The sequence below is a fragment of the Eurosta solidaginis genome, chromosome 2 (assembly GCF_040869045.1).
Source record: "Eurosta solidaginis isolate ZX-2024a chromosome 2, ASM4086904v1, whole genome shotgun sequence".
Lineage (NCBI taxonomy): Eukaryota > Metazoa > Arthropoda > Insecta > Diptera > Tephritidae > Eurosta > Eurosta solidaginis.
In genome coordinates this window covers 282,663,809-282,724,767 of record NC_090320.1, presented here as the reverse complement: position 1 = coordinate 282,724,767, position 60,959 = coordinate 282,663,809, and the positions used below count along the sequence as shown (strand labels likewise).

Genomic DNA, 60,959 nt, shown 5'->3' with positions numbered 1-60,959 from the left:
AACTTCACCTTATTGCTCAACGTTGCTTTCTCATGATATTCTCACACGATAGCCCAATCATCCTTTGCATACCTACAGCTGCGTATCCGAAACATTTCCGTATCTTCAACCGCCAATCCAATAATAATTGAAGCATCCGTGTCTCTCTGCTTCCTTGAGGCATCTGGAGTTTCAGGAACAGGACCTTCAGTGTCATCTCAAACCTTTTTCATAATAAGCTACAGTCTATATTTCCACAACTCGTAGTTATTGCGATACAATTTCTTAATCGCCAAACTTAGATCAGCCATATCGTAAAATATCAATAGAATTACCGAACACACAAATTACAAATTTAAAAAATTTCACAATGCAGGCCCGTAACCTATTGCAAAAATATTAACTTGTCTATATTTGGTATTCAGATTCAATTACAAACGAGACAAATTTTCAGTGTTATAATAAAATGTTTGACAATTTATTATGATAATTAGATGTTTACAATATTCAAAAAGTATATGCAAATGAAAATTAAATATTAATCAAAAAAACATAAAACGTTTCTCCTTCCTTTTACTCTGCTGCTGTGCGACTGACTTTTCCTATGTTCAATAAAATGGGCAATCGTCATGACGGACCGATTCAAGCTCCAATGTGGAAATCTGTTTGTCACTTATAGCAAGCTTGTAAGCGGCTTCAATACTCTGGTCTGGGTTAGCGACTCTTGTATGAACAAAAAGGAATTCTAAATTTGGGAAGAGAAAATAATGTTATAAATATGTTTATATGTGATTTTTGAATGACATGTAAAATTGTGATGGACGAACCATTTGTCCTGCATTTTTCGAAGTTTATTAAAGGTACAAATGGATTGTTGAACTCTAATCCATTACGTATACTTTTGGTTCAGGGACTATGTTGAAGATATGTGTGGGCATGATTTACTCACATCCCTTTTGGAATTTGGTTTGTTAAGGAAATAATTACGATGTTGAGCCATCTTCAGTGCCACTGTTTTCTTTCTCTAAAAACCAAAAACTTCCAGTGACATCAGCAAATGCACATGTTTTTTAGAAAAAATAGCTAAAACCTATTGCAAATACAAATACATGAAGCCCAACAAAACAGCTGTCGTTTGATTAATGTTTGACGGATCTTAATTTGTGAGTTCATGAAAATCCCATATTAAACCTTGCGTACCAATTGTTTGAGATTATTTCTAGAGCTAACGTTGCAGGTTTGAAAACAAGGCTAACGTTAATTTGGGATTTTCAGTTAGAATTCTCAAACCCATCAAAAACATGGCCGGAATAGTGTGGAGCAAGACGATTTTCTAACATGTTTCTTAAGTTGTAGTGAAGTTTATACATTTTTCAAAAGGTCTTTGGTCTCATAAGATGAACAATGCAGAAAACCAAATTGGGAACTAAATTTTTCTACAACTTTTGAGAATTTTCTGTTCTATTGCTTCCTCGGAAAAATTGCCAATTGAAACTTACTGTAATAGTATTGACACTACTCGACTTTTCTTTTCTCTGCTATTCAACCGAAGGCTTCCACAAAATAAATTTAATCTTTATTGCCTATCAATTTGATCGTTGATTGCAATGAAGAATGGTTAACAGTGTGAAAAATTATTAAAAAATATATTTAATAAAAATAAGTAGACATATTTTTTGAAAAAAATGTATAATATTTTAAAAAAGAAATTGTCAAACAAATGAATTTAATTAAATTATTAAAAGAAAGAATTTGTATACAAAATTAGTAATTAAAAAATTAAACTAAAAAAATAATACAAAAAAAAAAAATATATATATATTTAAGTCACATTAAAAACTTTGTAGGGAAATAATCAAATAAATTAATAAATTATTATTGTAAAAGTTTTTAATGACTGTTAAAAAGAATTTATGAGTCAACTGGTAAAGAAGTAAAAAAATTTAAATACTCATAAAACTTGTTAATAAATAGAAAAAGATTTTGATAAAATCTAGTACAGAAGCTTGAAAAAAAGTAATTCGAAAAACAACGTTTTTACTTAGAACTAGTAAAATAAATTAGCAAAGAAAATGTTTAAAAATAACTAGTAAAGAAAACTAATAGCGTTTTCTTTTCTGAAATAAATTGTTGCCTAAGTAAATGCTAAAGCCTAATAGAGTTACTCCTACCCCAGAAAATTTTCAACATTTATAGTGCATACGAAGAACATTTCAACTGACCATATTCACTCATATTAACAGAGTATATGTGGAACTTAAGAGCGAATTGAGAGTTGCACTGCTACACCGCCATTTTATACAGGGTAAAAGTGTAACGCTTTTGCGTTGCGAGCAGGCAACAATTTTCACAAAAGAACGAAATACCCCGTAAAGGCGTTGCCTGTTTTTTAGAATAGAATAACAACCCTTGCGCGGCGTACAAAAAGCGTAACACTTTATCCAGAAAAGAAAACGCTATAAGTATTTTTTTGAAATGAGTATAAACAAGTAAAGGTGTCTAAGTTCGGGTGTAACCGAACATTATATACTCAGTGTGAGCTTCAATTGTACATTTCATTTCAGATAAATTACTTTTCTACATAATACGTGGCACCGCCCGTTTAAAAAAAATGTCTCCCAATTTCCTCTTACAATAAAACTTGATAAGTGCAATATCATTGATTCAAAACTATTTTTTGCTAAGTTATAGCTTATTATTCTAGTCTACGACCCTTTTAAATTTGTTTTATATCTAAGTTGCCGTGGTCTTAAACCGATACCGTCCATTTTTCCTAGAAATGTTACCTGCTATAGGGAAAATTTGTGTACCAAATTTTATTACAATCCGTTAATTTTTCTTCGAGTTATGGCTCCCGAAACATAGAAAATTGGTTAGTCATAAAAGGGGCGGTACCACGCGCATTTTTAAAATTTGAAGTTTTTCTTATTTATTGTTAAAAAAAAAAAAACACTTGAAAAATAAAATACCATTAATGTAAAGCTCATTTTTGCAATGGTATAGCTTATTTTATTCGTCCACGACCCTTTTAAAAATCTTTCATATAAAAGTGGGCGTGGTCCTTAACCGGTGAAGGTAACCTCTCTGCCAAATTTTGTTACGATAGGTTTAACAATATTTGATTTATGATTAATAATATTTGTAAAATTGACTTTATGACAAGTGGGCGGTGCCACGCCTATTTAAAATTTTTTTTTCTAACTTTTATCAAGAGTCTCAATATCAGTCCACACGTCAAATTTCAGTATTCTAGGTGTAATATTTACTCAATAATCTGGTTTTTTGTGTTTTCCAAAATGTTATATATATAAAAAGTGGGCGTGGTTATCATCCGATTTCGCTCATTTTCAATACCTATCTATTCTGGGTCCAGATAAGTGCGTATACCAAATTTGGTGAAGATATCTCACTATTTACTCAAGTTATGGTGTTAACGGACAGACGGGCGGACGGACGGACGGACGGACATGGCTCAATCAAATTTTATTCGATACTGATGATTTTTTTATATGGAAGTCTATATCTATCTCGATTCCTTTATACCTGTACAATTGAACAACCACAGAAATAAAGTGCTAATTTTCTTCGCTCCCCACGCATTTTCTGGATGAATGGGAATAAAAAATAAGATCTGTAAAAAAATCTGGCCATCTGTAGTGAAAAAATTCCATGGATATTTGACCAAAAGGCTAAAAATGCACTAAAAAATTGTATATGTCTTTATTTGCTAATATCTTGTAAACCAGTAATTTTGGGAGAACTAATAAGTACTATTATTTAGATTCGAATCAAGAGTAAATTGCGAGTGTCCTTTCAAGGAATTTTAATAAGTCGAAATTAATATTTTATTTTTTATTTTTTTGTAATGGTCAAATAAAATACATGCAAAATAATGGATTAGATAAGCTATACACCGTTTGGTAGGATATTAACCGCAGTTTCATTTTAACATTGCATTTTAATTTTATTAACATTTTTGCATAAAACTAAGTAAAAATGGTTTTTAATTTCTAAAAACATACAGAATGAGATAATTCAGGGGCAAAGTTCTAATTTTATATGCTAGGTTAAAGTAAAATGGTAAATATTAAGTAAAGAATCAAATTATATAATAATATGAAACGTTTTGAAGTCTATAAAACAATATTAAACATTTTCTTTTGGACAGTTTTTGTTTAAATAATATATAAATTTTTTCTTTGATGTGTTTCGTGACTGCAAGTTTTTGTAATGTTGCGCCACTGCATGCAATAGAAATTGCTTTTGTTCTTCCTGATGAGCTGTATTAAAACGGGTTATTAGTGCTATACCACGTTCTGCTAGTTTTTGCTAATATGTAGTTTTCATTTTCATGCCCAGTGCTTGGATCTATTCTTAAATAATCCGTGTTGATATTAGTCATGCTTTTGTCGAGTAAAGTATTAAAAAACGAATAAATTGATTGGTCTTTCTGCAAAAAATAAAGCACTGTCTTTTGCACTTTTTCTTTTGTTTTGGAATAAAATAACAAAATACACTCAACACCTCTCTTCTGCTGGGAAGCGCATCTGCATTCAAGAATTTCTTTTTCTTTCCTATGTAGAACAATTTGTTTATTTAAGTATTTTCTTATATTTACTAAGTTTCAAAGATTTACTAATTAAGAACACGCTTCTAGATTTGTTTTCCATTGTGCTGCCTTATTCCTTTGTGCCCTTTGTGATAAATTAGTACCGGTTTACTGGCAAAAATAGCTTATCTAATAAATTATTTTTTAAGAATTCGTAAAAAAAAAATCTTTGACTTATGAAAAGTCCTTAAAAGGACACTCGCTGGTAACAAATTTATATGGGCAATTTACTCCTGATACCATTCTAAATAAAAGTCTTTATGTTATTATTTCTCCATAAAATACTTGTTTACGAGATCTTACCCAATAAAGAAATATATGCAAAATTTTTAGTGCATTTTTAGCTGTATCTCGGCCTACCGAGGATGGTCAGTTCTACATCTTCCAAATAAACAAGCAGGCGGAGGATATTTTGTACACCCAGCTTGGCAAAATGTCCGTTGGCACTGGCAAAATTTACATGCGACTCAGGAAAAGAAGTCCCGAGGATAGAAACCCTAACAAGCTAGAGGTGGGGGAAGTCGAAAAGGACCTCAAAAGCCTAAGGGAAAAAGGCAGGTGGAGGTCCCCGACGTCACCACGAAGGTGTTAGAAGAGGACCAACCGCCAAATGGTGCTGTGTCACGAGAGGCTGAAGGGGGCCTCGAATACTCTAAACCAAAAGGACAAGGGGAGGATGACGATGTCACGACGAAGGTGCTGGAGGGGGACAAACAGCCCAATGGTGCTGCGAGACCTACAGATAAACCTCCAACCCAGTAAAGTGGCATCGAGCGAACTCCTACTAACCCTTGAGGAGGGTTCGTTTGACGTGGCGCTGACGTGGCGTTCGTTTGGCGTTTACTACGCGCAAACAGAAGGACGGGTGAGAGCTGTAGTAATGGTAAGGAAACAGCTGCATTCATATATGCTGTCTAATTACACCACTAAGGACCTCGTAGCGGTGGCCGTTGAGCAAAAGAATAAGCAGGCATTTATCCTGGCGTCCTGCTACATGACCCATGCTGCGGAGGTTCCACCGATGTAGTGCAAAAGGCTAGTACAGGAGGAAGGGCTCAAAGGGCGGTTGGTCATAGGCGCAAATGCAAATGCTCACCACAATGCGTGGGGAGGAGCAGATACGAACGAGAGAGGGGAATCTCTATTTTGTTACATCCTGCAAACCAATTTGCAGATAGTCAACAGGGGAAATGTCCCTACATACATTGGTTCAACATCCGGCAATGTTATGGATATTACATTGAGCTCCGAGCGTGATATATCTTCTCCGACCATACGTATATCAGCTTCAGCATCCCCCTAAAGAGGGTAGAGGAGGGAGGAATCTTTAGAAACCCTAGGTCAACGAACTGCACTAAATTCCACAAACATGCAGAAATAAAACTGGGACAACCCAAAGAGGTCGCCAATGTGGAGGAACTGGAGAAGTCGAATGAATTCCTAACAAGGACGCTTATTACTGCGTATAACAAAGTTTGCCCTCTAAGAAGATTCAGAGGAAAATCAACGCCGCCATGGTGGAGCAATGATCTGAGTCTTCTAAGAAGACAGGTAAAATAAATGTTTAAGCTCCCAAAGACTGCGGAAAGCGAAGCGTGTCGAGACGAGTACAGGGATCTCTACAAGCGTGATATTACCAGGGCGAAGAGAAACTCATGGAAAGTTTCTTTACGGACATAGAGTGCTCCAGCGAAACAGCACGGTTGAAAAAAGTCCTAGCAAGGGGAAACATAGTCCAGGGACCAATAAAGAAAGAGAACGGGGAATGGTCACAGAATAGTGAGGAATCCTTGAGGTGCTTCTCGACACACATTTCCCATCGGGAGACGGTTTAGAAGAGATAGCAGACATTACTCACACTTCGATCACGAAGCTAGTAGTGCCGGGCTTGGTGACCGATACCAAGATAGAATGGGAAGTGAAAGCGTTTTATAAGTTCAAATCGCCGAGCCCAGACGGTATATTCCCGGTCATTCTACAAGTTTCAAGTATGGCGGTTATGGAATGGCTTAAAATATTATTCGTTGGGTGCATAAGGCTGAATCATGTACCGCACTCTTGGTGTAGCTTTCCTACCAAAGGAGGGGAGGATCGGTCACGTGTATCAAAGACTATAGACTCATTTCTGCTAAAAACATTTGAGAGGGTGGTAGATGTGTACATAAAGTCCAACGTGGATAAAAAGCTCTCCACAACACAGCATGCGTTGTCGGTATACACCGCATTGCATAGGGTGGTAATAAGCATGGAGAAATCCCTGGAATATAAGGAGTATGCTCTAGGAGTCTTCTTGGACATTGCCGGGGCTTTCAATAATGTTTCTAAATGGGCGATTATGGATGGTCTTAATTACATTAAAGTACATCCTGCCTTAATCAGATGGATCGGCTGCATGTTAAATGCAGAAAGATTACATCACAATGGGAATTATACGAGGCCACGAAATCAGTGGACAGGAGCACGCCGCAGAGAGGGGTGCTATCACCTCTGCTGTGGACGCTGGTCATCAACCAACTGCTCAGGCGATTCGATGAGCGGCCCGTACAACTTACGGCTTACGCAGATGATGTTACAATTGTCATAAGTGGAAAGTGCATTTCAACGATTAGTTCTTTGATGGATCGGGCGCTTCAGAATATTCATACCTGGGCATCTACTGTCGGGTTGAAAGTCAATGCGGAGAAGACGGATATGGTCTTGTTTACAAAGAGGTACAAGGTCCCAAATTGGACCAGGCCTAAGTTAGGAGGGGTGACCTTACAGGAGAAACCTTGCACAAAATATCTAGGAATCATCCTAGACAGTAAGCTGTCATGGAAGCTCAACGTGGAGAAGAGGGTCAAGAAGGAATCAACGGCACTCTATGCATGTAAAAGAATGCTGGGGTGTACGTGGGGCTTATCGCCCTCTCTTTCTCATTGGGTTTTTACAGCGATTGTAAGCCCTATTCTATACTATGGAGTTCTTGTTTGGTGGAAAGCCACACTAAAACCACATACTTCAAAAATTAGAGAGGGTATGCAGACTATCAATGCTTAGCATTACGGGAGCCCTGAAAAAACCCCGACTGCTGCACTGTATGCCATTCTGCACATTCTACCTGTAGACATGGTAGCAAAGAACATAGCATTAACAACCGCAACCAGGCTCGGTGCCTCGGGGCAGCTTGAGCGCCGACTATATGGCCATAGTAGTATAGCGTCATCAATCACAAGACGAACAGACTACCTGATTCCCTATATGCGCTTCGAGGGAGATCTTAAGGCCACAATAGAGGTGGACGGTTGGCGCAAGCGTGCGCAAATGGCGGACGAGGCGATTCATGTGTACACAGATGGTTCCAAAGTAGTGGAAGGAGTAGGGTCTGCGGTATAATGTGCTGATCCGGAAATAAGCAGATCCTACAGGCCGCCGGATTACTGTAGCGTACTACAAGCGGAAGTATTAGCCGTAACCAAAGCAGTAGAAACCCTGGAACAGAATAGCTTAAGCTGTAACCGTGTTAACTTTTATATTGACAGTCAAGCAGAAATTAAGGCAATAATTTCGCATAGCACAGCATCTAAATGCGTGTTAGAGTGTAAGCAATCCCTGGAGAGAATCTGGACAGGGAGAAGCATACATCTATATTGGGTCCCAGGGCATATGGGAATAGATGGGAATGAAAAAGCGGATGAATTAGCTAAAAAGGGCGCATCCCTTGAAGCTTGCTCCGTAGACGTCCCAATTAGACTGGGCAAAATTAAGTGAAGGCGAGAGGTGCACATGATCGACCAAGCAGGAAAGGCGTGGGTTCAAGCGCAGGGCTGTAAAGTGGCGAATATTATGTGCAGGTCTTACAACCTTAGACTAACAAAGTTGCTTCTATCATTAAAAAGAGATGACTGTAGACTCATGACGGGTATTCTGACTGGACACTGCCTTCTGGCATAACATGCCCTTGAATTAGGCTTGGTTAGTGATAGCAGATGTAGGAAGTGCGGGTTGGAGGAGGAAACGATCGAGCACGTTCTGTGCTCGTGCCCTGCACTTGCCAGGCTAAGACTCCAGCTATTAGGAGTGATACAGCTGTCAGATCTAGAAGCAGCAAGTGGCTCAAGTCCTAGGAAGCTTCTAGTATTTGCCAAGAGGACGGAGTTATTCTATAACATAGGTCCTGGTTTTTGATAGGGCTTTTCAGTTTGGTCGTTAAAACAAACTTCTGGTAACACTACGGACTCATTTAGTCTATGTGAGGTCCTCATGGACCGGCCAGTTCAAACTAACCTAACCTAGGTCAAAAGCGCATGGAATATTTTCACTACAGATTTTTTGATAGATCTTGCCTTTTATATGGAGCGAAGAGGATTAGAACTTTACCCCTGAATTACCGTATTCTGTATATTTTTAGAAATTTAATAAAATAATTAAAAAAAAAAATTTTAAGTTAAACGGTTTTATTGAAAACAATACTTACATGAAATAATAATAATACGAAAAACTAGAAAATAATTAGGTAGGTCCTAGGTACTTGTCATCACACTCCTTATCAATCTAGGGCGTTGATCAGACAATTAAATAAAAGCGTTGGGCGCGTGAAATTTCTAAAAATGTAAGGCGTAGCATAAACTGATTAAGGTTCAGTTTGTTTTACTTATGACTATCAATAAAAATATGACGCGTCCAACGCTTTTATTTAATTGTCTGATCAACGCCATAGATTGATAAGGAGTGTGATGACTAGTACCTAGGACCTACCTAATTATTTTCTAGCTTTTCGTATTATTATTATTTCATGTAAGTATTGCTTTCGATAAAACCGTTTAACTTAAAAAATTTTTTTTAAATTATTTTATTTTCAAGTTTTTAGTCATTATTTAATTGCCTATTATTTCTCATTCTATTTAGTTCATTTAGTGACTCATTATTACAAGGACTCTTTCCTGACAATTTGTTACAACCTAAGTCCTCAATACATAATCCTTCCAAAGACTTTACTCGACTCTGCGCCACGTATGCTTGTCCCTCCTCCAACTCCAGAATATTTTGATGTCACTTCTACTGGACTGTATGCAATATTTGTTCCAAATATGAGCCAAATCGGGCATCATAGGTCGCTTTCTATTCATGTATGCATTATGTGTTCCAAATATGGACCAAATCAAATCGGACCACAAATGCGAATTTTGCGCATATCTCGATCCTTGCGCCACCTAGCGGCGATTTTTTTTCACAGGTCGATTTCTGATCTTGCATGTATTATGTGTTCCCAATATGAGCCAAATCGGACCACAAATGCGAATTTCGCGAATATCTCGATCCTTGCGCCACCTAGCGGCGATTTTGTTCTTATTATTGCATTGTCATCGGGTTCTGAACTATATTCCAAGTTTCAAGCTTGTAGCTTATCGGGAAGTTGCTTAAATTTCAATTACAAGATTCGTTCACAACGGCCGTGCGGCCTGCCTGTCAAGTCAAGCTAAATAAAACCGTTTAAAAACCGTTTAAAAACCGTTTTTACTTAATTTTACGCCATGCCACCCTTGCAAAAATGTTAATAAAATTAAAATACAATGTTAAAATGAAACTGCGGTTAATATCCTACCAAACGGTGTATAGCTTATCTAATCCATTATTTTGCATGTATTTTATTTGACCATTACAAAAAAATAAAAAATTAACTTCGACTTATTAAAAGTCCTTGAAGGGACACTCGCAGGCACAATATTTAAATGGGCCTGTTACTCCTGACTCGAATATAAATAAAAGTCCTTATATCATTATTCCTCCTAAAATTACTGGTTTACGAGATATTAGCAAATAAAGACATATACAATTTTTTAGTGCATTTTTAGCCTTTAGGTCAATTTTCCATGGACTTTTTTCACTACAGATGGCCAGATTTTTTTGAAGATCTTATTTTTTATACCCATTCTTTCCGAAAATGCGTGGGGAGTGAAATTATTTGATACTTTTGCAAATCCCATATATTCTGTGGGTGTTCTACTGTACAACCAACCGTTACCCAATCAAAGTTAATACACTCTGTGTGCAAAGCACTCTAAAAAAAAAAAAATAAGTAATTAGTAGGTTAGGTTAGGTTGAACTGGCCGGTCCATGACCTCCAGGACCTCACATAGACTGAATAAGTCCGTAGTTTACCAAACTGAAAAACCCTATCAAAAGTCAGGACCTATGTTATAAAATAACTTCGTCCTCTTGGCAAATACTAGAAGCTTCCTAGGATTTGAGCCACTTGCTGCTTCTAGATCTGACAGCTGTATCACTCCTAATAGCTGGATTCTTAGCCTGGCAAGCGCAGGGCACGAGCACAGAACGTGCTCGATCGTTTCCTCCTCCAGCCCGCACTTCAAACATCTGCTATCACTGACCAAGCCTAATTTAAAGGCATGTGACGCCAGAAAGCAGTGTCCAGCCGGAATACCCGTCATGAGTCTACAGTCCCCCCTTTTTAATTATAGAAGCTACTTTGTTAGTCTAAGGATGTAAGACCTGCACATAATCTTGGACACTTTACAGCCCCGCGCTTGAACCCACGCCTTTCCTGCTTGGTCGATCATGTGCACCTCTCGCCTTCACTTAATTTTGCCCAGTTTAATTTGGACGTCTACGGAGCAAGCTTCAAGAGATGCGCCCTTTTTAGCTAATTCATCCGCTTTTTCATTCCCATCTATTCCCATATGCCCTGGGACCCAATATAGATGTATGCTTTTCCCTGTCCCGATTCTCTCCAGGGACTGCTTATACCCTAACATGCATTTAGATGATGTGGTATGCGAACTTATTGCATTAATTGCTGCTTGACTGTCAATATAAAAGTTAACACGATTGCAGCTTGAGCTATTTTCTTCCAGGTTTTCTATTGCTTTGGTTACGGCTACTATTTCCGCTTGGAAAACGCTACAGTAATCTGGCAGCTTGTAGGATCTGTTTATTTCCGGATCGGCACAGTATACCGCAGACCCTACTCCTTCCACTACTTTGGAACCACCTGTGTACACATGAATCGCCTCGTCCGCCATTTGAGCACCCTTGCGCCAACCGTCCACCTCTATTGTGGCCTTAAGATCGCCCTTGAAGCGCAAATAGGAAATCAGGTAGTCTGCTCGTCTTGTTATGGATGACGCTATACTACTATGGCCGTATGGTCGGCGCTCAAGCTGCCCCGAGGCACAGAGCCTGGTTGCAGTTGTTACCGTTATGTTCTTTGCTACCAGGTCTACAGGTGGAATGTGCAGAATTGCATACAGTGCAGCTGTCGGGGTTGCTTTCAGGGCTCCCGTAATGCTAAGCATTGATAGTCGGCATACCCCCTCTAATTTTTTGAGGTAGGTTGCTTTTTATGTGGCTTTCCACCAAACAAGAACTCTATAGTATAGGATAGGGCTTACAATCGCTGTAAAAACCCAATGAGAAAGAGAGGGTGATAAGTAACAAGGACAAACAAAATTTTACGTAAGAAAATAGAAAACTTGATTTTAATTAGTAAAAGAAGTCAGTGAAAAAACTTTGCAAAATTAATAATAAAAAAATTATGAAAATGTTTCTTAAATAAAATTAAAACAAAAATTGGTAAAAAAAGATTTTTTACTCCATACATTGCACGGCGCTATGGACTCATTCATCCTATTTGACGCCCTCACGGACCGGGCAGGTCAACTATAAATTGCGACACATTTTAAAATACGTGTCCTGTATGTGAGAGAGTTGTGTTAGCGAGTGCTCCTATATCTTTTTTGCTGCCTTTACATTGTCAAAAAACTTAGGATTCGAAAAGGTTTTCACTGGTACTGATTTTCCTCAAATAAAAAAACCGCCTCTCTTTATACTTATATCGCTAAAATGATTTTGCAGACCATTCGCTTTCGGTGACAAACATGCATAATAGGGACCTGGTCTGGCGGCGTTCGGACACAGACACAAATCGAAATGCTTACTCAAAATAAAAATTACTCACCGACGTGTTGTTTCGATGGTAAATTATTGCAGGAATAGGTGATAAAATAGTCTTTGCAATACGTTAGAATTTTGTGGTATACAAAAGGAGCTGCAAAATATAAATAAAAGTTATAGTTTAAATTTCTTAGAAAGATATGATTATAATAACTTACCACCTGGTGCATCTCCTTGAACTTGAAATTGTCCATCCGGAAGGGATGTAAATGTTGCGGTCTGAATCTTTACGCAATCGCTAATAAATGTGAAAAAAAAATGTGTTAAACTGCTATATGTATATATTTTCAAAGTAAACAACAAGAAGAGTATGTGAACGCTACTGTGAGTTGAGAGAGGAAGCGAGACGCCTTTGCAGGAGGAAAATAGCATAGACAGAAAGGCATGAGTACGAGGAGCATGAGTTGTTAGTCACCAGGAATGACGCCTGCAAATTTTAGCAAAAAAATTCGACGATAGACGAAATGTTCTTAGTCCGGGGTGAAATATTGTCAGAATAAAGACGGTGACCTTTTAATCGATGTTCAGAGTGTACTTAGATTATGTACGGAACACTTCTCTGACCTTCCAAATGGAGACAGCGATGTACCTATCGCCCAAGGAAGATGATGACTTTGAGCCCGCAATCGATGAATTTATGGTTCCTCCACCCGACTATGACGAAATCAGAATATCAACAACCAGACTAAAAACAACAAAACCACGGCCGCTGATGGTTTTCCTGCAGAGCTTTTAAAATTCCGCGCCGAGGAGTTGATCAAAGCCGCATGTATCAGCCTTTGTGCAAAATATGATCGAATATGCGAAATATGATCGGACGAGTGCATGCCTGACTCTTGGAATCCAAGTGTTCTTTGCCCAGTCTACACAAAGTGGGATATTGCAAACTTCTGCTTCACACCTGGTGAATCCCCAATCGACCAGATTTTGACTATATGCCAAATCTTGGAAAAAGTCGCGAAAAAAGCATTGACACACATTACCTCTTCGTCAATTTTAAAACCGCCTTCGGCAGCTTGAAAACGAGCAGCCCATATACGTCATTTCTGTATTTGGTTTCCCCGCAAAATTTATATGGCTGTGCAAAATGATGTTGAGCAACACATTCAGCTTAGCTAGAATCCGGAAGGACAGCGGCTCAAAACTAAACAAAATTTCAGACAGCGCGGCTCTCTCCGATGGAAGGATCAGATGGAAAACGGGTTAAATTTCTTTTGGTGTTAAAATTTGCACACGTCAGTCAAATAAGGAATCGACTGGAGTAACTTTTTGGACAGCCAAAGCCGTTAAATCGGTTAAGCACGAATTAAGTTAGTAAAACCTCGAGTTAGTGAATTCAACTTGTAGATTTCATTTGTAGCGACAACGTGTTTTCAAATACCACTAAATTAGTCCATGGATATGTATATCCTCCGGAGATGTGACTAAACTGAGTCAAAACTACAATCTAGCGCCGAAAAAAGTTGTTAACCCTTAAAGCATGTAGGGACAACATGATTTAGTTTTATCGTCCTTAATGCAGCTTCAACACGAAGAGGTTTTGAGTATTCGTTAGATCCCTAACAAATATTTTCGGAACCCTAATCACCAGGGCTGCATGAGCGTTTTTGAGATCAATCATTTCGGCAGACCAGCTCTCCAGTGCAGTGTTTAATTGGCTGATTTGTGGCTTAATTTTTAACTTTACAAGAAATTTACCCCTAACCAGCATATCTAGGTTATCTATGCAGGCAAACACTTGGCAGCAATTGTTTTCGAGGTCCCTGTGTAGAGCATTCTGTACACTGCTTTGGCGTGATTCTGCTCTCACCACTCTCCGCTGCGACAATTCACTTGCATTGAAAATTATAGGTTCGAATTCGGGCCATATATATATAAAGAAAAGTGTAGTCATTTGGGTTGAAAGAAATTTTTTTCAAAACCAAATTTTATAGTTAACTTGTTTTTCTTGTTTCGTTCCCCATGAATTGCACTATAGAAGGCACAAGGCCAAAACCGGTTTGTCTTTAAACCAAACTTTACAAGAAATGGCGGAAAATGGTCCCAATTCAAGTAATTGATGTATATTGGAAAAAATGTCCATCATTCCTTATCAAATTTGATTTGAATACGAACCGGGTTCTGTGCTGTGCCATCTTCAGTGTTATTTTTTGAGAACGAAAAGGGAAACAAATATTTTACCTACGCACTTGGAATTTGAAAAAAGTTTCTTTGACACAAAAGCCTTCCCTTGCACACCCTGTCGAAAAATCAACAACACAAAAAACAACATAAGTTTTACCTAAAACCAAAAACTTTGCCTGCAATTAAAAATACTTACTCTGTATTACTTATTTTGAAGTTTTTTACTTTATGAACCGTTTTAGATTTACGAGTGTATTCAGATTTATAGCAGCGATAATCCCCATCTCTTTTGAAGGGATATCTACTATGCATGTACCATTTACCTTTGAACTGAAAATAATTAAAACATAAGCTTTTAAAATGGCGTTAAAGTCTATGCATAGTACTATAAAATTGCCTAGCTTTATAGAGCTGACACTTAAATAAATTAACTATATAAAACTTAACTGTTAAGCCCTCGCTTGACAAATATTGTATATCTGGACACGAACCATCTCTTAAAACTTCTCCGGTCACCAAACATGATGATGTAAAAAAAATTAAAATTGACAGAGGGGCACTGAAAAAAAGTGAAATTAATTAAAAAATATTAACAATATTTTGTTTTTATATCGGCCTACTGATTTGTAAGATCGCGGGTTTGAATCGAGCTCAAGGCCTAACAATAATTATTTCATCATTATTATTGTTATGATAAATTTTTTCTTAATTGAAAAAATTTTAAATTAGAATAGAAGAAAGAAAAAATTTAGACAACTGCCAAAGCTCGTTGTATAGATCCATTTCGGGAGCTGCTAAATTCCTTCATCGGCAACGTTTAGGCGCCGCTGCTATAACCATTCAGCTATACAGCGGTTGTTTGTTTGTCTTCATTATTTCTACTTCTATTCGGTTCTTGCCAATTGATATGTGGCAACATGCTCACTTTTCTGCATGACGGCAACCCGTTTTGGGCTAATGACAGATTCTTGAATGAACGACGCGCAACACGTTTCAGCAAAAATATCTAAATTTTTTATTTATTAATATTTCATTTATTAGTTGTAAGAGTATTATTTATGTAATAAACTTACGTTGGATCAATAAACGTATAATCTAACGTAACTACAGCAGTATCAATACAATCAAGTACACTAAATTGGTGACCCCAAACTCAAAATGAGCACGCAAACACAAAACTCGAGCACAGAAAACACGGGAACCACATCATAAAGTCTTTCAGAATTTGGTTCAGCATTCAGCGAAAGCCCCGGTGCTATTATCTCATCCACTTGTGCAGATAAATTACCCCCATTCTGGAAAGACAATTGTGCAATATGGTTTATATACAAGTCGAGGCGGCACTCGAAATTGCACAAATTAGCAGCGACATATCACAGTGCCGGTATGTTTTGGTGTACTTGGACAATCCTCCCCCACCATTTGTGGCCGACATTATTAAAGATCCACCAGCTGATAGTAAATTCCAGGCTTTGAAGACTCGACAGCTTGACATATTCGAAGAAAATAGCGAAAGCAAATTAAGACGTTTGTAGTGTAAACAGCCAACAATTGCAATGCCAAAATGTGTAAACCACTTAATGTGCCACCCTGTGACAAAATGCGTCTAAACTTTAGTCAACACAAAGCAGCTCATTTTTTAATTGTTGCTGGTGTGTGTGTCCCGTGCGACTAATCCAAACTTGCATTTAAGCAAATTTGCTGATACTGCATTTCCCACAGACGTCACAAATCAACACAAATATGAAGGTACATATTTGTGTCAATTTGTATGTAGATATGTAGGTATGTAAAGTTTAAAGTAAATATATATGTAAGAATATGTTTAGAACAATTTAGTATAAACTTCAAACACTGGTTTAAGTTATTTACAACCCTTTTATAAGGTGATCCTGCCTATGATTCTGCTGGCTGATTATTCAGTATAAGTTTATTACTGACAAGGATGGCTGATTATTCAGCCTAAGCCCTATAGGGAAACATCACTATAAAATAAAATAGCAAAAAAAAGGATATTCCCGAATCGACAAATCATCGCCAAAGAACCACCTCACATATAATTGCAAATCAACAGCGCGCATAAGAAGTGGAATAATCTGAAATAGCAAAAAAAAAAGGATTTTCCCGGATCGACAAATCATCGCCAACGAACCACATCCCATGCAACTGCAAATCAACAGCGCGTACAAGAAGCACTCTGCAATAAGTTTATAGGGGTTTTGGATAGCCTTTTTTTGCTGTAAAATACATATATTTTTTCCCTCTAAATTATGTTCCCAGATGAGGATATAAAATACCAAGACCAATTTGACCAAATGTTTGATAGTTTAACTGCATTGACTTTGGAATTGACAAAGAAAAATAAAGTAGCCGATGAGATCAGTCAAGGGCCTAAGCCGCTGACAATCGAAGAATATAAAAAAGAAATAGGGTCCAAATAATAGAAGAACCAAAAATTCCAAAGCCAATAAAGTTAAAAAGGAACAGAGGAGGAAAACAATTTAACGTAAGGAAATCCATAGCTAAGCTTGGAAAGAATAAATTTAAGTACAAAAAAGGAAGAAAAAATTAAACTAAAACGAGAAATTAAGGAATTAAGAAATAAAAATAATAAAAAATATAAGCATTAGGGTGTCAATAAGAAAAAAATTTTTTTTTAGAAAGATCAATAGTTAACGTTGTAAACTCAGTCCAAGTAGTAGACCATACTGAGGCACTGGATACCATTAAGGTCATGCTTCTAATAATCTGTGTAGTTAGTTGCATTAAATTGTTTCGGAAGCTCTATTGAACCCATAAAAATTCCTAAAAAAGCGATATGCCAGTCGCGCCCCAATGGGCAAATGGGGAGATATCGTTAAACTATTCATAGAAGAAAAAACGATAGGAGAGAAATCTTACAAATGTATTAATAAAAATACAAAAGTAAAGGCAGAAACGGTAGTAAAGCATCTCAAAATAATAGTTGAAGCATTTAATAAAATAGGAAAAACGATATAACAGTTAAATGGTAAACTAGACGGCAATCGCAAAGCCCAAGCATATCAAATTTTTACTAGCGTTAGAGACAAATTCGGGTCCTCACTGGCAAGATATGATATAGAATTCATAATACCAACGAGATTTGAAAAAGATACAGAAATAGACTTTAGCACATTCCTGCAGGAAACAGCCTCCCGATTTAGAGGAGGAACCAGAAGAAGAACGAAAAGAAGAACAAAAAGAGAAGCAAATAGAAGAACAAAAAGAGGAGCAAATAGAAGACCAAAAAGAGGAACAAAAAGAAATTTTAATTCAGACACCAAACTGCACACACCACTGTAGAATTTACTAGTTCTGCCAGAATTTGACGGTAAGGCAGAAAACTTACAAAACTTCTTGGATGCACTGGATATCCTAAGATAATAAGGGTACCCATGAGGCAATAGCGGTTACGATGATAAAAACAAAGCTGAAAGGAACAGTTAGAAACCTGTTAGGAACAGAAAGCTCAATCGAAGCGATAAAACAAAAACTGAAAATAGAAATTCAAGGTGAATCAGTCGAAGTTTTGACAGCAAATCTCCTGAAAATCCAACAACGCAGTAAAACTGCAAATCAGTACACTGCCGAAATTGAAAAACACACGAAATCGTTGGAAGGAGCATACATATCAGACGGATTAACACCAGGGTTAGCAACCAAGTAATCTACACAATCGGCTGTAAACGCTATGTGTAAAAACTGCTGCAATGACAATGTGAAAACTATTATGAAAGCTGGAACGTTCACTTCAATGAACGAAGCTATATCAAAATTTACCAACAGTTGCACAGAAATAGCTGGAAATCCAAGTACGCTTTTGCATATTCGCCACCAAAATCAATTCCGAGGGAACTTCCGTAGGGGTTACCAAAATAATTACTATAGAAACAATCAGAGGCGCACATTCAACAATTATAACAACAACTATAATAATAATCACAGAGCAAATAAACAAAGATCTGGTCGAAATTTCGGATCGCGAGGATCTAAGCGTAATAATACAAGAGGTGTCAGAAATGTCACTCAACAGGAAAATCAGCAAACTCCACCTCAATAAATAAAAATCTATATATTTTCAATTTACACCTCAATAGCTACATATCTTCCAGAACAACTCTGAATAATTCTATTTCAGCCCTTCTGATCGATACAGGGGCGGATATTTCAATTATAACAACTAAGGAAGGCTAAGTTCGGGTGTAAAGGTGGGCCAGGGGTGACTCTAGAATGTGTTCGTACGATATGGGAATCAAATGAAAGGTGTTAATGAGTATTTTAAAAGGTCGTGGCCCTTAGTTCTATAGGTGGACGCCTTTTCGAGATATCGCCATAAAGGTGGACCAGGGGTGACTATAGAATGTGTTCGTACGATATGGGTATTAAACTAAAGGAACTAATGAGGGTTTTAAAAAGAAGTGGCCCGTAGTTGTATATGTGATCCCGTTTTCGAGATATCAACCAAAATGTGGACCAGGGTGACCCAGAACATCATCTGTCGGGTACCGCTAATTTATTTATATATGTAATACCACGAACAGTATTCCTGCCAAGATTTCAAGTGCTTTTGATTTCGCCCTGCAGAACTTTTTTATTTTCTTCTACTTAATATGGTAGGTGTCACATCCATTTTACAAAGTGTTTTCTAAAGTTATATTTAACGTCAATAAACCAATCAAATTTCCATGTTTCATCCCTTTTTTCGTATTTGGTATAGAGTTATGGCATTTTTTGTAATTTTCGATATCGAGAAAGTGGGCGTGGTTATAGTCGGATTCCGATTTTTATACCAAGATGAAGTGAGTTCAGAAAAGTACGTGGACTAAGTTTAGTAAAGATATATCGATTTTTGCTCAAGTTATCGTCTCAATGGCCGAGCGGCAGGACAGACGGCCGACTGTGTATAAAAACTGGGCGTGGTTACAACCGATTTCGCCCATTTTCACAGAAAACAATTACCATCATAGAATCTATGCCCCTACCAAATTTCATTGGTAAATTTTTGTTCGGCCTATGGTATTAAAAGTATTATATTTGACTTTAAAAAAATGCTTTTTAAAAGTGGGCGTGTTCTTCATCCGATTTTGCTAATTAATTATTTAGTATATATACAGTAATAGTAGTAACGTTCCTGCCAAATTTCATCATGATATCTTCAACGACTGCCAAATTACAGCTTGCAAAACTTTTAAATTACCTTCTTTTAAAAGTGGACGGTGCCACGCCCGTTGTAAAAAATTTTACTAATTTTCTATTCTGCGTCATAAGGTCAACCCATCTGCCAGGTAGGTAGGTTGAACTGGCCGGTCCATGAGGACCTCACATATACTGATTGAGTCCGTAGTGTTACCAGAAGTTTGTTTTAACGACCAAACTGAAAAACCCTATCAAAAACCAGGACCTATGTTATAAAATAACTCCGTCCTCTTGGCAAATACTAGAAGCTTCCTAGGACTTAAGCCACTTGCTGCTTCTAGATCTGACAGCTGTATCACTCCTAATAGCTGGAGTCTTAGCCTGGCAAGTGCAGGGCACGAGCACAGAACGTGCTCGATCGTTTCCTCCTCCAACCCGCACTTCCTACACCTGCTATCACTGACCAAGCCTAATTTAAAGGCATGTGACGCCAGAAGGCAGTGTCCAGTCAGAATACCCGTCATGAGTCTACAGTCCTCTCTTTTTAATGATAGAAGCAACTGTGTTAGTCTAAGGCTGTAAGACCTACACATAATCTTCGACACTTTACAGCCCCGCGCTTGAACCCACGCCTTTTCTGCTTGGTCGATCATGTGCACCTCTCGCCTTCGCTTAATCTCGCCCAATCTAATTGGGACGTCTACGGAGCAAGCTTCAAGGGATGCGCCCTTTTTAGCTAATTCGTCCGCTTTTCATTCCCATCTATTCCCATATGCCCTGGGACCCAATATAGATGTATGCTTCTCCCTGTCCCGATTCTCTCCAGAGACTGCTTACACTCTAACACGCATTTAGATGCTGTGCTATACGAGATTATTGCCTTAATTGCTGCTTGACTGTCAATATAAAAGTTAACACGGTTGCAGCTTAAGCTATTCTCTTCCAGGGTTTCTACTGCTTTGGTTACGGCTAATATTTCCGCTTGGAAAACGCTACAGTAATCCGGCAGCCTGTAGGATCTGCTTAATTCCGGATCAGCGCAGTATACGCAGACCCTACTCCTTCCACTATTTTGGAACCATCGGTGTACACATGTATCGCCTCGTCCGCCATTTGCGCACCCTTGCGCCAACCGTCCACCTCTATTGTGGCCTTAAGATCTCCCTCAAAGTGCAGGTAGGGAATCATGTAGTCTGTTCGTCTTGTGACTGAGGACGCTATACTACTATGGCCATATGGTCGGCGCTCAAGCTGCCCCGAAGCATCGAGCCTGGTTGCGGTCGTTAACGCTTTGTTCTTTGCTACCAGGTCTACAGGTGGAATGTGCAGAATGGCATACAGTGCAGCCGTCGGGGTTGTTTTCAGGGCTCCCGTAATGCAAAGCATCGATAGTCTGCATACCCCCTCTAATTTTTTGAGGTATGTTGTTTTTTGTGTGGCTTTCCACCAAACAAGAACTCCATAGTATAGAATAGGGCTTACAATCGCTGTAAAAACCCAATGAGAAAGAGAGGGCGATAGGCCCCACGTACACCCCAGCATTCTTTTACATGCATAGAGTGCCGTTGAGGCCTTCTTGACCCTCTCCTCCACGTTGAGCTTCCATGACAGCTTACTGTCTAGGATGATTCCTAGATATTTTGTGCAAGGTTTCTCCTGTAAGGTCACCGCTCCTAACTTAGGCCTGGTCCAATTTGGGACCTTGTACCTCTTTGTAAACAAGACCATATCCGTCTTCTCCGCATTGACTTTCAGCCCGACATTAGATGCCCAGGTATGAATATCCCGAAGCGCCCGATCCATCAAAGAACTAATCGTTGGAAGGCATTTTCCACGTATGACAATTGCAACGTCATCTGCGTAAGCCGTAAGTTTTACGGGTCCCTCATCGAATTGCCTGAGCAGTTGGTTGATGACCAGTGTCCACAGCAGAGGTGATAGCACCCCTCCCTGCGGCGTGCCCCTGTCCACTGATTTCGTGGCCTCGTACAATCCCCATTGTGATGTAATCTTTCTGCAATTTAACATGCAGCCGATCCATCTGATTAAGGCAGGATGTACTTTAATGTAATTAAGACCATCCATAATCGCCCATTTTTCAACATTATTGAAAGCCCCGGCAATGTCCAAGAAGACTCCTAGAGCATACCCCTTATATTCCAGAGATTTCTCTATGCTTATTACCACCCTATGCAATGCGGTGTCTACCGACTTGCCTTTGGTGTACGCATGCTGTGTTGTGGAGAGCAGCTTTTCATCCACGTTGGACTTTATGTGCACATCTATCAGCCTCTCAAAGGTTTTGAGCAGAAATGATGTTAAGCTAATGGGTCTATAGTCTTTGGGATACACGTGACCGATCTTCCACGCCTTTGTTAGAAAAGCTACACGAGCAGTTCTCCAAGAGTGCGGTACATGATTCAGTCTTATGCACCCATCGAAAATTATTTTAAGCTATTCCACGACCGCCCTACTTGAGACTTGTAGCATGGCCGGGGATATACCATCTGGGCCCGGCGATTTAAACTTAGAAAACGTCTTCACTGCCCACTCGATCTTGGTATCGGTCACCAAGCCCGGCACCACTAGCTCCGTGATCGAAGTGTGAGTGATGTCTGCTGGTTCTTCTAAACCGTCTCCCGATGGGAAATGTGTATCTAGAAGCACCTCAAGGGATTCCTCACTATCACGTGACCATTCCCCGTTCTCTTTCTTTATTAGTCCCTGGACTATGTTTCCCTTTGCTAGGACTTTTTTCAACCGTGCTGTTTCACTGGAGCACTCTATGTCCGTACAGAAACTTTTCCATGAGTTTCTCTTCGCCCTGGTAATTTCACGCTTGTAGATCCTCAGTAGATCCCTGTACTCGTCCCGACACGCTTCGCTTTCCGCGGTCTTTGCGAGTTTAAACATTTCTTTTACCTGTCTTCTTAGAAGACTCAGCTCATTGCTCCACCATGGCGGCTTTGCTTTTCCTCTGAATCTTCTTAGAGGGCAAGCTTTGTTATACGCAGTTATAAGCGTCCTTGTTAGGAATTCATTCGACTCCTCCAGTTCCTCTACATTAGCAACCTCTTTGGGTTGTCCCAGTTTCGTTTCTACATGTTTCTGGAATTTAGTCCAATTCGTTGCCCTAGGGTTTCTAAAGGTTCCTCCCTTCTCTACCCTCTTTAGTGGTATGCTGAAGCTTATATACGCATGGTCGGAGAAGGATGGTCTATCGAGAACCATCCAATCATACCTTGATATATCACGCTCGGAGCTCAATGTAATATCCAGAACATTGCTGGATGTTGGACCAATGTATGTAGGAACATTTCCCCTGTTGGCTATCTGCAAATTGGTTTGCAGGATGTAACAAAATAGAGATTCGCCTCTCTCGTTCGTATCTGCTCCTCCCCACGCATTGTGGTGCGCATTTGCATCTGCGCCTATGACCAACCGCCCTTTGCGCCCTTCCTCCTGTACTAGCCTTTTGCACTCCATCGGTGGAACCTCCGCAGCATGGGCCATTTAGCAGGACGCCAGGATAAATGCCTGCTTATTCTTTTGCTCAACGGCCACCGCTACGAGATCCTCGATGGTGTAATTAGGCAGCATATATGAATGCAGCTGTTTCCTTACCATTACTACAGCTCGCACCCGTCCTTCCGTTTGTGCGTAGTAAACGCCAAACCCGCGCGTGCTAAGTCCAGAAACCTTTCCTCCCGATGAGAGCCACGGCTCCTGGGTCAGCGCCACGTCAAACGAACCCTCCTCAAGGGTTAGGAGGAGTTCGCTCGACGCCACTTTACTGTGTTGGAGGTTTATCTGTAGGACTCGCAGCACCATTGGGCTGTTTGTCCCCCTCCAGCACCTTCGTCTTGACGTCGTCGTCCTCCTCTTGCCCTTTTGGTTTAGAGTATTCGAGGCCCCCTTCAGCCCCTCGTGAATGTTGTGCCGTGTGTTCCTCTGTTCGAGTCACAGCACCATTTAGCGGTTGGTCCTCTTCTAGCACGTTCGTGGTGACGTCGGGGACCTCCACCTGTCTTTTTTCCCTTAGGCTTCTGAGGTCCTTTTCGACTTCGCCCATTTCCAGCGTGTTAGGATTTTTATCCTCGGGACTTCTTTTCCTGAGTCGCATGTAAATTTTGCCAGTGCCAAAGGACATTTTGCCAAGCTGCGTGTACAAAATATCCTCCAACTGCTTGTTTATTTGGAAGATGTAGAACTGACCATCCTCGGTAGGCCGAGATACAGTAAGTACCTTCCAATCCTGTGTCGGTATGTTCGGATTCTGATTCTGCAGAAGTCGCAGTGTATCCTCCGACTTCATCACGCATGGTATCCATACCTTAACTTTTGGTACCGTGGGGATTTGCGCTTTATCCACCACCTCAAACCGCGCGTTCGTGCCTTGCCTTTGGAGGTTTCGAACGACTTCCTCCAGCCACCGCAAGCTCGCGATGTTGTCGCACGCTATCATCTTCACACCATTATACCATCCCCCCGAATCAATGGTTGGAAGGGGCTTACTTGGTTGTTCCCGCATCATCTTAAGCATTAAGCTAAGAAGCTCCCTTTCCACAGATCTCCACCTTTCAGTAGTCATTTGTCCGAACGGACTGCTACGATCAACCAGCGCCACAGTCAGTGACTGCTTTGCCACATCACTCATCTTCTCGGGAAAAGCAGGAGTCTTAGTGTTATCTCCCTTTGGAACCTCCGAGAACACCGGAGTCTTCGCGTTAACACCCTTTAGCGCCTCCGAGAAAGCCGGAGTCTTAGCGTTATCTCCCTTTGGCTTATCTCCTACTTCCGTAGTTGGAACTTCCCTCTGACTGGCAGCTTTCGAGGTAGTTGCTACCTCGCTATTGGAACCCATCTGTCTTACAGCTTGTCGCCTTCTGCCGAACGTTGCCTCTTCATTCTGCCATTCGACGCTTCTTCCTCCTCGTACCGGTTACAGAACCGAGGGTTTCTCGCAGCAAACCTTTTGAACTGCCTTCGACCTACTTCTACCGCTTCATGGACCCATTCCAAGCGCTCGATCTCCACTTCTGTTGGGTCGACCACTGCTCCCAAGCGTTGTACAATTCTTAGTGCTGCACGGTACTGCGAGAGAGCTCTTTTACTTCCTCTGCTCCGTACCCTTCTCCACTCTTCTACTCCGTTTTCATTTGTGTGCTTCTCCAACACGGAGTTCATTGAATCAGCACTACTCTCGCTCCCCGAGTCCGACGCATCGCTTAATTCGTATTTGTCGTCCTTGGATTGCGACTCAGTCCTCCTCTTTACATCCTCCTTATTACATTCAGGTAATGAGTTGTTCATCTTGGTCGTACGACCACCTGCCCGACAAGGCGGGCTCAGCGGTCCAATATTATATACGGGGAAAGAACCGTCCGCCACAGCAGCGCCCCTTACTGCGGTAAGGCCATAAATACTTCCCGAGATGGCCCGGTATCGGGAAGGCTCCGTTCGAATACAGCCGAATTTATCCACTGGCTGCAAATCGTGCAATATGCACGGTCCGCATAACATCCTGGATTAGGGGGTTGGCAGTTCTTGGTCACCGACATCCCGCCGCCCTCCTATGAGGCGAAACGGCGTAGATGTCAGTCCTAAACAGCTCCGCCTCATAGTCGGGCGCTATGGAGTTCGGCTAAGCCCTCACACCAACGACAAGGTGCCTACCCTAGTGAGGGGACCCATCTGCCAAGTTTCATCGCTTTACCCGTCTTTGGTAATGAATTATCGCATTTTTTCGGTTTTTCGAAATTTTCGATATCGAAAAAGTGGGAGTGGTTATAGAGCGATATGGTTCATTTTAAATAGCGATCTGAGATGAATACCCAGGAGCCTACGTACCAAATTTCATCAAGATACCTCAAAATTTACTCAAGTTATCGTGTTAACGGGCAGACGAACGGACGGACGGACATGGCAAAATCAAATTTTTTTTCGATACTGATTATTTTGATATATGGAAGTCTATGTCTATCTCGATTCCTTTATACCTGTACAACCAACCGTTATCCAATCAAAGTTAATATACTCTGTATGCAAAGCACGCCGAGTATAAAAAGCGTCAATTTGATAGTGACTTTACTACAATTAATTATTCACAAAAAACAGATTTAAGAGGAATTGGTCAAGGTATAACAAGCACTATTGGTACGGTTAAAGCAGATTTAAAAGATGACTACCTATCAATTAGACACAAATTGCACGTAGTAGAAGACAATTTCCCAATCCCATGCGATGGAATATTGGGATTGGATTTCATAAAAAAATATAATTGCATTTTAGATTATCAAAAAGAAGGGGATATCCTAACACTAAGACCATATGATTACCCAGAAAACATAATAATTCTGATGACTAATAAACCAACAACCAATAGCATTTCAGTTCCCCCAAGATCAGAGGTAGTTCGACAAATTCACATTAAAAATAATAATTCCGATTTAATAATTCCACAACAAGAATTATCTGAAGGAATCTTTATTGCAAACACCTTAGCAAATTCACACCAAACATTTGTTAGAATTATAAATACAACAGATAAAAATACAACACTCCAAGATTTAAATATACGCACAGAAAACAACAACAACAAAGAAAAATTAGAAAGACTGAATAAAAACGTTCCACACTTTGCAAATAAATCACTTAACACATTATGCGCAGAGTTCATTGACATTTTTTCATTAGAAACAGAACCAATTACTACTAATAATTTTTACAAACAAAAACTTCATATGAAAGACAATAACCCAGTTTACGTAAAAAACTATAGAATACCAGAAGCCCATAAGATTGAAATTAATAAACAAGTAAAAAAATTAATTAAAGACGACATAATAAAACCTTCAACTTCAGAATTTAATTTTCCAATTCTATTGGTACCCAAAAAATCACATCCAAATAAACAAAGAAAAGATGGAGAATGATTGTTGATTACAGACAAGTAAACAAAAAGCTAACTGCAGAATTGATGATATACTATATCAATTAGGAAGAGCTAAATATTTGTCATGCTTAGATTTAATGTCCGGTTTTCACCAAATAGAACTCAGCCCAGAGTCAAGAGACATTACATCATTTACAGCCGAGGATGGTACATACCGCTTTAAAAGACTACCTTATGGCCTCAAAGTAGCTCCAAACTCATTCCAGAGGATGATGACATTAGCATTCGCAGGCTTAAAACCATCACAAGCATTTTTACACATGGACGATCTAGTCGTATTAGGATGCTCCGAAAATCATATGTTAAAAAATTTACGGGATGTTTTCGCAACTTGTAGGAAACATATACCCCTAATACGGTATACAACTCAACTTAGTTGGGTTGTAATTAAAACAACTCAACTTTCAGACAACTCAACTCCTGTTTGGTATTACGAATTACAACTTATTTCAGTTGAAGTTCAATTGGTTCTGCCAAGCTAAGAAAGTGATGATTTGACAGATAAATGAACAGCTGAGCAATTTGTGGCTAAAATTTAAACATTTGCAAGTGATTCTTTTTTAATAACAAAATGGATATTAGCATAGGATATTTTTATAACGACGAAAATGTTAGTGACAAATGCGTCAAATGCGTAATGTTGCGAATAAGAAAACATTTACGCGATCACTCCAATCCCTTGGAATTACCAAGCACCAAGTAGGAACACGTTTAAAAAGTGACAATTGATAAGATTCTAATGTAGTTATTTTGCAGATTTGTAAGCTATTTTCGGTAAAGTAAGGAAGCATTTTGCCCTTACTAAACGAAATGAAGGGCCATTTCCGCAAACGCGTTCGAGGGACGGCTGTACCTCATATTTTAAAATTATGCGCTACACTCCGGTTCCTTGCTGACGGCTGCTATCAAAAATGCTGTGGAAATGATTTTAGTGTTGGACTGGCACAACCTACAACATCTATAGTTGTCAAGTGGATTAAAACCCAAACAGAAAAAATTGTATTTTACTCTAAAACAGGATTACCAGGAGTAGTGATTAGTATCAACGGGACTCACGTTTGCATAATTTCACCTTTTTTGGTTGAATCCGAACTGCGGCCAGCCTCGTCCAACTTCGGAATGTCGCTCCATAAAGTCAAAAAGTTATTCCTTCATTTTAACGTTGTTTTTTCTATAAATGTGTACAAAATTGTAGGTTTTTGTTTGATTAAAAAAGGTTCAACTACCGGCTTTAAATTTTTTGTTTTTTTCGGTAACGTTTTATGAGACCGTGCACCATCTAACACTTATCAAAGGTGGTATCAAAAGACGCGTTTCGATCTCGGTTTTTAGGATTAGAAAGCGAAAATTAAAAATTTTATTTCTGTCGAAAAATATTCACAAAAACCTACAAAATGGCCCCGAGAGGGCCTAAAATATGAGGCCCGATCCATAGTTTTTTTTGCACAGAACATTTTTCTGCGTTGGCGGCCTTCGGTCCCGAATTGTAAAAATAACCCTGGGTGGGTCCAACGCCTTTCTGCATTAGTATGTACAATGTACAACAAATCTGGCAAAATACAACAACCACATGAAAATTTGAACCGAAATGATATGATAGAAATTAATGCCCCTATTACCGTTTACAACTCAACTCTGGTTGGGTTGAAATTTCGCAATTTGGTATTACAGATTACAACTCAACCTGTCAAAAAAAATTTCAGTTGAGTTGTCTCGTCTAACAACTTTTTGTGGCATTACCGTTTACAACGTTGTGTTAGTGTAGTTGTCAAACGCGTCAAAATCTTACAACTGATTACTAGCAGTTGTCTCACACAATTTTGCAGTTGTTTTAAAAAAATGCAACGTTTTAGAAGACGGTTCACCACCTAATTTTTAACAAAAATTTTCAAAGATGGTATCAAAAGACGCGTTTCGACCTCCGATTTAAATTCCGAAAACAAAAATTAAAATTTTAATTTCTATCATATCATTTCGGTTCAAATTTTCATGTGGATGTATTGTGCCAGATTTTTTGTACACACTGATGCAGAAAGGCGTTGGACCTACCCAGGGTTATTTTTACAAATCGCGGCCAAAGGCCGTCAGCACAGGAAGATCTTCTGTGCAAAAAAACCGTGGATCTGGCCTCATATTTCGGACGCTCTCGGGCCATTTTGTGGGTTTTTGTAAATATTTTGCGACAGAAATAAAATTTTTAATTTCCGCTTTCGAATCCTAAAACCGGAGGTAAAAGTCTAGTTGAGGGGTCGACTGCTAATACGCTATCAAAAATTACGAGAGAGGTGTCCAAAGACGCGTATTGACCTCGAGAAGAATAATCCGTAGGCGGAAAAGAAACATATTAGCAGTATTAGCAGTCAACCCCTCAACTAGACTTTTACCAAAACGGAGATCGAAACGCGTCTTTTGATCCACCTTTGATGAGAGTTAGATGGTGCACCGGCTCATAACACGTTACAAAAAAAAAAAAACAAAAAATTTAAAGCCGGTAGTTAAACATTTTTTAATCAAACAATAATCAACAATTTTGTGCACATTTATAGAAAAAACAACGTTTAAACGAAGGATTACATTGAATAACTTTTTGACTTTATGGAGCGATATTCCGAAGTTGGGCGAGGCTGGCCGCAGTTCGGATGCAGCCAAAATAGGTGAAATTATGCGAACGTGAGTTCCATAATTAGTAATCACTACTCCCGGGCATCCTGTTTTAGAGTAAAATACAATTTGTTTTAGTCCACTTCGCTGAAATATGCTTCTCAATAATATCTAAAACCATTCCAATACCAAAATCATTTCCACAGCATTTTTGATAGCTGCCATCAGCAATGAATCTGAATGTGGCGCATAATTTTAAAATAGGGGTTCAGCCTTCCCTCGAAAGCCTTTGTGGAATTGGTCCTTAATTTTGTTTAGTAATGAGTAAAATGCTTCCTTTCAAATCTGCAAAATAACTTCATTTGAAGCTCATCATTTGTCACTTAAACATTTTCTTACTTGGTGCCTGGTAGTTCCAAGGGATTGGAATGATCACGCGAATGTTTTCCGCATTCGCGACATGTTAATCACCAACATTTTCGCCATTATAAAATAGTTTTCATATCATATAATATCTCGTAATAACAAAATTACTTTTGCAAATGCTTAAATTTTCGCCACAAATTGATCAGCTGTTCATTTATCTGTCAAATCATCACTTTCTTAGGTTGGCAGCACCAATTCAAGTTCAACTGAAATAAGTTGTAATTCGTAATACCAAACAGGAGTTGAGTTGTCTGTAGGTTGAGTTGTTTTAATTACAACCCAACTAAGTTGAGTTGTATACCGTAATAGGGGCATAAATTTAAAATTTTTGTTTTCGGATTCTAAAATTGGAGGTCGAAAGGTGTCTTTTGATACCAACTTTGAAAATTTTTGTTAAAAATTAGGTGGTGAACGGTCTTGTAAAACGTTACCTTTTTTCAAAACAACTGCAAAATTGTATGAGACAACTGCTAATAATCAGTTGTAAGATTTTGACGTATTTGACAACTACACCAACACAAGGTTGTAAACGGTAATGCCACAAAAAGTTGTTAGACTAGACAACTCAACCGACATTTTTTTTTTGACAGGTTGAGTTGTAATCTGTAATACCAAATTGGGAAATTTCAACTCAACCAGAGTTGAGTTGTAAACGGTAATAGGGGCAATAATCTAAAATTACATCCGGATAAATGCCTATTTTTCAGCCAAGAAGTAACTTACTTTGGTCATAAATGCACAAGCAATGGAATTTTACCAGACCCCAATAAGTTTGAAACTTTTAAAAACTATCCGACACCTAAATATGCGGATAAAGCAAAAAGATTCGTTGCATTTTGCAATTATTACAGAAGATTTATTCCAAATTTTGCAGAATACTCTAGAATAATAACAAGACTTTGCAAGAAAAATGTAGTTTCGAACGGACGGAAGATTGTAAAAAATCCTTTGAGTATTTGAAAGATGTGTTAATAAGCCCTAATATTGTACAATATCCAGATTTCAGTAAACAATTTTGTATAACAACAGATGCTAGTGGCTATGCTTGTGATGTAGTTTTGAGTCAAGAGTACGAAGGAAGGCAACTATCAATTCCCTACGCATCAAGATCATTTACAAAAGGAGAAATAAATAAAGCAACGATTGAAGCGGCCATTCATTGGGCTATAACATATTTTAGACCATACGTTTATTGTAGAAAATTCTTAACCAAAACACCCCATAGACCCTTATCATTTCTATTTTCGATGAAAAACCCTTCATCAAAATTAACTCGAATCAGGTTGGATTTGGAATTGTATGATTTCGAGGTGGAGTATATAGCAGGAAAAGAAAATTATGTTGCAGACGCACTATCACGCATAGATATCAAAAACCTAAAAGAGATTCTCTTGTTTTGCCAGAAGACGTTTACCATCCTTCTCTTGAGATAACTTACGAAATCATAAGCAACGAAGTCGGCTGCACTAACAAAACACGTGTATCTACCAGATGCTTTGATTTTTCCAAAACTAATTACAACAATTTAAATAAAGAGCTTTCTGAGATAACGTGGCCTCGATATAAAGAGGATGTAGAGGAAAACGTTTTACATTTTAATAAAACCATTTATACTTTATTTGAAAAACATGTGCCCAAACGCACACGCTCGTACATTGAACCAGTGCAAGCCTAGTTTACTAAAGATTTAAAAGTTTTAAAAAATAAGAAATCACGTTTATTCAAATTATATAAGAGCACCGGTTTACATTCTTATTATGCACATTACGCTATTTTCCGTCATAAGTATTTTGAACTTAATAAAAAGTGTTATAAAGCTTACATATGTAAAATTAAAAGAAACATTATTTGCCACCCGAAGTCTTTTTATGATTTCGTAAATTCTAAACGCAGAATTAACGGGTTTCCTTCTGCCATGAAATTTAGAAATAGCATTTCCAGCGACGATCAAGAGATTGCAAACTTCTTCGCTCAATTCTTTCACTCTAATTACTCTGCTGTGGTTGATTCATCACCTACAAATAATCCGTATGAGCTCCATTCTAGTAACTCAATATATGCCCCACATTTGCTGCCTGAAGATGTTCTACTACATCTAAAGACCCTAAAAGAATCCTTCAAATATGGTCCCGATTTGATCCCAACATGTTTTCTTAAAAAATGTGCGGAATACATTTACCAGTCCCTTACTGATCTGTTTAACCTCTCTTTAAAAAATGGCATTTTCCCGACGGTTTGGAAGGAATCTTTTCTTATCCCACTCCATAAAAGAGGAAGCAAGTCGTCTATTGAAAACTATCGTGGAATAGCAAAGCTCTCCGCTATCCCTAAGCTTTTCGAAGTAATCGTTACTAATCACCTTACATTTTCGATTTCTACATTGATAGATAGTTCTCAACTCACGTCTTTAATGGGTTTAGAAACAATCATCATACCGACGTTATATACACTGATGCTTTGCTGAAAGTCAAAGTACGCCACTCATTACTTGTTTATAAACTCGAATTGCTTGGTTTTCAAACTGGCCTAACTCGCTGGATCTCCTCCTATCTTTGCGGTAGAACTCAAAGAGTAATTTTGAAAAACATTTGTTCGAATGTCATCGATGTTCCCTCCAGTGTGCCTCAGGGCAGCCATCTCGGTCCTATTCTGTTTTTGATCTTTATAAACGATGTTTCCACAATTATAAAATATTGTAAAATTTTAATGTATGCCGACGACGTAAAACTTTTTAAGTCATACGCGTCGGTTGAAGAACTTTCTGTACTCCAGGCGGATTTAAATCGTTTATTTACTTGGTGTAATGCAAATTTTATGCCTCTCAACATAGAAAAATATAAATCCGTGTGTTTTTCACGTGGGAACATACAGCCAGCTTCCTACACAATTAATGGCCAAACTCTGGAAAGCGTTGATGTTTTTTGTCCACTTGGGAGTTACAATGAATTGCAAACTTAGCTTCAACCCTCATATTAATGCCACAGTCAATAAAGCGAGAGGAGTTTTAGCATTTGTGAAAAGATGGGCAAAAGAGTTTAGTGATTCTTACGTTACAAGAACCCTTTTTACATCATTTGCGAGGCTGATATTAGAATATAGATCGATAATTTAGAATCCGCGTTATCAAGTTCATGTGGATAGACTGAATCAATTCAAAAACAGTTTTTACTTTTCGCCTTGAGAAATCTTCATTGGGACTCTCCGTATTATCTTCCTCCTTACACTAATCGATTAAAAATAATAAATCTTCCTACCCTTGCAAGTCGCAGAGAAATGCTAGGTGTACTATTTATGGCTAGACTTTTAAATGGATCGATTTCAAGCCCATTTCTATTGAACGAAGTAAACTTGAATGTTCCATGCAGAGTTTCAAGGCATTATAAACCTATAATTCTTAAACAATGCAGAAGCAATTTCCAACTACACGAACCTTTTCTATGTTTGTGTGAAGATTATAACTCTCACACGAGAATAATTGATGTTTCGGACTCGCTCTTTGCCATAAAAAAGACGGTTCTATTTTCTCTTAATAATTAAAAAAATATATTTATACTTTTAGTCTATTGTATTTTGTGAATCTATATTTCTCAGCTGATGAGTTTCTCTGTAGCTGAGCGGTTTTAGATCTCGGCGCTTAAGAAGCCACTGCCTCTCAAAGACTCGGTAACAAAAAAATTATAAATAACACATAAATAAGAATTAGGGTACAAAAAACATACAAAAAAAAAAAAAAAAAATACAAAAAAAAAGTATGTATGAATTAAAAAAAAAAAAAAAAAAAACAAAACAGGATTAGCCTGGTTTCATCGGGCCACTTGAGGGCAGTGCGCTGCCACAACGCCCGAGAAAAAAAAAAAAAAAAAAAAGCGTGCAAAATATTAAAAGTTACGACTAGATCGGTAACTAATATATGAAGCGCTAAATTAATGTGAAGTAAAAAGACTAGTCCAGCTCGTTTTCGATCCTCCGAAATTATATTTCAAAAAAGGAAGGAAAATTGGTAGCGAAATTAATATAAAAAACCTAGTTGAGGCGAAGATTGACTTAGGCCAATTCTTACCAGGCTTATGGAGAAAGCCGGCAATTTGGGAATTAAAAAATACAGTTGTCCTTAGGAGACAAATTGTTTAATTATACTCGAGTAGACTCATTTAAAGAAATAGGTACCAAAGTTCTCAAAAATTTAATTATAGCATTAACCCCGGAGGTTATGCATATGGCAAATAACGAAAAAATTCAAGAAATTCTTCATAAATATCATGACGATCCTGTTTTTGGTGGGCACCCAGGAATAAATCGCATGACAAACATTATAATACAAAAATATTATTGGAAAGGAATGAAAAATGATATACGAAAATATATTAAACAAGTAAGGAAGGCTAAGTTCTGGTGTAACCGAACATTACATACTCAGTTGAGAGCTATGGAGACAAAAAAGGGAAAATCACCATGTAGGAAAATGAACCTAGGGTAACCCTGGAATGTGTTTATATAACGTGCGTATCAAATGGAAGGTATTAAAGATTATTTTAAGAGGGAGTGGGCCATAGGTCTATAGGTGGACGCCATTTAGGGATATCGCCATAAAGGTGGACCAGGGCTGACTCTAGCATTTGTTTGTACGATATGGGTATCAAATGAAAGATGTTAATGAGTATTTTAAAAGGGAGTGGACCTTACTTCTATAGGTGGACGCCTTTTCGAGTTATCGGCATAAAGGTTAAAAATAAAGTTAAAGTTAAAGTGAAAGTTAAATATTAACTTCTCATTTATTCAATAAAATTAAAAAATTTGTTTTCTTATCGGTCACCACGTTTAAAAAGGTTAACTTGAATTAATATCAAAGACAAAACTTGAATTAATATCAAAGAAAACAAAATGTTGCATAAATATTATAATTGCATAAGTTGATAATATGGAAATAGCTTTACCGCGGCAGTCCCCGAGTGCCACACGTCCTTTTTTATATTTATTATTGTTATGATACATTTTTTCTTAATTGAAAAAATTTCAAATTAGAATAGAAGATGTTACAAATCAGTAGGCCGATATAACAACAAAAAATTGTTAGTACGTCCCAGAGCACGGGGAAAAAGTGTCAATAAAACATGAGACTATGGCATCATTGCCATTAAACAAGTCCAATTTTCATAGCTATTCTGCAACAGATGTCGCAATGCTGTGAATATCAATTGGCAAGAACCGAATAGAAGTAGAAATAATGAAGACAAACATAGCTGAATGATTATAGCAGCGGCGGCTAAATGTTACCGATGAAGGAATTTAGCAGTTCCCGAAATAGACCTATGCAACGAGCTTTGGCAGTTGTCTAAATTTTTTTTTCTTCTATTCTAATCTAATAATTTTTTCAATTAAGAAAAAATTTATCATAACAATAATAATGATAAAATAATTATTGTTAGGCCTTGAGCTCGATTCAAACCCGCGATCTTATTAAAAAATATTATTATAGTGTTATTTTTTTGTATTTAATTAGCGAGCTCTGCTCATATTGCAATATACAATGGTTTTTGTAATTGATATTAGAGAAAAATTGTAAGTTTACAAACGGCGATGGTTACTACGACATGTTTCTGAATTTCACTTCTTCATCAGCTAGCTTTTCGGGAGCTGAGCGTTGAACTCGAATCAATTCTTCTCTAATATCAATTACAAAAACCATTGTATATTGCAATATGAGCAGAGCTCGCTAATTAAATACATATGATCATATTGATATAATAGTAACAGCGGAAGTATTAAAACCAAATACTGTAAAAATCCGAACAAATGTTACTTAGCTTTCAAAAAAAAAAAATTAATTGTAAGGCGCGATAACCTCCGAAGAGATCTAAGGCCGAGCTTTTCTTCCAATTTGCGTCGTGCTCCTCCTGATTTTACCTACAAATTGGCCGGACGGGACCTACATGTTTTATGCCGACTCCGAACGGCATCTGCAAGACAGATGAGTTTTCACTGAGAGCTTTTCATGGCAGAAATACACTCGGAGCGCTTGCCAGTCACTGCCGAGGGGCGACCCCGCTTAGACAAATTTTTCTTCTAATTGAAAACCCTTTTTTATAAAATTTTGATGTTGCTTTGCCCGGGAGTTGAACCCAGGGCATACGGTGTGATAGGCGGAGCACGCTACCATCACACCACGGTGGCCGCCAAGCTTTCAAAAGCGCGCCTAAAAAATCATATCCACACCATTAGGAATAAACTACATACAAAGTGTATGTGCCTACATGGTGATCAAAAGGAATATAAACAAACAAGTAAGGAAGGTTAAGTTTGGGTGTAACCGAACATTACATACTTAGTTGAGAGCTATGGTGACAACATAAGGGAAAATAACCATGTAGGAAAATGAACCGAGGGAAACCCTGGAATGTGTTTGTATGACATGCGTATCAAATGAAAGGCATTAAAGAGTATTTTATGAGGGAGTGGGCCATAGTTCTATAGGTGCACGCCATTTAGGGATATAGCCATAAAGGTGGATCAGGGTTGACTCTAGAATGCGTTTGTACGATATGGGTATCAAATGAAAGGTGTTAATGAGTATTTTAAAAGGGAGTAATCCTTAGTTCCATAGGTGGACGCCGTTTCGAGATATCGCCATAAAGGTGGACCAGGGGTGACCCCAGAATTTGTTTGTACAATATGGGCATCAAACGAAAGGTGTTAATGAGTATTTTAAAAGGGAGTGGGCCTTAGTTCTATAGGTGGATGCCGTTTCGAAATATCGCCATAAAAGTGGACCAGGGGTGACTCTAGATTGTGTTTGTATGATATGGGTATCAAATTAAAGGTATTAATGAGGGTTTAAAAGGGAGTGGTGGTTGTTGTATAGGTGGTCGCCTTTTCCAGATATCGCCATAAAGGTGGACCAGGGGTGACTCTAGAATGCGTTTGTACGATATGGGTATCAAATGAAAGGTGTTAATGAGTATTTTAAAAGGGAGTAATCCTTAGTTCCATAGGTGGACGCCGTTTCGAGATATCGCCATAAAGGTGGACCAGGGGTGACCCTAGAATTTGTTTGTACAATATGGGTATCAAAAGAAAGGTATTTTAAAAGGGAGTAATCCTTAGTTCCATAGGTGGACGCCGTTTCGAGATATCGCCATAAAGGTGGACCAGGGGTGACCCTAGAATATGTTTGTACAATATGGGCATCAAACGAAAGGTGTTATTTTAAAAGGGAGTGGGCCTTAGTTCTATAGGTGGACACCGTTTCGAAATATCGCCACAAAGGTGGACCAGGGGTGACTCTAGAATGTGTTTGTACGATATGGGTATCAAATTAAAGGTATTAATGAGGGTTTTAAAAGGGAGTGGTGGTTGTTGTATAGGTGGTCGCATTTTCGAGATATCGCCATAAAGGTGGACCAGGGGTGACCCTAGAATTTGTTTGTACAATATGGGTATCAAAAGAAATGTGTTAATGAGTTTTTTTAAAAGGGAGTAATCCTTAGTTCCATAGGTGAACGCCGTTTCGAGATATCGCCATAAAGGTGGAGCAGGGGTGACCCTAGAATTTGTTTGCACAATATGGGTATCAAAAGAAAGGTGTTAATGAGTTTTTTAAAAGGGAGTAATCCTAAGTTCCATAGGTGGACGCCGTTTCGAGATATCGCCATAAAGGTGGGCCAGGGGTGACTCTAGAATTCGTTTGTGCAATATGGGTATCAAACGAAAGGAGTTAATGAGTATTTTAAAAGGGAGTGGGCCTTAGTTCTATAGGTGGACGCCTTTTCGAGGTATCGCAATAAAGGTGGGCCAGGGGTGACTCTAGACTTTGTTTGTGCGATATGGGTATCAAATGAAAGGTGTTAATGAGTATTTTTAAAAGGGAGTGGGCCTTCGTTCTATAGGTGTTCGCCTTTTCGAGATATCGCCATAAAGGTGGACCAGGGGTGACTTTAGAATATGTTTGTACGATATGGGTATCAAATGAAAGGTGTTAATGAGTATTTTAAAAGGGCGTGGGGCTTAGTTCTATAGGTGGACGCCTTTTCGAGATATCGCCATAAAGGTGGACCAGGGTGACTCTAGAATGAGTTTGTACGATATGGGTATCAAATTAAAGGCATTAATGAGAGTTTTAAAAGGGAGTGGTGGTAGTTGTATATGTGAAGGCGTTTTCCAGATATCGACCAAAATGTGGACCAGGGTGACCCAGAACATTATCTGTTGGATACCGCTAATTTATTTATATATGTAATACCTGCCAAGATTTTAAGGGTTTTTTATTTCGCCCTGCAGAACTTTTTCATTTTCTTCTACATAATATGGTAGGTGTCACAACCATTTTATAAGGTTTTTTCTAAAGTTATATTTCGTGTCTATAAAACAATCCAATTACCTTACCATGTTTCATCCCTTTTTGCGTATTTGGTATAGAATTATGGCATTTTTTTCATTTTTCGTAATTTTCGATATCGAAAAAGTGAGCGTGGTCATAGTCGGATTTCGTTCATTTTTCATACCAAGATAAAGTGAGTTCAAGTAAGCACGTGAACTAAGTTCATTAAAGATATGTCGATTTCGTGTTAACGGCCATGCGGAAGGACAGACGGACGACTGTGTATAAAAACTGGGCGTGGCATTAACCGATTCCGCCCATTTTCACAGAAAACAGTTAACGTCATAAAATCTATGCACCTGCCAAATTTCAAAAGGATTGGTTAATTTTTGTTCGACTTATGGCGTTAAAAGTATCCTAGACAAATTAAATGAAAAAGGGCGGAGCCACGCCCATTTTGAAATTTTCTTTTATTTTTGTATTTTGTTGCACCACATCATTACTGGAGTTGAATGTTGACATAATTTACTTATATACTGTAAAGATATTAAATTTTTTGTTAAAATTTTACTTTAAAAAATTTTTTTTTTTAAAAGTGGGCGTGGTCCTTCTCCGATTTTGATAATTTTTAATAACCGTACATATAGTAATAGCAGTAACGTTCCTGCCAAATTTCATCATGATATCTTCAACGACTGCCAAATTACATCTTGCACAAGTTTTAAATTACCTTCTTTTAAAAGTGGGCGGTGCCACGCCCATTGTCCAAAATTTTACTAATTTTCTATTCTGCGTCATAAGTTCAACTCATCTACAAAGTTTCGTCGCTTTATCTGTCTTTTGTAATGAATTATCGCACTTTTTCGGTTTTTCGAAATTTTCGATATCGAAAAAGTGGACGTGGTTATAGTCCGATATAGTTCATTTTAAATAGCGATCTGAGATGAGTGCTCAGGAACCTACATACCAAATTTCATCAAGATACCTCAAAATTTACTCAAGTTATCGTGTTAATGGACGGACGGACGGACATGGCTCAATCAAATTTTTTTTCGATCCTGATTATTTTGATATATGGAAGTCTATATCTATCTCGATTCCTTTATATATGTACAACCAACCGTTATCCAATCAAGCTTAATATACTCTGTGAGCTCTGCTCAACTGAGTATAAAAAGGCAACTCTTAGAGACCAATTGTACAGCGAACAACGGGACATTCATATGGCTTAGCAGCTAAAAAGGCTTGCACTGATATGAATGTTGGAGATTCGAGTTCAACGCTCAGCTCCCGAAAAGCTAGCTGATGAAGAAGTGAAATTCAGAAACATGTCCTAGTAACCATCGCCGTTTGTAAACTTACAATTTTTCTGTAATATCAATTACAAAAACCATTGTTATTTTTTTGTTATTTTGTTTGCTTTTGATTTTATAAATTGTTTTATACTAAGCGTTCTTTGCACACATAGTATATTAACTTTGATTGGATAACGGTTGGTTGTACAGGTATAAAGGAATCGAGATAGATATAGACTTCCATATATCAAAATCATCAGTATCGGAAAAAAGTTTGATTGAGCCATGTCCGTTCGTCCGTCCGTTAACACGAGAACTTGAGTAAATTTTGAGGTATCTTGATGAAATTTGGTACGTAGGTTCCTGGGTAGTCATCTCAGTTCGCTATTTAAAACGAACGAAATCGGACTATAACCACGCCCACTTTTTCGATATCGAAAATTTCGAAAAACACAAAAAGTGCGATAATTCACAAAGATGGACAAAGTGATGAAACTTGGTAGGTGAGTTGAACTTATGACGCAGAATAGAAAATTTGTAAAATTTTGGGCAATGGGCGTGGCACCGCCTACTTTTAAAAGAAGGTAATTTAAAAGTGTTGCAAGCTGTAATTTGGCAGTTGTTGAAGATTCATGATGAAATTTGCTAGCAACGTTACTCCTATTACTATATGTATGCCTAATAAAAATTAGCAAAATCGGAGAACGACCACGCCCACTTTAAAAAAAAATTTTTTAAAGTCAAATTTTAACAAAAAATTTAATATCTTTACAGTATATAAGAAAATTATGTCAACATTCAACTCCAGTAATGATATGATGCAACAAAATACAAAAATAAAAGAAAATTTCAAAATGGGCGTGGCTCCGCCCTTTTTCATTTAATTTGTCTAGGATACTTTTAATGCCATAAGTCGAACAAAAATTTACCAATCCTTGTGAAATTTGGTAGGGTGTTAGATTCTAGGACGATAAATGTTTTCTGGGAAAAAGGGCGGAATCGGTTGAAGCCACGCCCAGTTTTTATACACTGTCGGCCGTCTGTCCTTCCGCTCAGCCGTTAACCTGATAACTTGAGCAAAAAATGATATATCTTTACTAAACTCAGTTCACGTACTTATCTGAACTCACTTTGTATTGGTATAAAAAATGGCCGAAATCCGACTATGACCACGCCCACTTTTTCGATTTCGAAAATTACGAAAAATTAAAAAATGCCATAATTAATAGTAATTAATAGTAATAAAAATTTAAGTAATTGGATTGGTTTATTGACGCAAAATATAACTTTAGAAAAAACTTTGTAAAATGGGTGCGACACCTACCATATTAAGTAGAAGAAAATAAAAAAGTTCTGCAGGGCAAAATCAAAAGCCCTTGGAATCATGGCAGAGAACTGTTCGTGGTATTACATATATAAATAAATTAGCGGTACCCGACAGATGATGTTCTGGGTCACCCTGGTCCACATTTTGGTCGATATCTCGAAAACGCCTTCACATATACAACTACCACCACTCCCTTTTAAAACCCTCATTAATACCTTTAATTTGATACCCATATCGTACAAACATATTCTAGAGTCACCCCTGGTCCACCTTTATGGCGATATTTCGAGGAGGCGACCACCTATAGGACTAAGGTCCACTCCATTTTAAAATACTCATTAATACCTTTCGTTTGATACCCATATTGTACAAACGCATTCTAGAGTCACCCCTGGTCCACCTTTATGCCGATATCTCGAAAAGGCGGCCACCTGTACAACTACCACCACTCCCTTTTAAAACCTTCATTAATACCTTTAATTTTATACCCATATCGTACAAACACATTCTAGAGTCACCCCTGGTCCACCTTCATGGCGATATCTCGAAAAGGCATCCACCTATAGAACTAAGCCCCACGCCCTTTTAAAATACTCATTAACACCTTTCGTTTGATACCCATATTGTACAAACGCATTCTAGAGTCACCCCTGGTCCACCTTTATGGCGATATCTCGAAAAGGCGACCACATATAGAACTAAGGTCAACTCCCTTTTAAAATACTCATTAACACCTTTCATTTGATACACATGTCATACAAACACATTCCAGGGTTACCCTCGGTTCATTTGCCTACAGGATTATTTTCCCTTATGTTGCCACCATAGCTCTCAACTGAGTATGTAATGTTCGGTTACACCCGAACTTAACCTTCCTTACTTGTTTTTCCTTTGTTTTCTTTGAGCTCGAATCGAACCTCGCATAAACTCCTATATCATTTTAGTTTCTTAGTTATACATTTTCGCGTTAATTTTTTTATCATATTTATTTGCAGTTCAATATTATGACAGGAAAATTTATTCAATTTTAAATAATCTTGGGCTAGCAATATTCCTTTTAATGTATCAGTTTCCAGACGGTTTCGGATTTTTGGTTTGTTTCAATTTATTTTAGAAAAAATTCGTTCTACATTCGCAAGAGTGTGGCAAGCACATTAGAACTGCAACGAATTCACATGAATTATAAAAGGCGTATGTAGAATGAGCTCTTTTGATAGAAGAAATAGTTTTCTAAAAAACTTCTGGAGAAACCTTAGAAATGTCTTCAAAATATGTCTTAAATTCTAAACTCGCTATCAATATCCTGCACAATTTTCTGATCGATTGTGTGCGAAAAATGTTGCAAGACTAAATTTTTTTTCCAGCAACTTCTTTGGGATCCACGAAACTTAAGTTTTGTAGAACAGCATTGTTAAAATCAAAACGCTTTCTATTTTGATCACATAGTTCTATATAAAAAATAATACAATCTTGTTTAAATTTGACTTCCTCTTGCTGGGAAATGTTAGAGGTGATAAGCTTATTCATCGCTTAAACTCCTATATAAATCTTTGCAATATATTTGAAATGTTTTTATAATCCCTAATTTCTATGTTGTCTAATGTAATACATTCCGGCTTTACAAAATTATACAATATACTTAAATAATGTCTTTCTGAATACATATGTAACTGAAGCCCCTCACTCCGGAAAATTTTATTAACTTTATTAATATTTTGAAGGATATACTTGAGGATGGTGAGATAAATTTCATTCATATCAGCCAAGTTATCAATAATGGTTTTTGCACTGTCTATTTTGTCAACATTAACAGCGAAGTTAAAAATATTTTTAATGGCTCATAAAGTTCTAATACTCTGTATACTACTGCCTCTAAGCATAGCCAGCCAGTTTGACATACATGTAGCATCTTTTTTGGCTGCAATTCCAATAGCGCAATTATATTTTTCAATTGAGTAGGTACTTCTCTGAGAGCTATTGGAAACACACATTGCGCACCAATGTTTCTACACTGCTGGGTAGCTTTAAGCAGGCATACGAAGAGCAAAGTGCAAAAGAATTACATATACATTTAAAAGTAATTAAGTTAGGAATTTCTTTTTAAAAAATTCGAGCGAGCGAATGCTTCGACCCGGTCATGTTATTGGCTCCGCCTGAGGCAAAAGCTAGCATATTCTTAGTATTTTAACTAACAGAGTAAATCATTGTTATTGTTTAAACGTGGGGTCCTGTTATCATTTTCACAATTTCTTAGCTGTTGCCAATTTGATCGATTGCAATGATTTATATGATGAAAATGAACCAGACAGCAATAAAGGTGGAAGAGGTTATTGTAGAACAGAAGTAGAATCAATGGTATTTCAATCAAATGCTAGTTTTCAAATAAAACACAGCTCTGCTCCTGTCACAAAAAGGGGTCGGAAGCACTTTATAACTCCGCGTGTGGTAGCTGCATTGGACAATGCGAAAGTATCGGATGGCATGACAGCTCATATACTAATTGCAACTGTTGAGGCATTGGGTCACCGAGTAGAAGAATATGCCATCAACCGTTTCACAATTCATCGCCTTCGTCGGGAAAATCGTTTGAGAGAGTTCAGTAATATCTCAGCTGGTTTCTCTGATAATGTAAGCTGGACTCGTTAGTAAGCAGCGTTCAAAATATTGGTAATTTTTATTTTTTTTTTTAAATTCATAGTTAAGTAAAGATGGGGCATTGACCGCATATTTCGAAGGAAGGCTGATGCAGGACTTAACAGGACGCAGAAAAGTTGATCGAATTGCAATTTTGGTCAGCTACAATGGTACAAGTAAATTTCTCGGAGCACCCTAAATAAATTATTCAACTGGTAAAAATATTGCAGAAGTGGTATGTGGTCGACTACAACAATGGAATGTATTAGATAAAGTAAAAGGGCTATCATATGACACTACAGCTTCGAATACTGGTGTTGACAATGGAGCTGCTGTTTATTTAGAAGAATAATAGGCCACAATTTAGTTCATTTACCTTGTAAAGATTTGCCAAATTTTTACCAAGAAACATTTCAAGTGGACTTGATGATGCAATTTTATTTTCACAAATTAGTTCAAATAACCGGAAAGACTTAAAAGACTTGTAGTAACCAACTTACTAAATTGCATAGTCGAGAAGATTATAAGGAAATTAGCATTGATCTTTCTTGGTGCTAGAAATTTCAATTTCAAAACACCCGGCGCCACCAGTCATGCTCGGTGAATGATAAAAGCAATATATTGCTTAAAGATGGTTATATTTCGGTCAAAATTTAATCTTACAAAAAACGAACTCGACGGAGTACAAGATATTTGTAGTTTTCTTGTAAATATTTATATAAAAGCATGGATTCTCAGTACAAATGCTATATCAGCACCGCTTCACGATTTGAATTTCATAAAAGATGCGTTAAGATGTTCTGATATAGATACAAATGTATTTGCCATTGTTATCAAAAAAATAAGTAATTATTAATGGTATATTAACGAACAAACGGTGGCACTATCATTCTTCGACCCGAATGTGTCACTTGAAGAAAAACGCAATATGGTTGAAAAACTTGATTCAGAGAACCCTGTATTCAAGTTAAATAATGGCCGTAGCTATTCAAACATATCCGCGTTTACTAACTATACTTTGAGTGACTTTGTCTCAGAACGAACGAAAGAATTTTTGGAAATTTCGGTTTATCTACAAATTTCATTCATCTTGACCCATCATTTTGGGAATCGGCTTTCGATTTTGAAGAAGGCTGGAGCTTCTGCCGCGATCTTTTCTTCGTTAACGATGCCACTAAAAGAGGGATTAAATTTGTTCAAGATTATAATCGGTTACTTACAAACGATGAGGAAAGCTGCAATTAGTGCTGCAGTTGGTTGTGTCAATAGGTTGATATTTATGAAACTAGGTGTAATTTTTATAAATGTAATAGTAAGATAAGAACTGTTTAGTCCAGTTGACTGAATTCTACGTTAAAATTACATACAATTTTGGCATTTCTATTGTTTCGATTTTAAAAATAATGTGTTGTATAAGTATAAAAACGAAAAAAGCAAATAAAATGTCACATACTGCATGCAATTGAATATAAAAAATTCAAATATATTTCGGGCCCATTGAATGTTATCGGATCGCCACCAAATTTCGCATGTAAGTTTTTCAAACCAAAAGGAACAATAATCCCGCCGGCACTCATCAGAAAAACAGATTTAATTTTTTTCGACTCTAATAGATATGTTTTTCAACCCACTGCAGAAATAAACTACCGATTTGATAACGTGGCCGATTCGATCCGCTTTGTATTTTTTTAAATTTTGTTTGAGTGAGCGCATTGAATGTAGCCATTAGCCTATCAGTAGGTACTGCAAATTATGAATCAGATTCATCGGGCTAAATTAGATTATGTTAGGTTGAACTGGCTGGCCCGCGAAGACATCCACTGACTTAATAGAGTCCAAAGTGTTACCTAACGTGTCTTTAAAGAAAACTGAAAACCCCTATTAAATACAGGACATTTCTTACAAAATAACTCCGTTCTTTTGATAATGCTTTCTAGGACCTATGCCACTAGCTATTTCTAGATGTGGTTTAAACACAGGAAAAGTTCAAAAACAGGATATAAATGTTTCTCTAAATTTATACCAAAAAGCAGTATGTAGTTTACCCTTAAATATCTTTTAATTTACAACACTATTGCTTTTTCAATAAATCTGAAAGGATAACACTAATTTCGTTACTTACATAGCAAACTGATGATGCACCATTTTGTATCGTATTATCTTGAAGATATCACAAGCAAATATCACTAACTTCTTCGAATCCAAAACTGACAATGTGGTATTAAAAATTTTCATGCCTTTTATACTTTTACTCTATACCGATTTTTTCAGCGAAAATTCCACACACACACACAAAATATATTATACCATTCCAAATAAAAAAACAAAAACAGTAAGTAACCTAAGTTCGGGTAGAATTGTATACACCCTACAGAAAAAATTACAGACAGTTCCGCAAAGCGACAGTTTCGCCATACAGGTTTAGGTCCCCCACTTATTTCTAAGATATATAAATTTTAATTGTCTACAGAGACGCGAGCTGTTATGTGCATTTCCTAACACAATGTAAACAAAAGTAAGCTGTTTGGCCAATTTTCGTGTATTCACAAAAGATGTTTTGTTCTACACAAATGTCCTACTTATCGATTTAACCCTTGATTGCTCACTCTGTTGGTGAAAACTTAAGTGTCAAATGAATCTATCTGATAGGTAGCTATCCTGCAGATAAAATCTAACTTAACTGGAGATGGTAAAACGGCCTTTAATGACTACTTCCGATCTGGTTCTAATAGGATGCATGTCGGGAGAGTGGGTAGCCACACTTGTATCAACAACGCTGAAGTCTGAGCAATATGGATTTAAATTAATAAATAAAAGTTTGCAACTATTTCAGAACCACCTAAGACTGAGCAAATTAGGAACGCTTTAAAAAGGTCTACACTGAACTTGCCATTTGAACGCGTCGGTAACTAATTCAAACTCAGGTGGTTTTAAATAGTAGCGGCCTTTGATAAATTTATTTAAATATATATACCTGGCGTGAATCTAAGCGCTATTGGTACAAGTGTGGGTACTAAATGTCACGCTCTTCATCCGGTTAGTACTCGTTCAGCACCGTTTATTTTTTCTGCTGGGTATTCATAATCGAAATCAAGTCCCTACCTATCTGTCTCTTGGAATTGCTCTTTGTTCTTAAACTTATTGGCAATTATGAGCTTCAAAAATAAATTATTTGCACATAATATAAACACCGTGTTTTTATTTATATGACCTCGAGCCAGGAAGTAAAAAGGTATATTATTTACCTTTAAGAGACCCGTATTGTTCAATTTATCTCATTCGTATACTTTTTTGCATATATTGAAAGTGAACCAAGCTAGCGGAACATAAAACGTTCCAAAAAGTGAAAAAAATAAATTTTCATCTCGTTTATCTATCAATAAAAGCAGACCCGGCAGACGTTGTTCTACCCTAACTTTGGTCAATCTACATAAGTTTTAAGAAGTTGTTATCTCTAACTCCCCTCCTTCTTGTCCTTTTTTTCTCTCCTCCCTCTGCCTATTTCTTTCTATGCGTATCTTTCTCCCTCTCCGTCTTTCCTGCCCTATCTTCGTCTTTCTCCATCGCTTTCTCCGTCACTATTTTCTCTCTCTTGTTCTTATTCGTCTCCATCCCTTATTCCCAGTCCCAGCTCCAGTTACAGTCCCAGCCCAAAAGTCCCAGTCCAAGTCAAAGTCCAAGTCCCAGCCCAGTCCCTCCCCTGGTTCGTTTCCCGGAAAAAAGCCTCGTAAATACTAATCCAGGCAAAGGGCGGCCTAAATACAAATCGAACAATCCCACACTGTGATTACCCAGAAATAAGTTAGAATTTTTACTGATAAATTTTGAAAAGAATACGAACTATGCGGTTATATAGGCTTAAAAGTATGTTCCTCTAGTCAGACGACAACGCTAAAATGTAAAATAATCAACTTTGGTACAAAAAAAAGTAAAATAAAAAGAAGAAATATGGAATTCCGAATTATTATAAAGACCGCCTCTAAACTTAAAAAGTCACTAAAGATTTTCATGATCGGGTGGGTAGAAGTAAAGTTATTCACGAAAATAAAGCCTTCCTATCTGGACAGACGTCACAATCTATCCGAGGGATATCAGCTTTCAAATTCAAAAAACCGTTTTAAAATCGGAGCATTTTGTGTGAAGTGATGGGCGTACAATGACATTTAGCGATTTTATTTTATAAGATCAATAGATATAGATTATAGATCATCAATTAAAATCTTGAATTTTGAAAAATAAGGAATTGGGCCACCACATATGTATAGTGAAATTTTTAAAATTTGAGCCATGGCGAAAGTAATGAAGTGACGGCAGTGCCAAGTTTAAGTGAGTTCGCTTTTCCGCTGTGCAACTGAGTTTGGCAAACATTGTAATGCTTGGCCATGATGTCAATAAAAACGGTTTGCCATACAATGTCAAATGGTTTGCCGCTGATTTTGACTACAAAGTGGCAATTAATTTTACCAATAAGTGAAAACGACAATTGCCCATTTACCATTAAAATTTCATTTGCTTACATATTGGCATTTTATTTTCGTTTGCAGACTGGCGCCCTACCAACATACATATAATGACACAGCGTGTAAAACAACTGGAAATAATGAAATGGGTTGTGAAATAAATAAGCACAAAATTTTAGCGTGGATGTGACAGAATGAAACGCCTTTGATCCAGTCGTAGGATACAAAAAAAATATCAGAATGTTCCGAAACCCTTTCAACTTTAGTCACTGACCTTAAAACTTTTTTTGCTATGGGTTCGTTGGGCAATATTTTGTTATTTTTAAGTTATTATTTTTCTAGCTTTTGCTATTTATTTATACAAAGCAAACAAAGCCCATTAATTAAAGTTTCAATTATGAAATTTACTTAAAAACAAGTAAGGAAGGTTAAGTTCGGGTGTAACCGAATATTACATACTCAGTTGAGAGCTATGGTGACAACATAAGGGAAAATAATCATGTAGGAAAATGAACCGAGGGAAACCCTGGAATGTGTTTGTATGACATGTGTATCAAATGAAAGGCATTAAAGAGTATTTTATGAGGGAGTTGGCCATAGTTCTATAGGTGGACGCCATTTAGGGATATCGCCATAAAGGTGGACCAGGGGTGACTCTAGAATACGTTTGTACAATATGGGTATCAAACCAAAGGTGTTAATGAGGGTTTTAAAAGGGAGTGGTGGTAGTTGTATAGGTGGTCGCCTTTTCGAGATATCGCCATAAAGGTGGACCAGGGGTGACTCTAGAATGCGCTTGTACAATATGGGTATCAAACGAAAGGTGTTAATAAGTGTTTTAAAAGGGAGTGGGCTTTAGTTCTATGGGTGGACGCTTTTTCGGGATATCGCCATAAACGTGTACCAGGGGTGACTCTAGAATTTATTTTGTACGATAAGGGTATCAAATTAAAGGTATTAATGAGGGTTTTAAAAGGGAGTGGTGGTAGTTGTATAGGTGGTCGGCTTATCGAGATATCGCCATAAAGGTGGACCAGGGGTGACTCTAGAATACGTTTGTACAATATGGGTATCAAACGAAAGGTGTTAATGAGTATTTTAAAAGGGAGTGGGCCTTAGTTCTATAGGTGGACGCCGTTTCGAAATATTGCCATAAAGGTGGACCAGGGGTGACCCTAGAATGTGTTTGTACGATATGGGTATCAAATTAAAGGTATTAATGAGGGTTTTAAAAGGGAGTGGTGGTAGTTGTATAGGTGGTCGCCTTTTCGAGGTATCGCCATAAAGGTGGACCAGGGGTGACTCTAGAATACGTTTGTACAATATGGGTATCAAACGAAAGGTGTTAATGAGTATTTTAAAAGGGAGTGGGCCTTAGTTCTATAGGTGGACGCCGTTTCGAAATGTCGCCGTAAAGGTGGACCAAGGGTGACTCTAGAATGTGTTTGTACGATATGGGTATCAAATGAAAGGTGATAATGAGTATTTTAAAAGGGAGTGGGCCTTCGTTCTATAGGTGGTCGCCTTTTCGGGATATCGCCATAAAGGTGGACCAGGGGTGACTCTAGAATATGTTTGTACGATATGGGTGTCAATCGAAAGGTGTTAATGAGTATTTTAAAAGGGCGTGGGGCTTAGTTCTATAGGTGGACGCCTTTTCGAGATATCGCCATAAAGGTGGACCAGGGGTGACTCTAGACTTTGTTTGTACGATATGGGTATCAAATGAAAGGTGTTAATGAGTATTTTTAAAAGGGAATGGGCCTTCGTTCTATAGGTGGTCGCCTTTTCGAGATATCGCCATAAAGGTGGACCAGGGGTGACTCTAGAATACGTTTGTACGATATGGGTGTCAAATGAAAGGTGTTAATGAGTATTGTAAAAGGGTGTGGGGCTTAGTTCTATAGAAGGTCGCCTTTTCGAGATATCGCCAAAAAGGTGGACCAGGGGTGACTCTAGAATGTGTTTGTACGATATTGGTATCAAATTAAAGGTTTTAATGAGAGTTTTAAAAGAGAGTGGTGGTAGTTGTATATGTGAAGGCGTTTTCCAGATATCGACCAAAATGTGGACCAGGGTGACCCAGAACATCTCGCACTTTTCTGTTTTTCGAAATTTTCGATATCGAAAAAGTGGGCGTGGTTATGTTCCGATTTCGTTCATTTTAAATAGCGATCTGAGATAAGTGCTCAGGAACCTACATACCAAATTTCATCAAGATACCTCAAAATTGACTCAAGTTATCGTGTTAACGGACGGACGGACGGACGGACATGGCTCAATCAAATTTTTTTTCAATCCTGATGATTTGGATATATGGAAGTCTATATCTATCTCGATTCCTTTATACCTGTACAACCGACCGTTATCCAATCAAACTTAATATTCTCTGTGAGCTCTGCTCAACTGAGTATAAAAAAACCTGTTCTAAAGATATTTTTCACCTGTTCAAAAGTAAACAAAGAAGTATTTCTTGGAAATTAAACTTCGAGATTTAGTGGCGGATGGAATAATACTTTTTATACTCAGTTGAGCAGAGCTCACAGAGTATATTAACTTTGATTGGATAACGGTTGGTTGTACAGGTATAAAGGAATCGAGATAGATATAGACTTCCATATATCAAAATCATCAGTATCGAAAAAAAATTCGATTGAGCCATGTCCGCCCGTCCGTCCGTCCGTCCGTCCGTCCGTCTGTCCGTTAACACGATAACTTGAGTAAATTTTGAGGTATCTTGATGAAATTTGGTATGTAGGTTCCTGGGCACTCATCTCAGATCGCTATTTAAAATGAACGATATCGGAACATAACCACGCCCACTTTTTCGATATCGAAAATTTCGAAAAACAGAAAAGTGCGAGATGTTCTGGGTCACCCTGGTCCACATTTTGGTCGATATCTGGAAAACGCCTTCACATATACAACTACCACCACTCTCTTTTAAAACTCTCATTAAAACCTTTAATTTGATACCAATATCGTACAAACACATTCTAGAGTCACCCCTGGTCCACCTTTTTGGCGATATCTCGAAAAGGCGACCTTCTATAGAACTAAGCCCCACACCCTTTTAAAATACTCATTAACACCTTTCATTTGACACCCATATCGTACAAACGTATTCTAGAGTCACCCCTGGTCCACCTTTATGGCGATATCTCGAAAAGGCGACCACCTATATAACGAAGGCCCACTCCCTTTTAAAAATACTCATTAACACCTTTCATTTGATACCCATATCGTACAAACAAAGTCTAGAGTCACCCCTGGTCCACCTTTATGGCGATATCTCGAAAAGGCGTCCACCTATAGAACTAAGGCCCACGCCCTTTTAAAATACTCATTAACACATTTCACTTGATACCCATATCGTACAAACAAATTCTAGAGTCACCCCTGGTCCACCTTTATGGCGATATCTCGAAAGGGCGTCCACCTATAGAACTAAGGCCCACTCCCTTTTAAAACCTTCATTAACACCTTTCATTTGATACCCATATTGTACAAACGCATTCTAGAGTCACCCCTGGTCCACGTTTATGGCGATATCCCGAAAAGGCGTCCACCCATAGAACTAAGGCCCACTCCCTTTTAAAACACTTATTAACACCTTTCGTTTGATACTCATATTGTACAAGCGAATTCTAGAGTCAACCCTGGTCCACTTTTATAACGATATTCCGAAAAGGCGTCCACCTATAACTGTAGTTGCACCACTCCCTTTTAAAACCTTCATTAACACCTTTCATTTGATACCCATATTGTACAAACGCATTCTAGAGTCAACCCTGGTCCACTTTTATAACGATATTCCGAAAAGGCGTCCACCTATAGAACTAAGGCCCTCTCCCTTTTAAAATACTAATTAACACCTTTCATTTGGTACCCATATAGTACAAACAAATTCTAGAGTCACCTCTGGTGCACCTTTATGGCGATATCTCGAAAAGGCGTCCACATATAGAACTAAGGCCCACGCCCTCTTAAAATACTCATTAACACCTTTCACTTGATACTCATATCGTACAAACCAATTATAGAGTCACCCGTGGTCCATCTTTACGGCGACATCTCGAAAAGCCGTCCATCTATAGAACTTAGGCCCACGCCCTTTTAAAATACTCATTAATACCTTTCATTTGATACCCATATCGTACAAAATAAATTCTAGAGTCACCCCTGGTCCACGTTTATGGCGATATCCCGAAAAGGCGTCCACCCATAGAACTAAGGCCCACTCCCTTTTAAAAATACTCATTAACACCTTTCGTTTGATACCCATATTGTACAAGCGCATTCTAGAGTCACCCCTGGTCCACCTTTATGGCGATATCTCGAAAAGGCATCCACCTATAGAACTAAGGCCCACTCCCTTTTAAAATATTCATTAACACCTTTCATTTGATACCCATATCGTACAAACAAATTCTAGAGTCAGGCCTGGTCCACCTTTATGGCGATATCCCTTAATGGCGTCCATCTATGGCCCACTTCCTCTTAAAATACTCTTTAATACCTTCCATTTGATACACATCTCATACAAACACATGCCAGGGTTACCCCAGGTTCTGTTTACAACATGGTGATTTTCCTTTACTTGGTCTCCACAGCTCTCAACTGAGTATGTAATGTTCGGTTACACCCGAACTTAGCCTTCCTTACTTGTTAGATTATGTAATTTATAATTGATTGAAAGACGTCTTATTCTATGGCGAAAAACCAAAAACCAATTGGTTGGCTATCGTAAGGTTATGGTTAGAGCGTTATGGTATGGCACCATTGACCAATTACAGATAAGAGATAAGTTTGGTATTCTCTTCCCATTTAACACGAAAAACATTTTTATTTGGTGAAAAATAATATTTCTCTTAATTTATTTATTTAATTAATTTCATAAATGTATGCATAGGCACTACCGCAATGGCAAGTCGCAAATCCCACTTATGTGTCAGCCACGAAACAATGCAAGATTGTGGGTATTCCATACGAATGTGCGTTGCCAGTGAAGGTCCAATAAAAAAAAAAACGATAATGCTGTTTCCTATGAGTGCTATTTAAAGATCCACTTAGGTATCTATTATTGAGTTGTGTAAGGTTTAAAGGAGGCTGTGAATGGATGGGAATTCCCGGAGCTCCATGCCTTAATATCTAGGGCCTCTGTTTGTTTAGTTAATATACCTAATTCGTTCGTACAGTAAAGGGTTTAGTTACAAACATGAAGGGGATCAGTCGAAGGATACAAAAAAAAAAAATAAGAGAATGTTCCGAAACCCTTTCTACTTTATTCACTGACCTTATAACATTTTTTTGCTATGGGTTCATTGGGCAATATTTTTGTTATTATACTGAGCGTGCTTTGCACACAGAGTATATTAACTTTGATTGGATAGCGGTTGGTTGTACAGGTATAAAGGAATCGAGATAGATATAGACTTCCATATATCAAAATCATCAGAATCGAAAAAAAATTAGGTTGAGCCATGTCCGTCCGTCCGTCCGTCCGTCCGTCCGTCTGCCCGTTAACACGATAACTTGATAAATATTGAGATATCTTCACCGAATTTGGTATACGAGCTTATTTGGACCCAGGAGAGATAGGTATTGAAAATGACCGAAATCAGATGATAACCACGCCCACTTTTTATATATATAACATTTTGGAAAACACAAAAACCTGATTATTTAGTAAATAATACACCTAGAATGTTGAAATTTGACGTGTGGACTGACATTGAGATTCTTAATAAAAATTAAAAAAATGTTTAAAACGGGCGTGGCACCGCCCACTTGTGATAAAATCAATTTTACAAATATTATTAATCATATATCAAAAAGGGTCGTATCGTAACAAAATTCGGCCGAGAGGTTGCCTTTATTATAAGGAATGCTTTGAAGAAAAATTAACGAAATCGGTTATGGTCTACGCCCACTTTTATATAAAAGTTTTTTAAAAGGGTCGTGGAAAAATAAAATAAGCTATATCATTGCAAAAAAGAGCTTTATATCAATGGTATTTCATTTCCCAAGTGGATTTATAACAGTTAATAGGAAAAACTTCAAATTTAAAAAAATGGGCGTGGCACCGCATCTTTTTTGGATAAGCAATATTCAATGTTTCGGGAGCCATAACTCGAAAAAAAATTTATATATCGTAACAAAATTGAGTACACATATTTTCCTTATAGCAGGAAATACTTCGAGAAAAAATTGGACGAGATCGGTTAAAGACCACCCCCACTTTTATATAAAAAATTTTTAAAAGGGTCGTAGACTAGAATAATAAGCTATAACTTAGCACAGAATAGTTTTGAATCAATAATATTTCACTTATCAAGTTTTATTGTAAAAGAAAATGGGGAGACATTATTATGTATAAAAGTAATTTATCTGAAATGAAATGTACAATTGAAGCTCACTCTGAGTATATAACGTTCGGTTACACCCGAACCTAGACACCTTTACTTGTTTTTAAGTTATTATTTTTCTAGCGTTTGCTACTTGTTTATACAAAGCAAACAAAACACATTAAGGTTTCAATTATGAGGTTTTAAAATTAATTACCTATTTATTTGAAGAAAAAAAAAAAACTGTTTTTAAGATATTTTTCACCTGTTCAAAAGTAAACAAAGTGGTTCTTGGAAATTTAAACTTCGAGATTTAGTGGCGGATGGAATAATACTTTTTAGATAAATTTCCAATTGATTTAAACACGTCTTATTCTTTTGGTTACCTCTCCGGATGTTCCCCATTTCGTCTTTATTAATTATTCTTCATCCATACATGGTTGCATTTACATGAATTTGTTCATTGTATTTACTTAAGAACTACGCAATGTTGCATTTACAACTTTAGAACTCGGCCAGAACTGACAAGGATCAACTTCGGTCATAGATAATATAAATTACTAGTAAATCTTCAGAGGATCACACTCTGGTTCCTCAACACACTCCCCATGTATCTGCCACCATTCGCGGATTCGGTGGATCTCAATGACCCCGTCATAAGGCAGCTGAGTCAACTGGCAATTGTTTATGTCCCTTACGACATACCTATCGTTCCCTAGAATTGTATGTATCACGTAAGGACCCTTATAGCGTTGTACACTTTTTATTACTCCCGATAGTGTTACGACCCCCTTCAGCCTCTTACTTAAGATGGGCTTGCCTAGCATGTTAGTAAAAGTGGTGTGTGCACTGGCGTTAGTAAGGGAGCTTCAGCCTGGGGAGGGTTCGAGACACTTTTACTGAACCAAGCCATCATCCTTCAGCTTGGGAACATGACATGAAATTTAATTTGCACACTAAGAAAAGGCTACCAGAAAGCCAGAGTATCACCACTTCCACCTGGTAAACCCCATACCTTGCAGCGCGTATAGAATGTCAGCGGCTGCTCTTAACCCAACTCTCTTAACGATGTTAATAAAGCCCCAATAAATCCAACCACACTAACTATGGAATCAGACCAACACAATTAAGTTTAAAATTCCATAATTACAAATATTTATTAAAATTCAATTAATTTTTCTTATATTCTAATAGAAGCTGCAAAATAGGGATAATTTTATGTAGGTATAAATGTGACACTAACATTACAATTATTTACTTATCTCCTAAAGTACTAACATTAATTTGTTTGGGGGGTGTAAATCAGCTGACCAAAACCGACCTACCTCAACAATACATACATAATGTATTCCATAAATTAGCGACCTTGTCACTCTCGTAGAATTAGGGCTTATTCGGAGAAAAACATTAGAAAGGGAAGAAAAAAACAACTCTAACTCGCTTTGCTTTGCAGAGCTCTCAAAAATCCATTCGTAAAAAGAAATTAATGATGCCAAAAAAAGCACGGAAGAGGTGCCTATATATGTATGAACTTATGTGCAACTTCAGCGAACGCAAACAAAAAAAAAAAATCTAATGCATCTACGTACATACATAACTAATATGTATGTAAGTACATGTGTAATTAGGCACCTTCTCTAGTTATACTAAAATAATTGGTGGACAAAATGAATTAAGTTCACTTACATGCTTTTGTCGTTATGTACCCATTTGCTTAGTCCAACGCTGTCCCACGAAGCGATGAAGACCTTCCTGGCTTTGTATGAAGTGGCTGGTACGCGATCATATGCTTAACCCTATGGAAAAATCGTTAGGGCTAGGGCACATTTCATCCCACCAGCAAAACAAATTCTGTGATATAATTAATCTTAAAAACCGACTGGGGATATTTTTAGGTCATGCATTGTATGACTGGTGTGCGAAGGTCGCTTAAAAAGGATCAAAGATTAATCGCCGCCGGCATGAGCGCCAACAAACGAAAAACTAAGAGATTCTAAGAGAATATCCAAACTTTGTCAAAGTAAGAGTTTTAGTAAGTTTAATGTGCTTTTCGGTTTTCTCTCGAAAAAGTAAACAGAAAGTGGGTAAATGGAATGAAAATTTATGACATTTTGTGGAACTAGGTCAGCTTTAGCAGCGATCATATGTTATTCTATGTAAACGTACATAGAATAACTCTGTTGATAACTTGTTTAACATATTTGGACAAAAAAAAAAAGGTTCTTAATCAAACTAAATTTCTTTTTTGATATATGTATGGGTGTACCTATCCACCTGTTTAATTAAGATGCAGTAACATAGTTACAAAATAATAGGTGTTTTTAACTAGCTTTACACAAGGGAACTCAGACTTTAGGTTCAAAGGTAGGTATTACTAACTTAAATTAGGTTAGGATCATTTTAGATCAGCATGCTAAACATCTTTCTAGATGGATATGCACTTTTAAATCTATTTACTGTCCTATCTTCTTTTCTAGCGACCACGCATCGCTATAATATTGAACTATGGGCGCTAAATTTAATTTATTTTTTTATGTGTGAATGGATTTTATAATTTGTGACTATACAACTTGATGTATTTTAAGCGCGCCTAGTTGAATCGGGTCTGGAGGGGTTAGCCGCATGCAACTCGGTGGGGGCTCCTGCACCCGTCTTCCAGCGTTCCGCTCGCTAATCTTCTCCAGTGTATGCGCAGTAGGCATTTGTCTGCAAGGGTGCTGAATTTTAATTCCTATTCTTTATTTAAAATACTAACACTACCCGTCAGCACTAAACTACACCGACACTAAGTTATAGGTAGTCACTGCGTTCTTACCGAATTTCTGGGCCGGATATTTTGCAGGAATTTGGGATTTTGTTTTGGTGTGTTCGATCTACCGTGGGTAACGTCCTACGAAAACACTCGCGAATTTAGACGCCTTACTAGGCTTAACTTAAAATTCAACACTTGACCCGGACTTAAATTTCTGCACCAGATGTTTACCGCATTGTAGTTCCTCAGGGAAAGCAAAAGCTGAGCTCCGGTAATCGCTCAAGACCCACATGGTTATCATTGACGTATTGATTATCGATATATGTATTTTGTTATCAAAAATCATATGTAAGCGTTGACAGACGGATGGAAGTTTAGTTTAGACTAGTGTTAGATACTAATACTACTAATAAAAAAATCAAAATCATAAAAAGAAAAAAAATTTAAATGAATGAAATTTAAATGAATGGTTAGTGCTGAAGTGTTCATGTACCCATGGTACAATAGTAGTATCGACATTTCTCACGACACCGTAGTCGCCTACTTGGTATATCTTAGTCCTAGAATGGCCCTTATGGGACCACTCAGCTTCGTATTCTTACCTAGCCTTAATCAAGTCAGCTTTACGAATTTGTACCAAGACTCAGTTCTCATTCGGAGATATTTTGCTTTGGAAAAATTCGGTAAATTAATCTATTATTACAGCTCTCTGCTCGACACCGAAACGTCAATTGTTGTGTCAAGCATTGCAACATTGTAGTCGACAAACAAATAAATAATTAATTTTTACGCAGAACATCTTTCTGCGCTAGCGGCCTTCGACTGCTCTTTCAAAAATAAAATCCTGAGTGGATCCACGAAAACTAAATAAAATCAGTATTCATTTTGGTAAATAGAGTTTGTCTAGTTAATGACCCACGCCCATTCAATCCTGATGATCAAACATGTATATTTTCTTGGCAACTACTATACAATATTCAACTCGTCGAGAAATTATTACAGCTTGTAGCAGCAAGTTTAAAACCTGGTGAAGCCGTTTGATTTGCTTGTGAAATTAACAAACCCTTTACATCAAAGCAGGGCATTGAAGATTTGAATGTTCATGTAAGTATTCGATGCGGATCGAATTATATCTGGAGAATCAGCAATGACACGCGCTTTATTATGCAATGCTGTATCGGTTGATGAAAATGGCGATGTGAAAAAACTGCGCGTAGGAAATTCACGGGGTGGTGAAAAATATGCAAACAATATACATACACAAATATATATTAAATATTTTGTGTACGATTTTCAAGTTATGTGAAATAAATTACTGTAATTCTATAAATGTTTTATTCCCCTGAAGGACTTCTGTATTGGGTAATTCTACCGACAGCATCAAATATGGATAATTTACTGAGGATTCGTTTAAAGTCTTTAGGAGCTTGGAAAATTGGTTGGAATCGTTTTACCCTGGAAACACACTTGTATATGTTTCTTTTTATACCTTTCATGAAAATGAAATGGTATATTAATTTCGTCACGAAACCCAAAATTGTAAGTCCTTAAAGGAAAATAGATAGACCCACCATTAAGTATACCGAAATAATCAGGTTGAAGAGCTGAGTTGATTTAGCCATGTCCGTCTGTCCGTCTGTCCGTCTGTCCGTCTGTCTGTTTGTATGCAAACTAGTCCCTCAATTTTTGAGATATCTTGATAAAATTTGGTGAGCGGGTGTATTTGGGTGTCCGATTAGACATTTGTCGGAACCGGCCGGATCGGACCACTATAGCATATATCCTCCATACAACCGATTTTTCAGAAAAAGAGGATTTTTGTAATATCTTACTCAATTTAACAGATTGAAGCTTCAAACATCACCATATAATTTCGTATATTGCACATATTGTTGTCTGAAAAAATCATTGAGATCGGTGGTATATATATTATATACTTCATATAAACTGTCATTTTTGCCCCTTTTTTACGGATAGAAGCTTCAAAATTCATCAAATTTCATCAAATAGTTACGTTTACGTCATATATTTTTGAAATACGTGATTCGTAGTCATAGTTTTTACATTCAGACTACCAAAAACGTGAAGCTTTGCATCCTCACACAAAGTACCTACCTATTTTTTATTTTATATTTATCTTAAAAATCGTTTAGGTATGTAGATCTGTTCACTATATATTTCTTATCTTATACATCCGATTACTCGGAGATTACGAATGGGATAAGATTATTGTTCAGCCCCATTCATGAAAGGTATGAAGCCTTCGGAACAGGCGAAGACAGTCCCGTCTTTACTTGTTTTAATTTGTAAATATTAAAATTGAAAATGAAATAATTTAATTTTAGGCAGCACTAAAAAGTGAAAATAAAAAGATGATAAAAAAATTTTAAGGACTTCCTTTATATAAATGGACCAAAAAATAGAAGGCAATTTTTCCTTTAATACAGACATAATCTTGTTGAATTTCGACTAAAAATCTTTAACAATTGCTCTTGTAAAAGAATTTTGGGATATAAAACAATAAAGGTGGAGCGCAATCTTTCAATTTAAGGCAAACCATGTACTTGGGATTAACTAATTGATTATGTAAAAGTTAAGCACGCGCTCTACATTTATAATTTTAAATCGCAAAATTCTTTTACAAGATCTATTGTTAAAGTTTTTTAGTCAAAATTCAACAAGACTATGTCTGTATTAAAGGAAAATTTGCCTTCTATTTTTTTGTCCATTTATATAAAGGTAGTCCTTATAATTTTTATACTCAGTTGAGCAGAGCTCACAGAGTATATTAACTTTGATTGGATAACGGTTGGTTGTACAGGTATAAAGGAATCGAGATAGATATAGACTTCCATATATCAAAATCATCAGTATCGAAAAAATTCGATTCAGCCATGTCCGTCCGTCCGTCCGTCTGTCCGTTAACACGATAATTTGAGTAAATTTTGAGGTATCTTGATGAAATTTGGTACGTAGGTTCCTGGGCACTCATCTCAGATCGCTATTTAAAATGAACGATATCGGACTATAACCATATAGAAAACTAGTAAAATTTTGGACAATGGGCTTGGCACCGCCCACTTTTAAAAGAAGGTAACTTAGAAGTTTTGCAAGCTATAATTTGGCAGTCGTTGAAGATATCATGATGAAATTTGGCAGGAACGTTACTCTTATTACTGTATGTCTGCTTAATAAAAATTAGCTAAATCTGAGAACGACCACGCCCACTTTAAAAAAATTTTTTTTTTTAAATTCAAATTTTAAAAGAAAAGTTAATATCATTACCATATATAAGTAAATTATGTCAATATTCAACTCCAGTAATAATATGGTGCAACAAAATACAAAAATAAAAGAAAATTTCAAAATGGGCGTGGCTCCGCCCTTTTTCATTTAATTTGTCTAGGATACTTTTAATGCCATAAGTCGAACAAAAATTTTATAAAGGGCGAAATCGGTTGAAGCCACGCCCAGTTTTTATACATAGTCGACCGTCTGTCCTTCCGCTTGGCCGTTAACACGATAACTTGAGGAAAAATCGATATATCTTTACTAAACTCAGTTCACGTACTTACCTGAACTCACTTTGTATTGGCGTAAAAAATGGCTGAAATCCGACTATGACCACGCCCACTTTTTCGATATCGAAAATCACGAAAAATGAAAAAAATGCCATAATTATATACCAAATACGAAAAAAGGGATGAAACATGGTAATTGTATTGGACTATTGACGCGAAATAGAACTTTAGAAAAAACTTTGTAAAATGGTTGTGACACCTACCATATTAAGTAGAAGAAAATGAAAAAGTTTTGCAGGGCGAAATCAAAAGCCTTTGGAATCTTGGAAGGAATACTGTTCGTGGTATTACATATATAAATAAATTAGCGGTACCCGACAGATGATGTTCTGGATCACCCTGGTCCACATTTTGTTCGATATCTCGAAAACGCCTTCACATATACAACTAAGGGCCACTCCCTTTTAAACCCTCATTAATACCTTTAATTTGATACCCATATGGT

General features: G+C 37.5%; 1 protein-coding gene across 1 annotated transcript; it reads right to left on the bottom strand.

Moving 5' to 3' along the window:
- Positions 1–476: 476 nt before the first annotated feature.
- On the bottom strand, positions 477–45,569 carry LOC137241068 (uncharacterized). Its single transcript, XM_067768259.1, has 6 exons — positions 45,497–45,569; positions 15,113–15,224; positions 14,862–14,995; positions 12,700–12,779; positions 12,546–12,635; positions 477–724 (listed from the first exon to the last, which is right to left on the bottom strand). The coding sequence occupies exons 1-6, from the start codon at positions 45,517–45,519 to the stop codon at positions 588–590; spliced, it is 576 nt and encodes a 191-aa protein (XP_067624360.1). The 5' UTR covers positions 45,520–45,569; the 3' UTR covers positions 477–587.
- Positions 45,570–60,959: the final 15,390 nt, after the last annotated feature.

Coding starts and splice junctions, on each gene's coding strand:
- LOC137241068 (XM_067768259.1), bottom strand. CDS start 45,519: ATGGTGCATCATCAGTTTGCTAT. Junction 15,225..45,496: donor GTGCATCATCAGTTTGCTAT/GTAAGTAACGAA, acceptor ACTTTTTTTCAG/TGCCCCTCTGTCAATTTTAA. Junction 12,780..14,861: donor TTCAAAATAAGTAATACAGA/GTAAGTATTTTT, acceptor CACATTTATTAG/CGATTGCGTAAAGATTCAGA.